Genomic DNA, 68,114 nt, shown 5'->3' on the forward strand with positions numbered 1-68,114 from the left:
TGACCCCGGAGCCAGGAACGGCGCGTGCCCATGTTTCTCCCCAAAACGGGGTTTCCAAACCTGAATGGGCAGCCAGCTTCCGAAATTGGATTCCTTACACTAACCCGGATGTTTGGTTTGTCCTGGAGAAAAGAGTGGCAGGTCATGCCGTGTCGCTCTGCGCCTGCCGGTCACCTGCCGCTGGGCCCGGCCCTCGTGGGGCACCGCGCCGCCCGCGGCCATTGAGTGCCAGGCCCCGGCGGAGGCGGCTCCGCGCGCCCTGGGCTCACCCCGTCTTTCTCTCCCTGTGTGGGTGCCCGTCTCTCTCCCGAGTGGGCGTCAAGGTGAAATGTTTCTCTCTCACGTTCCTGGAGAAAGTGAGCAACGAAAGAGGCGGGAGGGCCGCGCATTTCCCGGGAAACGAGGACGCCAGCCCCTCGCTGTGCCCCTCGACGCTGCGGTCAGCACTGGGCCCGTTGTGTCCAGCGCCCCGTCGTCCATTCCGGTGTGTGTGCTCCTCGGGCCCCCGGAGAAGCAGGGCGAGGGGCCGTGGGCTCGCAGCGGGGTCGCTCACAGGGCGAGGCTCTGCAGCCCAGGGCTCAGCTGGCCCCGGAGGCCCTGAGACACGGGGTCTGGGACGCGGGAGCCGCTCTCGGGGTGGGGGCGGGCGCGGACGTGCCGCCGCGGGACGGCGGGTCCAGTGGGCCGGGGCAGAGGGTGCAGGGGACGGTCCAGGGCATCATCCTCCAGACAGCACTTCATCCCGCCGGGCAGTCCAGGAGGCGTCTTGGAGGAGGAACCCGGTCCCCTGACGTCTCGCCCCCCTGAGGCGCCGGGCAGCGTGGGCGGCTGGGTCAGCGCTGCCCGCGGGCAGAGAGCAGTGGCCGAGGAGCCGGAGCCCTGGCCCGTGTCTGCCTCGCGGGGGTAGCAGGACCCTTGACCCGAGGCCTCCCTCCCTGCGCCCCAGCTGTCAAAGCGCACGTCAAGAACGCGTCTCTTGACTGGCCTCTGGGAATCTCACAGAAGCTGTGAACCCCAAACTGTACAAACATAAATGCTAGGGGGTCCAGCAGCCTGCAGAGCTGATGTTTCAGAGGTGCTGCCCCCCCCCCGACATTTTGTGATTCACCTGGATTATCTGGGGGGAAAGTTGAGGAGCATGGGCGGGGGCCGGAGCTGGGGCGCGGGCCCCCCACACCTGCCCTGGGTGTCATCCTCCGCTTCGTCGGCAAAAAACTCACCAGGGACGTCTCGCCGTGTCCTGCTGGGACGGATGAACGATGCCAAGATGTCCGGCGTGCAGCGCTCCCCGGCGGCTACTTTCTCCTCAGGGAGCAGACAGCCCCTCGTTCTCGCCGGGGGCGCAGGGGACGATCCGTCGCGTCTGCAGCGCGGCCCCTCGGTCCATCTGCCGGACGACTGGCTCATCTGCAGCCTGGGAGAGGACACAGCCTCCGCCGGGCCGGCCCCCCGTCCTGAACATGGCGTCACGAGAGGCTTCGCGTGCCTGGGAGCTGGGCCGAGGGCGCCCCTGGACACGGAGGGGGGCGTTGTCCTGCCCGACCGCCGGCCGCAGTGATCTCGGCGCCCGGGCCGTCTGCCCCGTCTGTCCCGGGGGCGCTGGCCGCGGTCACGCTCTAGACTCCCGGGCCGCAGGGACGATGGGCTGCAGCCTGCGGGCGGGTGGCGGGGCGGGGTGGCGGGAGTGGTCGTTGCTAAGAGTCTCGCCCGGGACGCAGCCGAGGGCAACGCCTCAGGGTCGACTTCCTGAAATGGAGGCTCAACAAGCCCTTTCAAGACATTGTTAGTCCTGGACGGTTTTTTTAGGAACAGGTTGAACGGCACAGCCAGCTGTGTGCACAGCAGGGGCCTCGCTCGCCCGCTCCGGGAGCCCCTCCGGGGCCCTCCTTGCACCCGTGCCCGGGCTGCCCTTCCCAGGTGTGGAGCCCCGGGCGCGCACCTCCAGGCCCAGGCGGGCGGGGTGGCGAGATGTTTATCACGGGGCCCCGAGTGCGGAGCCTCCCCAGCCGGCATCCTTGCTGGGACGCGGCGAGAGGCGCGGCTGAGTGACGAGCAGGCACCCGGCCCGGCCAGGCTCCCCGCGGAGCAGATCCTCAGGTCTTTGGTGGATGACGTGTGAAGGGGCTGCTCCCCAGGAACAGGAGCGTGAAGGCGAAGGTGACCGTCCTCATGCTGTCTCCGCTGCAGGAACCCTGCTTAGTCCAGCCCTGTCACGTGCCCACCCCCTGCCCCGTCACGTGTCCACCCCCCCCCAGTACACGGCCACCTCCATCATCAAGGTGTATCAGCAGACGGTCGCTGCGTGGGCCGGCGTGGAGATCTGTGGGTGCGTGTCGGTGCCGCGGCCACCCCAACGTAGCTCCCGGGGCTGAGGCCCACTGTGGTGAGCAGATCATTCTCTCCATCTTGGACTCTTTCCAGGGCAAATGCCACTGATGCAAAGGACGGGACGTGCTGTCTCTAAAGGTGACGTGTCGTTACGTCACCTCTTCCAGCCCTGGCCAGATGTGCTGCTTAACCTGAAATAGCCTCTCCCTCCGGCTCTCCCCACTCAGCCCCTTTCGCTCAGCGCGCGCTTGCGAACGGCGGGAGTCCGTCTTTTTCAGCCGGGTAGCGTCGCAGGGCATGGCTGCACCCTGTTTTCTTGAGGCCGAGTCATCTGTCGTTGGGCGCTGAGCTTGTCTGCCTGCCCGGCCAGAGGGAGTGTCACGGCCACGAACACAGGCGTGATCCACCCCCTGGAATTAGTGCTTGTGCTTTACATAAGAGCCGCGGGGTGGAACCACCGGGTCATAGGAATTATCTGTTTTTCACATTTTGAAAAACCTCCATGTTAGTTTCCACAGGAGCGGGCCAGTGCACGTCCCGCCAGCGGTGCGCGCGGCTCCTTTTTCTCCAGCTCTCGCCACACCTGTTGTCTCGGGGTGTTGTCACGTGACCCTTTCTCAGCGGCCAGAGGGGGCATCTCGCCGCGGTGCTGGTCGGCCTCTCCCAGATGGCAAGGGACGCTGAGCGCCTTTCCATGGGCCTGTTGGCACCTGCGTGTCTTCTTGGGAGACGTGCCTGTATGGTGGCGCTGCCCACTTGCCACTGGGTTCTTTGTTTTTATTGCATCCTATGAGTTCTCTGCAGATCTTGGGTATTTGGCCCCGGCCGGGTGTCTGCTGTGCAAATATCCCTCCATTCAGCAGGCTGTCTTTCTGCCTGAACGATCTCCTCTTGTGCTTACACAAGCTCTTCCCCTGCGTGGAGTCCTGCCACGGCGATTTCCCAGAGAAGCCGGAAGGCCCTCGGAGAGGCCGGGAGAGGGAGATTTATTCGTCCCTCCGGCGGGCTCAGTGCCTAACAGTGCCTAACAGGCTGAACCCCAGAGAGCAGGACTGCCGAGGTTTTACACAGTTTGTCTGCGGAAGCTTGTTGGCCCGCGCGACAGCTGGTGGCGTGGGCTGTGCGGGCGCTCACCGGGAAGCGCTCCTGTGAGCTGAGCAGCGGGTCACGGTAGCCTCGGCCGTTCTTGCGGGCACGTGGTTGAGCAGCCCTTAGCCACTTCCCCTTCGGTCTCAAGCGTTTACTTTCGCTTTTATTTTCCTTACCGCGAGTCAAGTTTACAAAGACATCCCCGAGGCCGAGAGTGCAGCGCTTCGCCTGTGTTTCCCTCTGTGTGTTTGATGGACCCGGGGCTTCTATCCCGGTCTCTGATACACCGAGTTGACTTTTGTGTATGATGTGAGAGTGTGGTCTCGTTTCATTATTTTTCTACACAGTCTGTCCAGTCACACGGGGGCACCCCGAATCCCCCACCTCCCGGTGCATTAGAAAAGGCCACAAGAAGAGCCACGTTCACCCCTGAGAAGAATCCCTGCAGCGACCTCTGCCTTTGTAGGAAAAACCAGTGGCGCCAAGGGGAGGGTTTGCACGCCCGTCCTGACTGCGTTGACACAAATCCAGGGTCATCCTGGGGACCCCGACTGCTTTGTGGTTTGCGTCCCCGCCGGCACCATCGGCTCACAGGCCGACGCCCCACGCCTGCCCGCGGTTATTACATCCTCCGGGCGGAAAAGGCATTTGCACGCGCGCTTTCAAGGAACTGAGTGCTCCAGGAGGAGCTATATTTTTCAGGGGCCCCCAAACACACCCCTGAGGTGCCATAAAAGATTAAGCTTGCCTCCTTCCCGGGAAGCGGATGTTTAGAAAGCCTGATTTATGTCCGGCTTGTGTAATAAAGCACCCTGATTGTCCCCGTGCGGGTAGGGGCAGCTAAGGGGATAAAATGAGGACGCAGAAAATATTTTCTGAAAATTGTTTCCTTCTCCCACCAAGATGCGTGCCAGCAGTACGCAGGTGAGGGGTGCCGTTGTAAGGTAATTGTGTTTTCGTACTGTTTCCACAACAGCCCCGCCCCGCCAGCCTGCAGCGTGCTGGCCTGGGCAGGCCACTCCGGAAGGGGCCAGCGGCCGGGCCTTCAGTCAAGCTCAGATCATGCCAAGAAGGTGCTTTCTGTTGCTGGCTTGCTACCCGGCCGGCTTAGCAAGGGGGAACAATGGCGCTCTCTCCCCAGAAGATCTGGTAAAGAGCAAATGAATCCACTGGAAATGTTGCAGGGCAGGGAGAGCGGCACCCCGGAACCCCAACCTGCCCGCTCTCAATAGGTTCTGCCGCCCGCCGCATCCGGGCAGAACATGCCCTCGTGCGCTGGCCCTTTAGGGAAAAGGAACTTGAATACCATCCGTGTGCCACACAGGAGAGGGGAAGAATAAAGTTTTCAAATCCAGCACCCAAAGTTCCCTGTGCCCTAGGGGGTAGAAGTCCAGCCAGACGGGGGGGCCAAAGCAGGGCCTCTGAGGCCCGAGAACCTGCCCCCGTCTAAGGACCTTCTGCGGGGACCCAGAGAAAAGGGTCAGAAACAGCCAGACAAGTCTGGGAGGAAAAGAGCAAAATCTCACCCGCCTCTGTCCAGCCAGCCCAGGACCAAGACACTGGCCACCCGGGGTCCTGATATCATGATACAGAAAAAACCTGCAGCCCGGAAACGGGACCCCTCAGGGCCAGGAAACAATGACACCCCCAACTCTCTGCCTGGCCCTACTCGTCCGCTGCCTCCGCCTCACAGCAGTTCCCCCGCTGCCAACACGGTCCCGGGTCTGCAGCATCTAGTGTCACAGCTTCCTCTTCCCGGAAGACTTCAGTGTGTTTCTGTGGGAACAAGAGATCCGTCAGAGCCCGGCTTGTGCTTTTCAAACTCTAAATGAACCTTGTAACTTAGAAATAAGGCGCGTCTACTCCCAGCGCACTGGGAATGGAGGGGACCCTCCCCCCACTGCAGGCCCAGACCTCATTCTCCGAGGGGAGGGCGCAGGAGACGCGCCCGCAGCGCTGGGCGTGGGCAAGCTGCTCCTCCGGGACCTCGGCGCTCGGCGCCCGCCGCTGCTCGCTCTGATCTTTTCAAAGAGCGAATCAAAAATGAGCGTTTTTATGTGAAACTTGCGACTTAAATTTTGGCTCATAGTTAAAATCAGAAAAGAAAAGAAGTTGCCGGCGGACAGACGAGCTGAGGCAGAACCGGCCTGCGGCCCCCAGCGTCCAGCCCTCCCTCCATCGCGGGGCGGGCGCCACCCCCTGGTGGGCCTCGGGGGCACGGCGGTGGGGCAGGCAGCGGGCCCCTCGGGGAGCCATTGCGAGCTTCCATCTTCCAGATGACGCCAAGAGGGAGAAGACCGGAACCAGAAAGCCGGCGATAAGGAGAGGCTGAGGGGTTGGGTAAGATCCTGGGCCCTCCCAGCCCTATGGAATCTCTTCATGATTTAACTTATTTTTTTTTTTTTTTAAAGGTTTTTTTTTTTTTTTTTTTTTATAGAGGCATGCTTTATTTATTTGTTTGCTGGTTTGTTTGTTTGTTTGTTTTTACATGCACTGGGTACAGTCAGAAGCGCGGGAGGGTGAGAGAATTCACCAGAGCCAGAGCGGGGAGCAGAGCAGGCAGAAGGACCGAAGGACACTGCTGAGGGGAGCAGCGGGCGGCAGGAGAGGTCTGCACGCCATGTGGGACCCTCCTCCAGTGGCCGGGGAGCAGCCGGGGATCGAACCGGCGCCGCAGAGGCCGCGCGCAGCTTCGCAACCCAGCACTCAACCGCTGCGCCACCGGGGAGGCCCATGATTTAACTTATTTTTAACAGACTTTGGGGAAGCAGTTTCAGGCTGCTTTTTGGAGCAGTGCAGAGTGGAGAGGGCAGTGAGCTCTGTCTTCTGCCAAATTCAAGAGGCAATTAAAACGGCAAGGGTGTTTACTTGGGATCAAAAAATCGCAATTCTGGGTACACAGATTCGGGCAGAAAACTAAAATCATGCCCTAAGGAGGGATAAAGCGACTGGGCCAAAAGACGTGGTGCGGGAGGCTCTGGCGGAAGATGTCCCGGCGCCCCCCGGGGTGCCTGTCCCTGGTGCTGGTGGGTGTCCTCACAGCCTCCCTGCAAGGACCTTCCAGCCCACCGTCCGCAACCTTGGAGAATCCCTTCCTTCCACTCTGGAGTCAGGCCAAGCCCATGCCACAGTCTCCCCGCGTGAAACACGGTGCGCGTAGAACCCCCCCAGGGCTCTGAGAGAAGCGCTGTCGTGGCTCGGGGCAGCTGCCGACCCTCGCCACCAAGGGCACAAGTCCAGCGTGGAAGGAGGAGGTCAGCCGGGGAGGCCGCCCAGACCATGTGAGGAGCCCGGCTCTGCTGCCAGCCGCTGTGTGTTCCCGACGATGTAGCGAGGCCTCTCTGTTCCGCACCTCTGCGTCCCGCCGAGACTGAGGGGAAGAGTCATGGTTCTAGGGTCCTCTCTCGGGTTTGCTGCTGTGGCGTTGATCAAATCCTGCAACCACAGTTTCTTCATCTGGAAAATGGAATGATGGGCCCCGCCCCCACGGGGCTCTGGGGGTGCAGCAGGATGAGGACACCACAGACTCTCGCTCCTGCACGCCCCGCTCAGCGGCGCCTCGACAGCCGGCGGCCCGACACCGGGAGACCGTCCGCCATGGCCAGTGTCTTGTCCAGTCCCGCCGTCCTCAGAATTCTCCCCGCACAGGATGGGCGCCTGCCAGCACAGCGGGGCCTCGGGGCAGCCCGTCCCGTCGGGGCGCTGTGGGGTGGGCACGCTCTGTCCACCCTGACACGGCAGCCCGCTCGTGAGCACCCTCGGGGCGGCCAGGCCTGCAGGGGCTTCGCGTCCCCTTTCACTCAGCCTTAAACAGACACCAAAGCGGCCCAACGGGTAGCGGCCGCCACGGGGGATGGCGCGGCCCCTGGGGTCCCGGGCGGCTGAGATGCGCTCGCCACTGGGTGGGGGCACCCCGAGACTGAGGCGTCTGGTTGCAGAGCTTCGACTTCTTTGTTTTCCAGGCCTGACCCCTTGAACTTAGATCACGCCGAAGTGTCTGAAGCGACGCCAGCTTGAAAGCCAGGACTTGCCTGGGGCTGGAGGGGAGCCGCGCTCTGCTCTCACCGAGCTTAATTACGTGTGTTTCATGAACTATGAAGGAACAAGCGTTTAGTAGAAATTTTCTACTCACTGGTCCTTAGAACAGGCGTGATTTAAGAGGCACTAAACACAAACAAGTGTCCTCCCTCCTAAGTGCGCCGCTGCCGGGGCGTGACGGTGCAGATTTGGGAAACATGTCCACGGCCTCCAGCTCTGGACGCCGGTCACTGCCGAGGGCCGGGCTGGGCGGGCTCCCCAGCCCACGTGCGTGGCAGGCAGAGGGCGTCTCCTGCAAGCGCCTCCCCTGGGACGCGGTGGGCCGAGAGGCGTGGGCCCCGCTCCTTCCCTGCCAGCCCATCTCCTCCCCGGTGTGGCCGGCATTGGCACGCCCACAGGGTGAGGGGCAGCCAGGAGACACCGTTTACCCGTGGAGCCCTCGGTCGCTCCCTGCCACGCAGCTCCACGTGACCCCACGTGTCAGCCGTCCCCCGTGCTGACCAGTTTCCGAGACGGGTGTCACCATCCCGTCCGGGCCAGACACTGCCCACTGGGGCTAGGGCAGCCCCACGGGGAGGGGCTCAGGTGCCAGTCATGGCTCCAGCCTGTCCCCTGCATTTCTGACTGGCTGTAAATCGGGGTCTCCGTAGGCCCCCCTCCCCCGGCTCTGACGACTTGTGGACTGCAGGCCACATCCACGGCACTCGGGTTTGCCATGAAGTGCAGATGAAGGGGTGAGGAGCAGCCAGGGATGGCGGGAGGCGAGGCTGAGGGAGCCCCGCAGAGGGACTTCTGCCCACGTAGAGTTGGGGTGCATCAGCCCGCCTGGCGGTGCTTCCACCACACATGCGTGGGCGTGTGGGGCTCATCACGTAGGTCTGGTCAGGGATTGACTCGGGTTCTGCTCCCCGTCTCTGGGCCATTTGGGTGGACTGGATGGCCCTGGCTCCCCATCACGGCTGGTCTGTGACCGTCCCATCCAGGGCCCTGTGGGAACCACGTCGCTAGGCCTCGAGATGCTGCTGTCACCTGGAGGTTCCGGGGACTCCAGAGTCCACGTCACACGCTCCCACGCCGGGGAGGTATAACGTAGTCCCGTAACGTTCTGGAATTGGGTCTGGAGCTGTGGCCCCTCGCCTGCCCGCATGCCCTCTCCCCGCGTGAGCACAGACAGCGCAGGAGAAACAGCAGGACCCTCTGGCAAGACCTTGCCACGCTCCGGGATAAGACACGCACCACAGAGCCAGAGCAGGGACGTCTGGGGCACACGCAGGCCTCTGAGGGCGGAGAACTGCTGGCGTCTTTGAAAGAAGGCAGGAAGAGAGAGTCTCTGGCGTGAGAAGATGTGTAAGAAGAAACAGACTGACACGACATGGCCCCAGCACAGACCAGCGTTTGCACGCGGCCGCGGGGAGCAGCGCTGGGCCTGGGGGAGCCCAACCCCAGAATCCCGCAGAACACAGCGACGGGGACATCAGCGGGACGGCGGAGGGCGGTCGGGGCATCCTGCCTCGGCGTCACACGGACGGACACGGAGCACGGAGGGAGGAAGACAGAAGTGGGGACAGTCAGCCAGGCCTGAGGCGGGACCTGTGGGGGAGGCGCTTTGCCACCTCCAGGCCAAATCAGCATGACGTGCTGGGCCATCAGCCACCCTGAGCGGTCAGCAGCTGGCCGTGACCTTTGCTGTCCACCCACAGGCTCTGCTGGGGGTTGGGGCAGTCCAGACAGGGCTCTGGGCCCTCGGCACCTGCAAACCCCAGGCCGACTCAAGGATGTGGCCACGCTGGGGTCCGCGACTGAGCCCCAGAGCCGGGGGACAGCCCTGCCACGGAGGCATGTGCGTCCATCAGCTGGAATTGCAGGGACTTGACCCTAAGCCCAGCAGGAGCAGATCCCGAGCTTGGGTCCCAGCGTGGAAGTAAACGTCTTCGCCGTCGGTGGCAAGGGGGCGGTGTAGCCCGGGACTGAAGCCAGGGCGCTGTCCTTTCACCCCAAACACGGAAATGTCCGTCATTAAGAAGTGAAAATCAAGTGTGCAGAGGCGGGTGGGGGGGGGGCAGGCAGTGGGGGTGGCGAAGACGTGGAGAAAAATGCAGCCACCTGTGGCCCGCCGGAGCCGAAGCGCCCGAGCCCAGGGCCCCTCGGGGCTGGTTGGGTTTGTTCGGGTCCGGGGGAGAGGCTCGGGGTCTCCCCAGCAGCCGGGCCCCGGGGCAGCCACGAAGCCGGCTCATCTTTGAGACACGTCGGGGGAAATGTTTCTATTTTTCAAAACTGAGTTGAGATTTTTCTTGGCACCTTTCTTTTCTCATTGCTTTACGGTTCCTGCTCGTGCAATGGAAGGAGAGAGACAGCGTGCACGAGGCCCCGCAGTCCCTGCAGGTGGGAACTCTCTGCAGACGCAGCCATGCCGCCCCGGGGCCCGCGGGCGCCTGTGCAGCCCCCGAGAAAACAGCAGGATGGGGCCTTCTCACTGCCGGCGCCATCGCGGGACGCATGATTCCCGCCTGCTCCTGGGCGGCGGAGCAGACATGGGCTCGGTGCTCGCGCAGCATCTGCCTCAGCGTGGAGAGCGGGGAGTCCGCCAGCACCGCACACCAGCACGGCTCGCCGGGGACCACAGTGGCGAAGGCGCCGTCGCGCCGCGCAGTCCGCCCGCGTCTGGACGCTGCTGACACACGCGGGTTCCCCGACACCCACTTTTTTGTCGTGGGCAAAACCCGCCTGAACATCAGAGGAAATGAAGTGGACATTGGAGTTGCACGTGGACTTGGGCGTGAGGACGTGTGGATTCGGGTGCGGTGGGCCCAGTTCCGTTTTGAGTGAACTTGCGGCTTCCCAAGGCCCCCCCGGGGGACTTATTCTCCGGACGGTGGACAGAGTCGGGAAGGGGGACCCGCTGAGCTGAGCTGGGGCCCAGAGTGGAATGTGGATTCAAATCACCAGAAGTTTGCCAAACTGCAGAGCCCCAGGCCCGCCCCCGGCACCCCGTGCACACGCGGGAGCCTCCTGCCGGCGAGGGGCAGCGTTTCAGGGCGCAGACGTGCTTTGAACTTGCTCTTGATTTCGGCCCCAGCCCGCCTGCCGCTCGCGGGTCCTGTGCGACCTTTGTTTAAATACCACCTCCTTTGGGCAACAGCGCTTTTGTCACTTGGGATTAAAAATGATATTTGTACGAAATGGCAAACCGCCTTGACATTTCATCGGGAACCTTTTAATGAATTTCTCTTCGCATCCATAACTATTCTTCCAAGTAGACCAGAGGGAGGAGCCGCGAGTCAGGAGACCCTAGTCCATGTGGGCTTCTCCCCCGCTTCTCAGCTGCGTGCCCCATCCCGGCCCGGCCCCAGAGCCACCCACCCGCCCCCTGTGGGTGCAGGGAGTTTCCCGAAGGCCTCTGCTTGGATCCTATCGGGGTAGGCGTTGTGGCTCCTGGGGGTCTCTATTCTAAGCCCCGGAATCTGTGCCTGTGCCCCCTCAAGGCCTGGTCAGGCTACAGACCTTGAGACGGGATGTGCGTGGTCGCCTCAGCAGGCCTGTCCTGATCGGGAGTCCTTAAACCTTCCAAGCCTTCCCTCGCCACGCTTAGAGGGCGGCGTGACAGTGGAGAGGACAGTGGTGGCTTCAAGACGGAGGGAGCACGAGCCGGGGGCCGTGCGCAGCCTCCAGACACCAGAAAGGCCGAGCCCGGACTCCTCCCGCGCTTCTGGGGCGCAGGCGCTGTGGCCTGGGTTCAGGCGGGCAGGCCGAGCTCGGGGGGCGTTGGCTCGCGGCCGAGAGATGCCCCTCCTGTGCTGGCTCAGCTGCCCGCTCCGTGGTCAGCCCCTGCGGCAGCAGGAGGGGGGCAAGCGGCCCTGGGAACCCAGGCGGCTCGGGCAGCGGTCGGGCTGGGCCTTTCAGCTGGTTCCTCGGGCCCCGGGCCCTTCGCCCCGGGCCTCATGTTCTCAGGGCCCAGCTCAGGCTGCTTGAGGCGTCTCCCCACAGCGCCTCTGGGCAGGGTGTGCAGCACCTAGGCAGGCAGGCAGGCAGACAGACAGACAGACAGACGTGCATGGAGACTGAGCGGGGCCTGCAGCGCGGGGAGGGGCCGTGAGCACGCGGCCTCGGTCAGCCGCCCCCATCAGAGCCTTCGGGATCCCCTTGAGGTCCCTGGCTGGTTCGAGCCCGCTGCCCGCCCGCGCCACGGGCCTGCCCGGCTCAGTGGGGCAGCGGGCGCAGCCGGGGCGGGGCGGGGCGGGGCGGGGCGGGGCGGGGCGGGGCGGGGCGGGGCGGGGCGGGGCGGGGCGGGGCGGGCCGGGGCGGGCCGGGGCGGGGCGGGCCGGGGCGGGGCGGGCCGGGGCGGGGCGGGGCGGGCCGGGGCGGGGCGGGCCGGGGCGGGGCGGGGCGGGCCGGGCCGGGGCGGGCCGGGCCGGGGCGGGCCGGGCCGGGCCGGGGCGGGGCGGGGCGGGCCGGGCCGGGGCGGGCCGGGCCGGGGCGGGCCGGGCCGGGGCGGGGCGCCGAGGCAGCCGCAGCCCCCTGCAGTCTGGCCTTGCGGGGCGGGAGGCCCCAGCAGCGGGGAGCCCGGGGGAGATCTCGGGGCTCCCCGCGCCGTCCTTCCGGGTCACTAGGCTCGGGGCCATGGCCCGGCCCGCCCGAGGTGCCGCGGCCGCAGCGGGGCCCGCGGCGGCGGAGGCGGGACGGGGCTCAGCCGCGGCCGCCTGGGGTGGCCGGCGGGGTGCGGGGTGCGGGGCGCGGGGCAGGGGCGCCCGCACTGGGCCTGACCCGCCCTCCGCCCCGCGGGCCGCCAGCCGCCGGCCGAGGCCTGCCCCCCCCAGGCCGGGTCAGCGGGGCCGGGCCAGCCGGGCCGGGTCAGCCGGGCCGGGTCAGCGGGGCCGGGTCAGCGGGGCCGGGTCAGCGGGTCACCCGGGGGCCCGCAGGTCTGCAGCCCCGTCCCGGGACCCGAGCCTCGGCCCGGCCCCGCCGCCGGCGGCCGCCCCGGGACCGGGCGCTGCGCACGGGCGCGGGGGGCGAGCCCAGCCCGGGGTCCGGCCCTGCGAGCGGGCCGGGGCCTGGAGGGCGCCGGGGCGGGTCCCTCCCTCCGGGGCGGCGCCTGCGGGTCCCGACGCCCCGCGGCCCGGGGTGGGGGGCGCCCCCGACGCCCCGCGGGCCCGAGTGGGCGGGGCGGTCAGGCCGCGCGCTCCGGCCGCCCGGCCTCCCCCGGCGCGGGGGGGAGGGGCGCAGACCGCGGCGCGGGGCTCGCGGGGCTCGCGGGGCGCAGGCCGGGCCGCCGTCGGGGTCCCTCGCGAGCCGGCGGGGCTGGGCGGACGCCTGCGCACTCGGGGCGCCCTCCCCGCCGCAGCCGCCAGGGGCGCTGTGGCCCGCTGCTGGCGCGCGGCCCCGCCCCCTCTCCGGCCCCGCCCCGAGGCCCCGCCCCGCCCCGCCTTCCCGCGCGGCCCCGCCCCGCCCCGGGGCCCCGCCCGCCCCCGTGGCTCGGCAGCCCCGCCCCAGCCCAGCATGCTCTGCGGCGCCCCCGTCCCGGCGTGCTCCGCGGCCCCGCCGGTCCCAGCATGCTCTGCGGGTAAACAGACATGGCCGGCGAAGGGGACCGGCAGGACGCTGCGCACGACATGGGCAACCACCTGCCGCTCCTGCCCGGTAACGGCCCGGGGCCCGGCCGGGCGCGGGAGGGGGCGAGGCCCGAGCTGGGCGCGGCGCGGCGGGGCGGCGCTGGGAGGCGGGCGGGGGCGCCGCGGGCCCGCCCCGACGAGTGACCGCGGCGGGCCCCGCCGGCGGCCGAGCCCGGGGTTCCTGGGGGGCGCCCGGGGCTCCTGGGGGGCGCCCGGGGCTCCTGGGGGCGCTCGGGGCGGGGCCGGGCCCTCTCCTGCCTCGCCTTCGCGCGCCCTGAGCTGGGCTGGGAGCGGAAACGCCCTGCGACGGCTGGGGCCGACCCGAAAGAGGAATCCGCTTGGCCGGCGCTGCCCGCTCCCTCCTCCCCCGCGGCTGCGGCCGCGCGCGTCGCGCTTGTTCGGGCCCGGGCGGGCGGGCGCGCGCGCGCTTTGCGGAGTCTCGGTCTGCCCTCCTCGCGCGCCCGCTCCTGGTCCTCACGCGGTGGTGTAGGGGCGCGAACGCTTGCCCCCGAGTGTCTTCTGACGAGAGGGTGGCCTCGTGGAAGGGCCTGGAGTCCTGGTACTCACCTGCAAACGCCTGCGTGTCGGGGCCTCCGTCCGGGAGGCCGAATCTGGGGCTGCGGGCCTCTGTTTTCCGCTTGCGCGTCCCCGCCCCAGCCCTGCCCGCCTCGCAGCCGGGCGCGGGGAGCAGTGCCTGACTCCCCCACGCATGAGGACTGCACGTTTTTAAGTATCTTTCCGCCCCCTCCCATTGGCCTCGTGCTTGTTTGGTTACTCGCCGCCCTGGAAGACCCCAGAGGGATACAGTGATTCCTTCGCTCCCAGCAGTTGGTGAGGAAACGGCGAGCTAGTTCAGTGACTTGCCCAAGAGCACAGAGTCGCAGGGCCGGGGCGCCTGCAAGGCCACTGCTGTAAAGACAGTGTTCAGTCTTCTCCTGTGTTCGCGCGTGTGGTAGAAGGTGTGTAACTCAAGAGCCTCAGGAGTGGAAGGCCAAGCTCAGTTTTCGTTCTTCTTTATGTAAGTTTTGTGGGAATTTAGACCTTGACCTGATGGGGAAATGCCGAGCAAGGAAAAAAAATTGTGGCGTGACTGTACAACCTTGTCCTGTGCTCCAGACAAAGCAGAGGCTTCCCAAGAGCTGCGTCAGCCAAACGGAGACAGTTAACCGAGTCTTTTCACTGGGCGCTAGGAAATGCCTGAGGGGTGGTGGAAAGGAAGAGGCGTGGGGCACAGCCTCATGCCTGAGGTTTAGAATGTAGACGGGCTGTGAAAACATCACTGTCAGAAGCACTTTGAATCGAGGGTCAGGTGAGTGAAGGTGTTATGTTTCATCTGAGGAGGCGCAGTTCAGGGCTCCTAGAGATGGGGAGACGCCTCGGCTCTGGAGCTGGAGCCTCCAGCTCATTTGACTTGGGACAGGGCTGTGGAGGGTAAGGCCTGGGAGGCGGGCTGGAGCTGCGCGGCTGGGAAGCTTTTATCTCGTGCTTGTAGGACTGAAAAGCGTTTTCTATGCACTGCCAAGAAACAGTTGTGGTCTTCAAGCCTGAGCAACCCCGGGCCTGGAGGGTTGGTTTGTCCACTGGGAGTGGCTGGATTGGAGGAGAGGAGCTGGCGTGTGCTCGCCGTGTGGGAGGGGCTTTTCCAAAAATGAAGCGGGTTCGGAGGCGGCGGTCCTCCTGCAGCCGACCCAGTTGAGCTGACACAGGTCGGTGTGTCGGCCACAGCTGAGGCGCTGCGCTGCGCTGCCTGTGGAGGCCACCGCCCGCTCTGCTTCCAGATGCTGGTTCAGGGAGATGGCGACTGCGGGGGGAAGATGCTGCTGTTCTGTTAGCATCCTCGGGGGCGCCTGCAGGAGACGAGCCGTCAGGTGTCACTCTTGGGCTCTGGACAGTGTGTGTGTTGCTGGAGAATTAGCAGTAAGGGCGCCCAGAAAGGTGGTGGATATGCTAGCGGAGCTTTCCCACATCGTCTGTCAGTTTTATTTGCCAAGAAACACTGGAGAGCTCGGAAACTGTGAGTGGTTGTGCAGGGTGTTCCTCTTCACTTGCTAAGGAAGGAGCGTCACGTTTATGCTGTGAAGACTGTCGTGGGAGCAGAACCTCAGGAGATAAACACAGCCAAGTAGGGGCAGCGACCTGCAGGGCAAGGCTGCTGTGTGCAGGGACATCACGTGGGGCAGGAGGGCAGGAGGGCAGGAGGGCGAGGTGTGCCTTATGGGGCGATGGATTCTGGCCTCCGAGGCCATCTCTGAGCCCTGTGCAGTGGGCAGGAGAGCGGGCCGCCGCGTGCCCGGGGAGAGCCCTGCTCAGAGGCGTGTTGGCCCCCATTATTTCCTCACCTGTTCAGGTTTTTCTCTGTTGTGTCTCGGTGAAACTTGCATGTCCTTGGGGGAAATCTGTAGGAAGTGTTAGGTCGCTAACCGTGTGAATTTACATCAAAGCAATTGTTCTCTTTGGCAAAGCCTTGTCTCTAAGAACTCATGACCACTGGTGGACAGCCCAGGGCACTCGCCCTATTGAAAGTCGTTTGTATTTTTTTCTGGTGCTGCTCCGGGGAGGTTTGCATCAGTAATTACATGCACGGAAGAAAATGGCTGTTTGGCCTTGCTTCCGTCAACGACTCCTCCCTCCCTCCGGCCTTTCACTTTCCTGTTAGAGTTTGAGGGAACCTTAGAAGTCGTCTCACTCGCGCGCGTGGTCTGTGGATGCGGAGACGAAGGTGTGGTCAGGCGGGCCGCGTGGCCTGGGTGTCAGGGCGCGTGATGGGGGAGAGACGGGTCCTCCGCGCGGGGGAGTTTCGAGTTACTCGTGCAGTGGTTCCCCTCCGAGGAGGCAGAGCGTGGCCGCAAGCAGCCGGTGTGGGGCGCGTCTGCCATTCGCTCCCGAGGAGCATCCTGGGGAGAGGAGGAAGAAAAGGACGCGGGAGGGCAGAGCCCCGGGTGGCGCTGCCTCAGCCAGGTGGTGCCCCTTCCTCCCCAGACGCGGGCCTCGTCTCCTGAGGACCGGAGGGAACAAATCCTGGAGAGGGATGCACACAATGCCCGACCAGCGCGCCTCAAAACCCCGCGCCCCTCGAGACCCAGCCCCAGGCAGCTGAGGAGACGGGCAGCTCAGTGCGGGGGGCTCCTGGGGTGCCCTGGCCCAGCGGAAGGCGCTAGACGGAAGTGAGGGCAACCGCGCCGGTGTGGCCGCGGCTGCCGTGTGGGCACAGGCCCCTGAGCCGTGACGGTGGCCGCGGGGCAGGGTGTGGACAGCCAGGGCCACTCCGCGCCGTCTCTGCAGCTGTTGGGGCGCCCCAGGTCACCCTAGACAGGAAGGGCCAAGCCCCACTCAGACCTCGGCCTCCAGCGGCCGGCACCGGATGGAGCCTCCTGCGGGTGGGGTTGGCGCGTGGCCGTGGGCCCAGAGCCCCCCGGCGCGGGGGGGGCCTTTGAGGGCGCGTGGCCTTGGCGTATTCGTGTCTGTTCCCCCTCACGCCTCACGCGCGGTTCTTTCCAGCAGAGAGTGAGGAGGAAGATGACATGGAGGTGGAGGTTGAAGACCACGATAGCAAAGAAGCCAAAAAACCAAGTGTCATCAACTTTGACACCAGCCTGCCGACCTCGCACATGGTACGCGGCCCTGTGTGCGCGCTGGGGGGGAGGGGGGGCGGGCGGGAGGGGCTGCGCGGCCCTGGGAGGAGCCGCTCCTCTCCCCGGGCCGCCCTCGGCCTCCTCAGCGCTGCCCAGGCCGGAGCCGGCCCCCCCGTGGGGCGCGGCGCACGAGGGCCTGGGCTGCTGGATCTCGGCCCGTGGCCCTCCCGGTGCTTGTGCCCTGGTGGGGCCGCCTGGCACTGCCGGGGTCGTCTCCGTGCCTCACTTGTCCTTCGTGGCTGCGGGCCTGGACGTGCTTATTGTTGTCAGAATAACTGGAACCCGAAAGATGCTCTAAAATTTGTACGTGGGAAGCGTCTTAAAAGTAGGAATTCTGAGCGAACGTCAGGTTTTTACGTAATAAGACGCCGACACGCCGAGTCTGTGCTGACGCGTTAGCGCCCGGTGTCGCTTCTCTGCACGGGGCGCCTGTGCGCCGTGCCCGCCCCCGTGACCGTCCCGTGTGCCCCCAGTACCTGGGCCCCGACATGGAGGAGTTCCACGGCCGGACCCTGCACGACGACGACAGCTGCCCGGTGATCCCGGTGCTGCCGCAGGTCACGCTGATCCTGATCCCGGGCCAGACCCTGCCGCTGCAGCTGTCGCGCCCGCAGGAGGTCAGCATGGTGCGCAACCTGCTCCAGCGCGACCGCACCTTCGCCGTCCTCGCGTACAGGTGAGGCGGCCGCCGGCCTTCGCGCAGCCCCGCGCGCCGTGAGGCCACCGCGGAGGGTGCGTCTGCCCGCGGCAGAGCGTGGACAGGACCCTGAGGCGGGAGGTGTGCGGCAGTGTGAGTGCAAGCTGGGGTGTGTCAGCTGAGTCAGAGCCGACCTCACCCAAGGTTCAACTTTCTGTCCCTGGAACGTGCTTCTTGCTGCGGTTCAGGGAGGACGCTTCTGGTTCTTGTTCTCACGTGCAGAGTGAAAGGGGGTTTTGTATGTTAGAGCCGCTTGTGGGCGGGTGCTCGTGCTCTTCCACCGTGGTCAGCGATCCCACGGCAGCCAGGGTGACCTGGCGCTGAGCAGCACCCGCCTCTGGCAGCGGGAGGAAACCAGTGGAGGCAGGAGGTGTGTCGGGAAGTTCCCTCCCGGCCCCGCCCGTGCCCGGGGGAGTGGCGTGTGCTGGGAGACATGGGCGCAGAGACCCGGGCGCCCGGGCCTGCCCTGCCGTGCTCACGTAGGACTCCCAAGGCTTCTGGGCCAGTCCTCGCGCCTCTGACTTCAGAGTACACGTCACGCCCGCTTTGCAGGAAGGTCCACGGCCAGGAGTTGTTTCCTGGCACGTGACTCACTTTGCGTATTTAAAGCCTCAGTGCTCAAAGCTGTTTCCTTTCGCCCTTGCCTTGAAAGCAACGCGCAGGAGAGGGAAGCGCATTTTGGAACCACGGCCGAGATCTACGCCTACCGGGAAGAGCAGGACTTCGGGATCGAGGTTGTGAAAGTGAAAGCCGTTGGCAGACAGAGGTTCAAGGTCCTCGAGCTAAGGACGCAGTCAGACGGGTAAGCGCGCCGGGCCTCCTGAGGCAGGGGGACGTCTTGCTCCTGTTTCCTCTCTTCTCCTGCCCTTCCCGTTCCGTGGCCTTGCCGGCTCGCTCTCCCCGTGAATGGCTGTGGCTTCCAGCTGCTCTGTGCGTAGAGCCGCCGGAGACTCCAGAGTGTGGACGCTCGAGCCCCGCCTCCCTCCATCCTTGGAGTCCCGCCTGCCCGGGGCGAGGCCGCCTTCCCTTTCACGACGCCCAGCGCGCCCGCGTGTCGGGAACAGCGGTGTAAGCCGCGGGAAGAGCGGCGGCCGGCGGCTGCGCTGGCCGTGGTGGCCGCACCTGCCCTGTGCCAGCTCAGTCGGTGACCGCTTCTATTCAGCGCCCATCCCCAGGGCAGGTTTTATACGTGCCATGAGGTTAGAGAGTGCGGGAGCGCGTGGCGGGCCCCTCGGGGCTAGGGCGCCTTTGCGAGGGAAGGGACGCTGACCTCGTCTTTTGAAAGTCCAGTTCACCTTTGTGCCTTCCCGACACGCGGCACGGCATTCTCCCTGTGGCTCGCGCGTGGCCGCCGGCAGGATGGGCCTCAGCTCTGGCGCTGAGTCCCCTGGGAGGCGCGAGGAGGAGAGAGATTCTGGGTCCCACCCAGTCCTAGCGAACCGTCCCGATACAGTGCCAGAGTTGAAAGCCGGCCTCGGCACGGCAGGGCCTCCCTCCCGAACACCTGGAGACTCGGAGGGTTGAGAGTCGAGAGACGGCAGCCGACACGAGGGCGCCGAGGTGCACGGGCTCTCGCGCACGGGGCGGAGTTATGGAGACACGGTGGGTGCGGACCCCGGGGGGCTGGAGCCTCGGGGCTTAGTCTCCCCGCCCCCAGCACTCCTGGCGGGGACGACCCCAGGCAGCCCCGCCGACCGGGAGCGGCTACGCGGCGGCACAGGCTGGCATGTCCGCCCCTTGCGGACCAGCTGCTGGAGGGTGGCCCTGGTGCCGAGGCCCTCCCCGCCCGCTTCGTGGTGACAGCCTTGCTAGCCTCGTGCTTGGAGCAGCCCGCGTGGTTGTGACTCCGGTGTTCCCGAGACTGGCGGGACGCTGGCTCGGGGAGGCAGACGCTTCTGAGACTGCGCTGACCGCAGCGAGCTGACGGCGGGAAGCGACTGTGCGCGCGAGGGCAGGTCGGGCCTGGCCGGTTGAGGGGTGAAGGCGCGCGGGGCGCACGGCCCGGAACGGGCAGGTTCTGCGTCACAGGCCGCGGCGGGGCCGCATGCTGGGGAGAGGGGTGGTGCGTCGGGGGAGGGTCCCGTGCCGTCTCCCCTCTGTGCGCGTGCGGAAACCAAGGAGCGGGTGGACTGGCCTGCGTCGTGCAGCTGGGGAGCCGGACCCGGTTGGTTCTCGGTCCCCTGACTTCCAGCCTGGCGCCCTCTCCACTGGGCCGGCTCTGCTCCCCGGGCGTGAGGCTGGGCGGACAGCCTTTGGCGGTGACACGAGTGAGCCCTGCATGCGAGGCGCTGCCACCCTCTCGTTCTGGTCTGTTTTGGCCCCTTCTCAGCACGTGGCATTTTTTCCTTGGAAAAAAACATTGGAAAATAGAAGCGTGTCGCTGAGTCGTGGGCTTCTCCAGAGACGCCCGGGCCTGTGGCGGGGAGGAAGTGAGTGGCCTGCTGGGAGTAGAGGCCCCTCTCCAGCTGGGAGGGAGACGCGTGCTTCCTCAGCGCAGGGAAGCTGGGAGTCACGACGAGCCGCACACGTGTGCTTGAAACGTTCCAGCGTGAGGTGCGAGTGTGCGTTCACGGCTCCCCTATGGAGCGAGGGACGCCTGAGCAGGCTGCGGGCTGCAAGAGGCACCGCTGCCGCCGTGCGTGGCCCGTCTGCATTGCACACTTTAGGGAGATGCTCAAGACGGTCACAGGGACCTACGTGCCACGCATGTGCAGGTTTGTGCATTTTCTTCCTGCTACTGGGATTGTCCAGGCCTCGCTAGGCTTTCACGGCGCCACCTGACAGTTCACGGTCGTGCTCCAGTGTCGTCGCTGCTTGTGTCGCTACTGTGGCTGCGTGAGCGCGTGGGAGACAGTCCGCGGCTGTCCGACGTGCTGTGCAGCGCACCCTGCGCCCTCCGGGGGACCAGATAGGAAGGGGGTTTCCAGTAGCACCACATAGAACCTTCAGGACCAGCGGGTGAAGCATCAATCGCGAAAGCTAGAAAACGTGACACCTGAAGGGCCGGCTGGGCCCCTGGGCGGGCTGGCGGCGAGGTGCAGGCGCATGGGGGTTGGGCCTGGGCGCCGGCGTGCGGAGTGCGGGCGCTGCCTTCCTGGGGCGTCTGCGCAGGGGAGAGGTTCGTGGTTCTGGTGTTCCCAGGTAACGTTCGGGAGCCAGCGACTGCACGGTCACGAGCGTTGAAATAATTGTAAGTAAAGACGCCCGTTTTCATTCTCGGCACACCCTCGTGTGAACGCTTGAGGACAAGGGCTCGTGCGGGGGTCAGGCCCCCTGCGGTTCCCGCCTCTCCTCCGGCTCCCCTGGGAGGAGCCCTTCCTCGGCCTCCCCCGCCCGGGCGTCTGCAGGGCGCTGGGCCTCGGGTCAGGGGTGGGCGGGGCGGGGTCTCAGAGCGGCCCAGACGCGCGTCCGGGAGCCGGGTCATGGCGGGCTGCGTCGGGCTCTCCTTCCCACGCATGCGCCGGAGGTGTGACCATCTCCCTTTCCCTTGCCCGGCGACATCCGGCATCCACGCTTCGGGCTCCGGGCTCTCCCCGGGTTGACGTTTGGTGCGGTGTCCGCGACGCAGCGGTGTCGGAACGTTGTTTTTGATGCGGGTGTTGTTAAGAGTTTGGAAATCTTGGGATTCGCAGCCGTCCTCGATGGTAAGAAACCGTGTTGGCCGCCTCGAGAGTGAACACCGTGCTTGGTCCTCTTCATTCTAGAATCCAGCAAGCTAAAGTGCAGATTCTTCCCGAATGCGTGTTGCCTTCAACCATGTCTGCGGTCCAGCTGGAGTCGCTCAACAGGTGCCAGGTCGTCCCGTCCAAGCCCGTCTCGCGGGAAGACCCGCACGCCTGCAAGTGGTGGCAGAAGTACCAGAAGGTGAGAACCCGCGCCGGGTGCGGCTTCCCAGCGGGGGGGCCGGGCCTGGCTCCCTTTTCTTAAGAAAGAAACTCTGCTCTCCCGCCTCACGCCCCCGACCCCTCCGTGCGTGGGCAGCCCTCCCGCTGCCTTCCGGGCGCAGCCCAGCCGCGGAGACGGCGCGGGCGGCCGTGCTGTCAAAGCATCCGCGGAGCCGGGCGCTGGCGCCGGGCAGGGGTTTCCTGGGCGCCCTCAGTGTCGCGGGCCGCCGCTGCGAGCTTCCCTCTGCGGAGGCCGCGTGCTGACTGGGCGGGCCGGGCGTCTGGCTCTTGGTCATGAACACGGTGACCGAGCGGCCCAGGGCAGGCGCACGGCGTTCCTCCGCCGGGCTCCTCGTGCACAGCGTCACTGACTGTCCAACAGTGGCTTGCGGCCAGGCGCTCCCGCAGAAAGTGCTGGCGCTGAGCCCCCCAGACCCCCCGGGGGAGCCTCGGATGCCAGGCTTGTGGAGCCCGTTCTTCGTGCTGGACACTCGGTTAACTCGCGCTCTCCCTGAGCTTCCCGGAGCCAGCCTGACCCCTCCTGTGAGCCGTTCCTGATCCCTGGGGGAGCGGCACGCCCGCGAGGGGCAGCTCTCCACAGCCCGTGTGGACTCTGGAGCCGCAGCGGGGCGCGTCCGGGGGCGGAGCGTGGCGGTCTCCCGCCTTGGGCTCCAGACGTGCCTGCGGCTGGGGAGGGAGGGGGCCGGCTCAGACCCACACGCCGGCACCCGCTGCCCTCACCCCGCTGCACGCTGCCCGGCGGCCGTCCAGGAGCACGGGGGGTTCTCCTCTCAGCGGGTGCGCGGGGTGCAGCTGGCTTTTGTGTCGGGGCCCGGCGAGGCTCTTCTGCGCGCCCCTCAGCCTCCTGCCGCCGGATTCTTGTCCCCTCCCGCGTCCCTCTCAGCCTGCGGGAAGGCCGGCGGTGTCGCGCTGGAGGGGCCGTCTCGTTTGAGCCGGTGTGGCTGTGAGGCTGCCGTGGGCGCCCTGTGCCCTCTGCCCTGCCCGGGCCCGCGCCCTCCCGAGGCCTCCCCCTTCCCGCCGCTGCGGTGAGCGGCGCCCGACCGCGGCCCCTGCAGTGACGGCGCCGCCCCTCGGGGTCCTGCGGGCGCGGCTCCTCCCGGCCCACTTGCCGGGCGAGCGTTGGTTGGAACACAGGAAGCTTCGGTTACTCCAAAGTCCGGACGCCGTCACCGCGCGCGGCAGAGGCTGTACGCACGGGGAGCCCGGGTTCCAGCTCCAGGGCCTCCGAGCAGACGGGGAGGTTTGCAGAAAAGCAGATGACGTGGTCGTCCTGGACACTCGACATTCCGCTTCCTTCAGATGGTCTTTGTACTCAGCTCTTTCCCTGTGGGTGCGCGGCTGGGGAGCAACAGCCACTCCATGTGCGCACGCGGCGAGGGTGTGCCGGGGCAAAAGGAGACCTCCCGGCGGCAGCAGGGCGCCTGTGCCCAGCCCGCGGAGGACTGTCCTGCCAGGCTTCCTGTGGCCCGGGGGGCCCGACTAGATCCAGCACTGGGCGGTCGGGAAGTTTCGCGCTGTTTTTTCTGTTCCCCGACGACCCTGGGACTGGACCCCGCTCTGGTGGGGGGCGACCTGCCGCGTGTCTGTGGAACACTTCCGTGCCCCGCGCCCCAACCCCGCCCGTTCCCACGCCCGCCTGGCCTCAGCTCCTCGCCGCCAGGGCAGGGTTCCCGCGGGCGCCTAGCCGTGACCCGGGACTGCCAGGCAGCGCCCCGAGCGTGTGCGCAAGAACCTCTCTCTGCGGTTAGGAGCTCCTTCCCGAGCTGCGCGTAGTAGGGATGTTTCTTTCCCCGCCGGAGGGGCCGTCTGCTCGGGGCTCACCTGTCTCTCCTTTCCCAGAGGAAGTTCCACTGCGCCACCCTGACCTCCTGGCCGCGCTGGCTCTACTCCCTGTACGACGCGGTAAGTGACCGCCCGGCACCTCCCGCCACCGGCGCCCAGGGAGGGCCGCGGGGGCCCCACGGCTCCTGCTCGGGGTTTGCTTTTGAGAGCTGACGCCGCGTTTCCTTGAAGTAGAGCGGGGCTGGCGACGCCCCTGCAGCCCCGCCTCTCTGGCGTGGCGTCAGCACGCGCTGGCGTGGGGGTCAGGGACTTGCGGTTAGAAAGTCCAGGCGGTTTCTGTGCCGTGTCGGCTGCTCTGCACACGCGTGCGCCTCTCCTGGGCCTGTTCGTGTGCCGAGGCGCCAGGCACCGTGCATCCTGCACAAACCCTACCCCCCCGCCGAGATGGCCCCGGCAGGGAGTCTGTGTAGATGTGGGACGCCCCGGCTGTCCAAAGCTTGGCCTGTCATTTGGGGGCAAACCAGATCGCCCGCATAGCGGGCACAGGGGGGCAGCCTCTGCCCCGGGCGGGCAGTGGCCAGCAGAAGCGAGTCATCTGCCTCCGTCACCTTCCCACACATGCAGGGGCCTGGGAGAGGCAAAGGGATGGGGGCACCAGGCCCAGCCTGATGGGAACCCACACGCCCCTGGGCCCGGCAGCGTCTGAGCCGGGGCGTGCTCAGTGGACAGGGGTGTTTTGCGCACACTGTGAAGAGACGTGTTGGGTGACGTACGAAAGCGTGAGGCGGCTTCCAGGAGCTGTGGCAGCAGAGCCTTCCTGGGAGGGGGAGGCCGAGAGGACAAACCTGGGCCCAGGAGAGCCAGGCTGGGCACCACGGTGCCACCCGGTGCTGGGGAGCCCTGGGCCGTTACCGCTGGAGGCAGGCGGGGGCAAAACAAGCTGCACTTGGGTGTTCACAGTGTTAAAAGTGAGAGTAACTGTAAAATGCCTGCGCTTTATCATGGCTGCTTGTGCTTTCAACCAGGAGACTTTAATGGACAGAATCAAGAAACAGCTGCGTGAGTGGGATGAAAATCTGAAAGACGATTCTCTTCCTTCAAACCCAGTAGGTACGAAAACTCTGTTTCCTTCCCGTGGTCTGCGGCGTGGCACTAAGAGGGTTGCTTTGTTTTCTGTGTAATGGAACCGGACGTTTCATGCTCTTAACTAATGGTTCTGAAAGCTTTGACTTTTAGGATTTAAAAAAAAAAGAGCGGTATGTAATTGTAAAATATTCCAATTTTATTTTCTTTTAAAGATTTATTTATGCATACAAGAACTGGGGTACAGGCCAGAGGTGTGGGGGTGAGAGGACTCCCCAGAGACAGAGCAGGGAGCAGAACAGGCAGATCCACTGAAATCCACTGCTGAGGGGAGCAGTGGGGAGACAGGAGAGGTCTGCTGCGCCCTGTGGGTTGCTCCCTGGCCAGCTGGGGATCGAACCGGTGCTGTAGAGGCTGCGGACTGCCTCATAAGTTGCATCTTAATCCCTTGCACCACCAGGGAGGCCCAAAATATTCCACTTTTAAATAAGGTTTTACGAGAAGTTCCAATTGTAACGCAAGGCTGTCCGGCAAACAGTGAGTGCAGACTTTTTCCCTGTTAAGCTACCTTTAAAAGTGACCCCCAATTGCAGCCCTTATTTCCTTCCTTAACCAAACTCCCAGCTTAGCAGGTAGAGTTTAGCAGCTTTCAGACTCTCAGCACAGGGCGGGACTGTTCCCGCGTGGGGTCACGGCACGTTTAGGTTAAGAGGCACCTCCACAAATCACACACAGAAGCCACAGGGTAGCAGGGCGTGCCCTGCCGGCCGGGTCTGAGTGTTGGCCCTGGCGTGGGGCGCGTTCTCGGGGCCGGGGAGGATGCATTACCTGGCTCTTAAGTCCCAAACCCACCATGTCTTTAAGATTTTTCTTACAGAGTAGCTGCTTTTCTGCCTATCGATGACGTGCTAAGGATTCAGCTGCTGAAAATCGGAAGCGCCATCCAGCGGCTGCGCTGTGAGCTGGACATCATGAACAAGGTGAGGGACGACACGCCCGGGCTGGGGTGCGGGCACGCTCTGCGGAGCAGGCTCCCGGCTCCGTCGCTGGATAGGAACCGCTTGCGTCTGCAGGTCACGCGAAAAAGACCTAAAAATCTCGTTGGGGGTCACACAGGCGGTGTGTTGCTTTGCACTCCTCAGCTGAGTGCTCGTGTCCACTGAGCTGTGTCAGACTCAGTAGAGACCCTCGAGCACCTACACGGCTGGCATCAGGGTTATCACCGTGGCCGGCTGACGGGTTGGGAAGAAAGCACGCAGAGTGATGCCTGAGGGAGGCGTGATGCGTCATTACGGATGCCTGTACATCTTCCCACTAATTTCCTTACTTTTTTCTAGTGCACGTCCCTCTGCTGTAAGCGATGTCAAGAAACAGAAATCACCACCAAAAATGAGATCTTCAGGTGAGCCCTTTCGGTCAGTGCGCTCCTGCGCCTCCGTCCCGCCGCGGCCGGGGTTGGCTGCCCTCACCCTCCCACCCTCTGCTGAGGTGTAAGCACTTGGCAAATGCGGGGGGGGGGGGGCGGAGTTCAGGTAGGGCGGGCCTGCAGCGTGAGCTCGGGGAGGAGCCCGCGAGGAGTGACATGACTGGGCGCCCTTCCTTCCCCAACCTGGTTGGCAACCTGTGCCGAGGACGCTGGCCCGGGCCTGGCCGTCCCACAGAAGAAGGGGTGTTGAGGAGAGAGTCCCTACAGCAGTACAGCAGGGAGGCAGCCCCGGGGCATTGCTGAGGGGACCTTCCCAGTGCACCCCCCGCCCCAGGTGGGGCTCGGCCTGTCCTGGGTGTGTCCTGAGGCTGCGTAGAGAGTCCTGCTATTTCCCTCCTAGAGAAGTATTTACACTGGAAAACGACTCCTGGCCAGCCTGGGTCTCCTGGGCCTGCGGTTAGAGCAGGGGCCAGGCCTCATCCTCCGTTTCTGTTCCAGTTTATCCCTCTGTGGGCCGATGGCCGCGTACGTGAACCCGCACGGGTACGTGCACGAGACGCTCACTGTGTACAAGGCCTGCAACCTGAACCTGATGGGCAGGCCGTCCACGGAGCACAGCTGGTTTCCTGGGTAAGGCGGGGCTGGCTGGGTGTGGCCTCACTAAGCGTGAGCAGGAGTGAAACCAATGCCCGGGGACCCCGTAAACCGCGCCTGGCCGCAGGCTATACTCAAGCCGGAGCGCGTCTCCCCGGTGGCCTTTGGAGCACGCGGGGCTTCCTCGGTGCTGGGAGCTTTGAGCGTCGCTGTTTCACAAGCAGCACGCGGAGGAGGGGCGGAGAGGCAGGTCTGCCCCGTCCTGTCACTTGCCTTTCCAGGCCTGCCTGCCTGCCTTACAGGAGGGTGGGCCGGGCCACAGACGCGCTTCCTTACCTGCTGCCTCCTCGCAGGTACGCGTGGACCGTGGCCCAGTGCCGGAGCTGCGCAAACCACATTGGATGGAAATTTACAGCCACCAAAAAGGACATGTCGCCTCAAAAATTTTGGGGGTTGACGCGATCGGCTCTGTTACCCACAATTCCAGGCGAAGATGAGCAAGATGAACTGTGCCCGGACAAAGTCATCCTTTGCTTGTAAACGGGTAGGGCGAAGGCATTGAAAGTCGGGGCTCTGCCATCAGCCCCGCGTCGGGGGTAGGGGGGGGGCCTGCTTCGGCGCGTTGGGAACTGTGAGGGCAGCAGCGCACAGCGCTTCCGCTTTCTCGGTTAAGCTAAGCTAGCAAAGAGGACACGGGCCAGACTGGCTTCCTGCAGACACCCGACGGCCCAGGCGGCTCCCTGGCACCTGCGCCAGCCCTTGGGAGCCAGGGGCCGTGGGGGGGGGGGGGGACCAGCGTCCTTCTCCGGGGGCGGGCGGCTGTCTCACGAGGGCTCCGCGCCCTGGCTTCTCAGACGCTGAGCTGTACATTTTGAAACTCTCATTAGCCCTTTCATGTTCTCGTGTGTGTGGGTGACGTGTGCGCTCCGCGTCTGGCTGCCGAGAGCCACGGGGCGCTGTGGGCTGCGTCTGTACAGAGGGCGTCAGCTGTCACGCGAAGTAAAGTGAGAATGTTCTCGTGTAAATGATGTAAACTACCTACTCACACTGCAGATAACTTAGCCTAAGGAGTCATTTTAAAGTACAGATTTGCCACCTACCTCTTTGCTTACATGTTCAAAGGTTTCTGGAGCCCGTCACATTTGTGTAATTAAATTAACTGAACTAATTTCTCCTTTTGAATTCATTCACTGACCTCTTGCGCCAAACGCGATGGCTCTGCCTGCCCGCGTGTGTCAACAGTAGCCAGAGCAGCCCGGGCGCCGGCCTTGGCGGGAGCCTGTGACACAGGCCCCGGGCGCAGCTGCTGGTCCTGCCCGCACGCAGGCTCCACGCTACCTGTGAGGAGGTCATTCTGCGGGGGCTGGAGTAACAGAAAGCGCCACAGAAGAGAACCTGTACTCACAGCTCACAGGCTCTTGCAGCCAAGGACACCCTCACTCTGAGCAGGCCCTTCCCGGGGCGCAGGGGCAGGGAAGGGCGGGCACGCTGGCTGCGCCATGTCCGCTGCGCTCATCCCTGAAGAACACGCACCTCACGCTGCAGGACTGTTCCACACAGATAAAGGATTTAATCACTGACCTGGGGGGTCACGTCTGAGGCCCCCGCCGCACAGCAAAGCCAGTTACAGTGGGCGCCCGCTTGCTCTTTGAGGGGCTGCGACAGAAACGCGCTTTTCAAAATTCTGGTCCAAGTCCACGGTTGCTACTGGCCCAGAGTCCAGGGCGCTGGGGCTGGCAGGAAGGAGACGTGGCTGTGAAAGCTGTAAGTGAGCACTTCGCGTGCGTACCTGCGCCTGCTGGAAAGCACTGGGCCCTGAGCTTTAAAGGGCAGACGTGCCTTCACGGCAGTTTCACGGGGCCGCCTTAGTGGGACAGAAGCAGCAGCGTTTACTGGCGAGGGACCGGGTCGGCGTGGCGAGACACAGCCCTCGGCCGGCCCGCCAGACAGCGCAGACGCGCACCCCGCCGGGCTCAGCAGAGCGGGGAGGGGGCGCACCACGCCCTGCCTGGCACGCACCTGGTCTGATGCAAATCTGCTACCTTTTTAAGACAAATTCATTAGAGCCCGATGGGCCCCGGCCCTCCCAGACGCTTGTAGAAGATGACCCGGTGCTTCAGCTGCAAGAGGGTTTTTACGTCACCACCTCCCCAGCTTGGCACAGCCCCGCGCACAGCCAGCCGGGACGCGCTCACCTCGCAGGCAAAGCCACAGGCTACACCAAGGTGGGCGTCCGCTCGGTGCCGCGACAGAACTAAGCTGAGTTTTACTCTGTGCGCCGGCGCTGCCTCACGCTCGCTAACGGAGGGCGGGGCGGGGTGTCTTACCGGGAAACGCTCCGCAGCACGTCCCCGTCAGGGCTTCTTGATGTGGCTGAGCAGCTCCTCTTTCTCCATCTGGTAACCGCTTTTTTTCCACTGGTCCCGCAACTGCTGCAGGAGAGCCCCGATTTCCTTGCCCGAAGAAATGCCCGCCTTCCTGATGTCGTGGCCGCTCACGGGGAACGGGGGGACGGACCAGCGCTGCATGTCCCTCAGCAGCCCGTGCTCGCCCTGGTACTTCAGGAGCTCACACACGCGGGCGGGCGCGTCGGCCTCCCTGGACTGGGCGCAAGCACAGGTGTCCCGTGAGAACGCACACGCCCGCGAGCCCGCCCTACGGTGCGGACACAGGTGCCCCTTTTACGGTACGTCACAGCCACGCCGGGGGCCGCGGCGACCACACATGGTCCCTCAAGGCACGACGGAGACCAGCAGCTACTCACGTCTATGATGAAGTCCTGATAGGGTTTCAGCGGCTCCGGGCTGTCGGGCGCTTTCACCAGGTCGCGCCGGTGCTTCACCAGGAACAGGCCGAGGTTCTTCTCCTCCTTTGAAATCTTCAGCCTCAAATCCAGCTTCGTGACATCATCCTGCACGCTGAGCAGCGCGGCCAAGAGAGTCATTGGCTTTGGTGAATGACCTTCAGCATTTTTACTGACTCTCTCAAATTCTTCCAGACTCGCGCCGGCGGGCAGGCCTGCGGGGGGGGGGGGGGGGGGGGGCTCAGCCTCACAAACACGCCCGTGCCCGCAGCCGCCGCGCTAGCCAGAGCCCTGCGCTGGGGGCCGAGCCAGGGCCAAGCCGCTCTTTCCAGAGCGCCACCGGCACACTGGGGTCCCGCCAGGCCAGGGCGGCGGTGCTGTGCGCTGCACGGGGGGTCCTTACCCCACTGGCAGTGCCCACGGAGCACCCACCTTCCCCTCCAGGGCTGCTTTCCTGACAGAATCCGAGCTGGGACAGGCCCCCGAAGCCCAGTGTCTCTCCAGGCCCACGGTACCCCTGGATGAGCGAAACCCGCTGCAGGGGGGGCTCGCTCGCTGCTTCTCGGCCCTTCCATGAGAGCCTCTTCTTTTCACGCCTCTTTCCTGATTCACAAACTGGCAGCGGAGGCGGCCCCGGGCACAGGCTGTGCTGCCTGCGCTGCCCCCGCCCGGGACACAACGCGCCGCCCGCGCTCCCTCCCTTGGCAGCCCGAGGCAGCTGCTTCGCCGCGGTGGTACGACGCGCGGCGCTCACCTATGTGAGGAGCCACGCCGAGGTCGTAGATGAGGCAGATCAAATGATTGACGTGGTTACCCACGAGAATCTTCTTCAGCTCCACCCAGATCCTCTCTCCGGATATTCCCGCCAAGCCTTTCGCATTCTCTGCAATTGCCTCCAGCGTCTCGGGGTCGTGGTCGCCAGGTCTGTCGACGATTCTCCCATAAAACCTAGAAAAGAAAACGCTCAGATTCTGCGCCGCTGGCCCGTCCCAGGAACGCGTTTTCCGCCCTCTGGTGCCGGCGTCGTCGTCGGAAGCCACGCGGCGCTGGTTGGGGGGGGGGGGGAAGGGCCGTCCGGTTGAGCCCCCCCTTCCCCCAAGCTCTCGGCTGCCACGGGGCGGCAAGGACTGCGCCCCTGGTCACGGTCACCTCCCGGGCGCGGGCTCCGAGGGCCGGCCAGAGCCGCCCGAGCTGGTTCTGGGTGTGGGTAAGGCAGGCGGCATCCCGTGGGCGCCAGGATGGACCCACATCCCTCAAGGAGGGGCTCCGCCTCTGGGGTCAGCGCCCAGGATGGGGGCGTCTTTCGGGGACGCTCAGCTGCGAGCGCCTTACTGTCTCCTTGTGCTTTTGCGTTTCCAGGTACTTCCTTAGTGGTCTGAGGCCGCGAACGGCTGGGTGGGGCTGGCTGGGTCGCACTTCTGGTGCTCGGGGCCGCACACTCAGGTTTGCACCGACAGGCGTGGGGGGGCCAGTGCACGCGACTCGGCGCGCTCCCAGCCCGGGGCAGTGCAGTGCCAGATGCCAACTAGGCTGTCGGTCGCGTCCCTGAAAGGCTCGCGCTCAGCATCTGCTAAGCCAGTGCATGTCTGCGTCTGTTTGCCAGTCCTGGGAGCGCTGCCCACCGGACTGGCGCGGCTGCAGGCAGACCCAGCCGCCCCCTCGAGCCTGCTGTCTGCCGCAGAGCCCGGCGGGCGCGCCGTCAGAAGGAAGGGGCCGCTGGAAGGAGACAGGAAGCCCGTCACGGGAGTGCCCGCCAGGGAGGGGCAGCTGCACCCCTGGGGGCGGGAGCGGGCGCCCCGTTCCTGCCCTGGCCTGCCGTGCGTGAGAGGCCGAAGCTCAACCCCAGAGAGCAGACAGAGCCTCACCTGAAGTACCGCAGGATGCGGAGATAATCCTCCTCTATCCTCTGTCTGGCGCGCCCGACGAACCTGACCTTCTTGTTCCTCAGGTCCTCGTGGCCGTTGAAGTAGTCGTACAAGGTGCCGTCGAAGCCTGGTTGTCGGGGGGAGAAGGAGCGTCACTGCCGGCAGCGCGAGGACTGGGAGGCAAGAAGAGCTTTCACAAGGGGTTAAGGATGCAGGGAGCGGGGAGGTAAAGCCAGACGCGAACAGCGCAGCGGCGGCCCCGCAGCTGCCACCAGAGCGCGCCCGGCCCAGAGCGGCCTGACGGATGTGCGGCGGGCACCCTGAGGACGGGGAGCTGAGGCCGCGGCCCCCCGGGGGAGGAACTCGCAGTCAGGCAGTCACAGTCCTTTGTGACTGTGGTTACCAAGAGAACAAAGCCACGACACCGGAGCCTTCAAAGAAATAACCAGCGAACTCCACGGCATGAGAGGCCAGTCTGCAGGGCCGGGCCGGCGCACCGGGGCGTCCAGAGCTACAGAATGCGCTTGTGGAGAAGCAAAAACCCTGCGCCCCCGAAGAGCGAGCGCAGAGCAGTGCGGACCGAGACCCTGTGCCGGAAACCAAGATTTTCAACCTTGGTCTTGCAAGCAGTTAAGACGCAACCTGTGAAGCTGTCCGCAGCCTCTGCAGCACGAGTTCCATCCCCAGCCGGCCAGGGAGCAACCCCCACGGCATGGCAGACCTCTCCTGCTGCTCCACTGCTCCCTTCAGCAGTGGATTTCAGTGGATCCGCCTGTTCTGCTCCCCGCTGTCTCTGGGGAGTCCTCTCACCCCGCTACACACACACCTCTGGCCTGTACCCCAGCTCTTGTATGCATAAATCAATCTTTAAAAAAAAAGAAAAACGCAAACTTGCAACGCTGCGCTTTTTGGGGTTCCCTCTGGCTGCGCAGCGCCAAACCGGAGACGCTGTGGGACATGCCCATCGGGACCCTCCCCGTGCACCCCTCCCCACTCTGGATTTTGAACATGTGATCCGAAGAACCACTCAAAACACACGCAGACCAAGTTGCGTCCAGCAAGCGTTCTGGGAAGAGCAGCGACAATGTCAGCCACGGCACAGAAACCCGGTGAGGCCTTGGGCGCCCACCTGGCCTGAGGGCGGAAAGCGCTGCCTGGTGACAGGAGGGCAGACACCCCAGCAAAGCCCCAGGGCACCCCACCCGCCCCCGGCAGTCCTGGTGAGGAGCCCAACCCCGCCCCAGCAGAGGGAGCCCGGGGCCAGAGGAGAACGGGCTCTGGCTGCCTGGATGTCAAATCTCAGAGGCTCCGGAAAGACGTCGCAGCACGTGGAAAGGGAAGCAAACGCTACACGTCAGCACGGATCAGGCGCGCTCCCGGCGCCGAGGTCTGTCCCGGGGAGGGCACATCCACTCTGGAGGGAAAAAGCCGCCGGGGCGGCCAAGGCCTGAGCACTGGCAGGCGCGGCTGGGGGTCGCTGTTCTGCCTTTCCGGGCCGAGGGCGCGGGTCCACGGGCCTGCCAGGAGCTCGGCTCAGCTCGTGCTCGGAACAGCCCGTCCGCCACCGAGCTTTCATTCTATAAAACAGGCTCCTGAAATAGCTTCCCTCTGCAAAGTGCGACTGCGAGAAGCCAGGCAGGCTCCACGTGCGGCCGGCGGCTCTGCGCGCGCAAGGAGAAGCAACCCCTGGCGCCGGACACACCCTGAGGAGAGCACCGCCGGCAGCTGGGCCACTGCCCGAGCCCGGGGCCTGTGCTGCCTGGCTGACCTCTGCCCCCGTCTGCCAGACAGCCTGTGCGGGGCTTTCCTGAGGCTGCACGGACTGCAGCGCCTCAGCCAGGCGGGGGCCCCGGGGCTGCTGGCCACAGAGCAAGTCCTCGGCCTCATCCTGCCACTTGCGGCCTCGAGCCAGGCTGTGAAGAGTAGGCACAGCACCTCTTTCCCAGTCCAGTATCGTAAAACATAGGGGCGCGTTTAAAGTACAGAAAGGGGTGCTCCCTGGGGGCGCAGGGGTTAAAGACAGTGCTGTGAAGCAATCCGCAGCCTCTGCAGCGCAAGTTCGATCCCCGGTCTAACAGGGAGCTGCCCACAGGGCGCAGCAGACCTCTCCCGTCTCCCTGCTGCTCCCCTCAGCAGTGTTTTTCAGTCAGTCTGCCTGTTCTGCTCCCCACTCTGTCTCTGGGGAGTCCTCTCACCCCCCCACACCTCTGGCCTGTGCCCCAGCTCTTGCAGCTCTTGTTAAATAAATCTTTAACAGTAAATAAAGTATGAAAACGAAAACGTGTCCGAGACAGACCTCCACGCCAGGGGACGCCTCAGGCTCTCACGGGGCCAAGGCTGACAGGGACAGGCTCCCGCCTGGGACGCTGTGGGGAGGGCGGGCGGTAGGGAGCGGCCGGCACCGCGGCGGGCGCTGAACTGACCCCGGCCCTCGCGCGGGCAGCCCACGTCACCTAGGAACATGGAGTTGATGGTGAGGTCCCTGCGCTCCGCGTCCTTCTGCCAGTCGGTCGTGAACGCCACCTCCGCGTGCCTGCCGTCTGTGGCCACGTCGATGCGCAGCGTGGTGATTTCGAAGTTTTCCTCGTGCAGCTGCAGGACGTACACGTTTCGGGAAATTATTTTTCAGTATCCAAAGCGGGGAGAAAGCCACAAGCGTGTCTCCGCTGAGGACGGAGCCCGGGGGCCCAATACGGGGTCTGCCTGCAGCGCACACCCGTCCGCAGCGGCCGCCCGGACCAACACAGGCCCGCCAGGCACAGCTCGGAGATGGGGGGCCCTGAGGAGGGCGCCCTGGTGCCGCCATCTCGATCAGCTGACCCGGGACGTTTCCTCCCGAGCCTGCTGCGGCTCGGAGTCCCCTCCCCGCCAAGCAGAGGCTCCTGCAGAGGGCCGCGGGCAGCCCTGACCCCCGGGACTCTCCTGCGGTCCGCGCACACCTGCGGCGGCCGCTTCAGGCCTTGCCAGGCACGGTCCTGCGCCAGCCCCGGCGACCGCAGCGGGCGGCAGAGCCAGAGCCGGGACAACCGAGACGGCAGCCGCGGGGCCGCAGGAGTTTGTTTTCTGACGCTCACGGCAGGGCTGCCTGCAAGTCCAGGGCAGGACAACACCAGCGCTCCCTCCTCTAACCAGAGGGAATCTTGTGGGGCCTCAGCAGACTCCGGAAACACCCACATCCCCCCCTTTCCTGACGGGACGCCCTGGGCAGACTCAGCCCACCCGCCAGGCGGGCAGCTGCCAGGAAGGGGGAGGCCACGAGGGGCACGTGATGGTAACACGGGGGCAGAGGAGGCGCATGTGACGCTGCGTCGGCGTCTGATCTTTTCCCTCACTGCACGCTGGCTGTGGTTCTGGAAGGCTGCCAGTTACCATGTTGAAAACTTTCCTCGTCAACTCTGTTACCAGAGACTTAATGTTGGTGATTTCTGGGTTTTGTCACTGGCAGGAATTGGTTGTGAAGAAATTCACAGGAGACGGCCCTGCGCATGTCAAAACCTCCTGCGTGGATGTAGCCGAGACAGAGCTCTCTGCAGAGGACTGGAGGAACTCAACGTTTTGTTGTTCGAAATGTTTCTAGTTTGCTTTTCTAGTCAAGGAAACATTTTTTTCTTTTAACAGGCCTGATCTGCAGCAGGGAATTGCACTGTTGGACTAGAACTAAATTTTGTTTCCATTTTCTCTCTCCGAGGCCATCACGGGAAAGGGGTAGTGAGCACATGCTAAGGACTTGCGGCAGCGTGTCTGTCTTTAGAGAACTGCAGTAAGATTTTGCTTCTCCTTAGACGGTGAGTTGAAAATGTGGTGGTTTCCTAAGCTGGGATTGTAAACTCACTGCTAAGACCTCCTGAAAAGTCGAGATGAGCAAAGCTGTGAAGAAAGGGGTCTGAGTCCTGCCTGTAGGGCTCGAGAGGCCCCCCAGCTGCGCAGGGCGCTCCCTTCTGTCCGCAGGCCTGGAGACCCCAGAGAGGAGCGCTTGGGAATGCTGAGAAATCGACCCCAAGCCAAAGGCACAGATGCTGCGGGTGTGGGCTCCTGAGGCCTGGACAGGCTGAATGTTGAGAGCTCGTCCTGACTCCCCTTGTGGAAAGTTGTGGCAAAATCAACCGAAATGGCACTTGGGTATTCTGTCCTACGGGCTGATGCAAAAAACAATCAAACAGACTGGAATCAGATTTAGTTCACAAATGCATTTTGCTATGCTCTGGCAGAATTTAGATGAAGGCAGAGAAATTTTAGTAGTAGCCACTCTAAACCAAAAAGATTTTTCTCCTTTTTGGCTTGCACTGCTTAACTCTTCTAGAAATGGAAGTGTGCCGCACTGGCTCTGCATGCACGCGCCCTGTGACTGACAGCTACAGTCGGACTGCACTGAAACCCTGGTGGAATGCTCCGGAGAACACACCCCAGCATGCAGCTTTCATCACTGCAGAAATGGTGACAAAAATCAACAGAGAAGTATTTATAAAAGGAACAAAAAGGTGCTAACTCCAGGCCAGTGGGTGGTGCTTATAGCCAACCAGATTGGTAGAAGGTATTTTCCAGACTCCACCTGACTGAGGGGTTTAGGGGGGTGGGAGAGCGATGGGGAAAAAGGGGGAGAGCTGAGACATCTGGCCACACACTGCAGGGCTGGGCCTCCCTGGTGGCATAAGGGGTTAAGCACAGTACTGTGAGGCTATCGGCAGCCACTGCAGCACGAGTTCGATCCCCAGGCCAGGGAGCTGACCACAGGGCGCAGCAGACCCCTCCTGTCTCCCCGCTGCTCCCCTCAGCAGTGGATTTCAGTAGATTCACCTGTTCTGCTCCCCACTCTGTCTCTGGTGAGTCCTCTCACCCCCCACACCTCTGGCCTGTACCCCAGCTCTTGTATGCATAAATAAATCTTAAAAATAACAAAACAAACAACCGCAGAGCTTTGGGGAGTTAAAACCATGGGGGTCTTGGCAGCTGAGCAGCTGGGGCAGTCAGACACTGGTGGGGTGTGCTTCTGGAGAAGCCAGCAGAGTGCAATGTGCAAATTCGGCTTGGAACCGGGTCTCTGCTCAGCACTCTCTGGGGTAAGACCAATGGCATCTGGCCACATGTCAGCCTATAAATTCTCTCTCCCCCATTTTTCACCCCCTGTGTAAGTAAGTCCCATTTCTGCTTTTCACACCCTGTGTCTGCTTTTGAGGTGCATCCCACAGTCTCAAGTGCAGAGGTGAGGACCCACCAACTGGTCAACCTGGCTCCCCTGAGGGGATCTGCTGTTTCACTTCCCTTACAAAAACCACAATAAAGCTACCAAGTCATTTTGCGAACATCAGAAGATTATCTGAATATAAAAACACCAAATAATATCGATATTTTAAAAAAGCCAACAGGAAAAACAAAGAGCTCTGAGGAAATAAAAAACATTGCTGAAGTACCTGTCACTGCTACACTGAGGGAATGAGAAGATGCTGCATCTGAAACGGGAAGCTTTCAAAGGAAAATTCTAAGACCCTAGAAAACTTAAGAACAGAAGTTGCAAATATATAGAAAGATGAGACGACCAAAAAATCTCACAGAAAGTAAAAGACATGAGGGCCTCCCTGGTGGCGCAAGGGGTTAAGCACCACACTGTGAAGAAACCTGCAGCCTCTGCAGCACCTGTTTGATTCCCGGCCAGCTAGGGAGCAACCCACATGGTGCGGCAGACCTCTCCTGTCTCCCCGCTGCTCCCCTCAGCAGTGGATTTCAGTGGATCCGCCTGTTCTGCTCCCCGCTCTGTCTCTGGTGAGTGCTCTCACCCCCCACACCTCTGACCTACACCCCAGCTCTTGTATGCATAAATAAATAAATCTTAAAAAAAAAAAAAAGGCTCAGCCCCATGACCCAGCACGGCAGGAGCTTCCAAAGGCAAAGACCCCGACACGGGTTGAGGGCGAGGCCAGCAGCAGGCCTGCGGAGGCCACACCACCACGAGAGGGATTCCAACAGGTCACGTCATCTTGAAATTAAGAACACCAGAGTGCAAAGAAGGTCAGAAAAACTTCCAAAAGGCAAAAATGTCTCAAAGGAGACATGGGTGCAGGGGGCCTTGCTGCCCCAGCCAGGTAAGACACTGGCAAGCCGCTAACAGAAGGGCCTCACGCCGTGTGGCTGAAGATTGCACATCCCTTTGTTTTGTTTTTTGTTTCTGGTCATAGTAAGAAAGAACTTCTCAGTAAATACAATGGGCGATAAATTATACGTCTAAGAATATGGTCAGTATGCGGCACGGAGAATGACTTGCTTAAAAATTAAACACGGAACAACTGGCCCACTTGACAACGGGAAATGATTACTGTGCGCGGGCAGGCCTGATGGGCAGCCCAGAGCTGGCCGCAACTTTCCTCACATGGAAGTTCCGTAGAGAAGCCTCGTAATGAATCGGGAAGGTGACGGCGCTAGGCGTTTCCAGGTAGGAAAAAGGTCTGATAACAGATAACCGGGAGGCCACTGGTCCCCAGCCGCAGGCCACATGGACGGCGGAGTCCCCTGACATGGGAGCCCTGGCGGACAGGGATGTGCCAAGGACAGCTGGCGGCCCTAGGTAGCTGTTCAGGCTGAAGTAATGAGTAAGTTTTAATTCTCTATTAACTTGAAGGGTCAGCTCTCTTCTCAAAACACGTAGGCGCCAAATGTCCCCGGGAAAGGAATGTCCCCGTTGCTTCTGTTTTGCTTCTATGCTTACGATGACGTCATCCCGCCGCTTGCCTCAATGTAGGGACCCTCAGCAGGAGCTGCTTGCGCCAAAAGGAGTGTCTGTGTCTCCTCACTCCCCTTCCCCTCGGCCCTCAAGTGTGGTGTCATCCTTTCAGGGACACCCGACCTGACACTTGGCCGGAGCTGGTCTTCGGCACGTGGGGCTGAGCTCAGGCTCCCCCGGGCAGCCGCTAAGCCCCACGTTACCGGGTTAACGCGCGGAAACGACCCCGCCCGAAGGCCACAGCCAAGCACACTTCGCTCCTGCGGCAAGGGCCTGCGGGAGCACCGGCGACACCATCTTGCACCGACACCCCTGCCGGCCTGTGACCGACTGTCCCTGCTAGGACGTGCCGTCTCCCTCGCCCACACGCGCCGGAGCCCACAGGCCACAACGAACCCGTCGGGGGCGAGAACCGACACGCGCCGCGGCCCCGGAACCCCAGCACCAGGCGCAGCACGCGCGCGCCTCTTCAGTCCACAGTGAGGCTGCGGGGGCCGCCCCGCCCAGGGCCCTGCGCACACCGGGGCGTGATGAGCGGACGCGCCTGTTTCTGTCTTAGGACTCCAATGACCTTCTCGACTTGGGGACAGAATCCACCCGTAGCCACAGGGGGCCCTGCCTGCCGGAGCCCCCCGGGGAGACTCGGGGAACGAAGGTGTGACGAGGAGACCAAGAAGCCGCGGGGCGGGGGGAGCAGGGAGACGGGCCGCGCCCGGGACGGGGCTCAGAGAAAGAGAACTGAAACCTGGGGGGTTTCGTCCTCCCAGTGGAACCCCCCAGCCTGGGACGAGTGGCGCCTGGAAAGTCGTTCAAGACACACAATTAACTGCAGGGACACTCCTCGGGAGCCACCACAGCCCAGCGTGAGCCGCGGCCCCACGCTGCCCAGCGAAGCCGTGGCGGATGCTCAGGAGGACGCCAGACCGCGGCCCGGGAGGCGTCGGCAGGGACCGCCTCAGTGCTGGGAAATAAAAACCAAACCCGCAGCCTACAAAGGCCTTTCCGAGCGCGGGGGGCAGGCGGCGGGGACGTTCCCACCAGGCCTGCCCTGTCTTCTCCCCAAGCGGCGCTCACGCCCCTCCCGAGGGCAGCCCCCTCACCCGCGCCGTGATGGTCCCGTGCTTCTCGCCCTTGTTGTTGATCAAGCGCACGCCCGCGGCCTGCAGCAGCGCCTTCATCTGCTCGGGGGTGGCCGTGGTGGCGAAGTCCACATCCTGAGGCTTCACGCCGTTGAGCAGATCCCTCACGGCGCCTCCGGCTATTCTTAATTCATGCTTCTCCTTGACGAACAACTCTGGGAAGCGAAAGAATATTTCAGTGTTTCCTGTAAGCGGAGCAGAAGTCGGGGTTTCGGCCGGGAGGGACCGCAGGGGTGACATAAAGGCCTTTTCACGGGAAGCCACCCTGGCAGTGACAACTGACAAGCAGGACACCCTCGCTGACGGAGAAGGGACCGCAGAGCCCCACAGCCCCTCACCATAGCACTCTGCGTCAGGACAAAAAAGGAGAGCTCACGATGGTCCTGCTCACCCCACCTCTGACCCACTCACCGCTCCTGGTGCCCCGACTTGCCTGTGTCCACGCAGCCCCCACCCAACAATGCCACTAGCTGAGCCGCTCCCAGCCTTGGGCACACGAGCCACTTGGAGACTCACCCTTCACGGCCCCTCCGCATGGGGGTAGGCTGTGGGGGACACCCGTTTCCCCCAGCAATCCTTCCCCACCCACTGCAGTGCGTCCTTCCCTGTTCTAATGCCAGGGCGCCCCTGAATTCACCTGTGACCTCCAAAACACTGTGACCTCCAAACACCTGTGACCTCCAAAACACTCACACTAAGTATTTCTTTTCATATTTCAAAACGTCAGGTTTATTAGGAAAAGGTGAAAGAAAAAGTGGCACCTGTGTCACAGGCGGCCTGGGCTGGGGATGGGGGGGGGGGGTCTGCAGTCACTGTTTTGCAAAGGGCAAAGGTTTGTGAAGAGAAACACCTGCACAGCCACAGGCCACACTTCAGGATTTTAAAAAAGTAACACTTTAGTACAACCGAGCAAGGGAGGGTGGTGCAATGGAACCGCAGTCAGGGGCTGTGACAAAGGTGCTTGCACACCGACCTGAAACAGCAGGGACCCTTCAGCCTTTCCCCTCCAGGCCCTTTGTCCTTCAGTACCCACACATCAGTCTCACAGAAGCAGGTTCCACTCGCATGCCTGAATGCGTCTGAAAACCTTCACAACTGCCTGGCTTCTAAATTCTTTTAATTTTCAACCGAACTTTCAGATGTCCCGTGGGCACAGGCAACCTGAAAGACCAGCGGGGAATGCTCGGCCGGTAGCTAACTGAGCCCAGGTCGGGGTGATCAGCCCGAGTGTCCTAGCAGTGACAGTGCGAGCAGCAGAGCCACACCTCCCCATCCCTCGGGAAGTGAAGATTTCTGAGGCTGGAGAGAAATCCTCTGTGAACCTCAAACCCTGCCCTGGGAAGCGGGGCCCTGGAGAGCGGGCTCCGGGCAGGGGCTGGGGCTGCCACAGCTGCAGAGAGGGCAGCAACACAGGCTTCCCGCCCGCACCGGCCGACCCCAGGGCCGCCACCTTAGCTTTCAGACTCCCACTTCCCCGCAAGCCTCACTCCCAGGGCCTCGCTAAACCAGAAGGGCCCCAACATTAAAGCCAGAGCACCACCTACTGGTGAAAGCAAGACAAGGCCCCGCAGCGGAAAGGCCAACCCCGGGAACAGACGGGAGATGCTAAGCCGCGCGCGGAGGCGTGGATGGCCACGGGGCACAGCTGCGCTGGGTGAGCAAAGTTACGCCTGCATCCTCTCCTCACCTGCCAGGCTCTTCAGCCCTTCCGTGAAGAGAGACTGGAACTCCGGGGTCTGCAGCTTCATGGTGAACAGGCGCTGCCTCAGGACCCTCAGCCCACCGCGCGGACAGCCCAGCCCCGGCCTGCGCCCGCGAGCCAGGCACCTCAGCATCGGGGCGCCAGCCGCCCCGCCCTGCAAGGCAAGCGCAGGCGCAACGCTGGCGCGGAAAGGCCGGCAGAGCGGGGGGACAAGAGCGGCCGGCGCGCGGCCGGCTCCTGGCCCCGGCCAGGCGGGCTCGGCCACCGCGGGAGCACCGGGCCGCCCGGCGGGCTCCGCCCCGAGCCCCCCGCCACCGGGACCGGGACCCGCGCCGCCCCGAGCCCCCCGCCACCGGGGCTGCGCGCGCGGGGCGACCCCAGGGCGCGGCGCCCCCGGACACCTGGGCGGGAGGCCCGCGGCCTCCACAGCGGGGCCTCGGGCCGCTCCTTCCCCGCGCGCCCCGAAGCCCGGGCCGGCCCTGAAGCCGCGAGGGGGAGGCGGAGCCGGGGGCACCCAGGCCCGGCCCCCGCGCGAGGGACCCCAACGCCCCGCGCCCGCTCACCCGTCGCCGCCGCCGCGCACTTCCGGACGGCGCCGCCGTGACGTCAATCACGCGCGTCGCTCGGGGGCTACGGGGACGCCGCGCGGGAGGGAGCGGGGCTGCGAGCGGGGCGGGGCCCCTGAGTGGCGGGCGGGGCCTGGTTGGGGGCGGGGATTCTGCGAGGTGGGCGGGGCAGGACGGGGCCTCTGAGCGGTGGGCGGGGCCGATACGGAGAGCGGGGGCGGGGCGTCTGCGCGGTGGGCGGGGCCCCGGGCCGCGGGGCGGGGTCCGCGCGCTCCCGGCTCCGCCCCCCGCCGCCCGCCGCCCCGTGTGGCCCCGCGGCCGGGACGGGCCCCGCGCCGGAGGGCGCCCCGCGGGCGGGCACAGGCCGAGGCGGCGCGCGGGGCCCGGGCCGACCCCGAGAAGCCCGCGGAGGAGACAGCAGCCGCCCCCCCGCCCCGTCGCCGCGTCCCGCGCGCCCGCCGCGCGCCCCAGCCCCCCCGACGAGCCGCCGCCCCCCACGCCCGCCCAGGACAGGACCCCGCGGCGCCCCGACCCCTCGCGAGCAGGAGCCGCGGCGCGGAGATGGAAGACAACCGGGTGCACCGTCAGCCTCCGCAGGGAACGCCGGGCCGCGGCCTCCCGGTCCCCCCGCGGGGAGCGCCTGCCGCGCACGCTGCGCTCGGAGGAGGACGCGGAGCGCGCCCCGCTGAAGCGTCCGCCCCACAGCAAAGCCGGGCTCCACAGCACCCCCAAAAGAATTTGAAGAGCAGCATCCGCGAGAATGCAGAAACGGTATTTTCTGTAAAATGCCGGCCAGTGCAGGAAAGCAGGACAGATTGACCAAGTCAGGTCTTGACTCCAGAAATGCGAACCGGATTCAACATTTGGAAAACAATCTATGGCATTTACTGTATTGACAGGCAAAAAAGGATCATCCCAAAAGATGTAGACAAAGCACTTAAAATTCAGCACCCGCTCATGATTCTGAACTCTCAGAACACTAAGAAGAGTTTCCTCAGTCAGGTAAAGCACATCTATAAAAAATGCACAGGGCCTCCCTGGGGGCGCAAGGGGTTAAGACGCAACCTGTGAAGCTGTCCACAGCCTCTGCAAACGAGTTCGATCCCCGGCCAGGGAGCGACCCACAGGGCGCAGCAGACCTCTCCTGGCTCCCCGCTGCTCCCCTCAGCAGTGTACTTCGGTTAATCTGCCTGTTCTGCTCCCCGCTCTGTCTCGGGTGAATCCTCTCATGCCCTGCACCTCTGGCCTGTACCCAGCTCTTGTATGCATAAATAAATAAATCTTTTATATATATATATTTTAAATTTATTGTCCTCATTACCCCTCCTGAATTTCTCTGCCCTTCTCTCAGAAACCTTTTTATTTATTTATTTTTTAATTTTTTTTAAAGATTTATTTATACAAGCACTGGGTACAGTCAGAAGCGCGGGAGGGTGAGAGAATTCACCAGAGCCAGAGCGCGGAGCAGAGCAGGCAGAAGGACCGAAGGACACTGCTGAGGGGAGCAGCGGGCGGCAGGAGAGGTCTGCGCGCCATGTGGGACCCTCCTCCGGTGGCCGGGGATGGAACCAGCACTGCAGAGGCTGCGGGCAGCTTCACAGCCCAGCGCTCAACCGCTGCGCCACCAGGGGAGGCCCAATAAATCTTTTTTTTAAAAAAAGTACAGCTAATAGCCAACTTAATGGAAAATACTGAATGCTAAAACAACCCCTATAATCAGTAACAAAGCAATAATTGTATATTGTTGTAAAGCTACATGGTCATACATGCATATATACATTCATGTACACGTGTGGTGTAGAAAGGCTTCTAAGGAATGCTTATTGAAATGAATTCAAATTTGAAAGCATTTGCATATGAAGTTATGATGAAGAATATTGAAGCTGCTGACTAAAGAGAAAATAACTAGACAGAATTCCCCTCACACCTCTCCCACATTGGGGAGGACAACCAAATCCATCCACAAGTGCGTCTACTCCAACAAGAGGCTCACTGTTGCCTCTCTGTCTGTGCACACCCTCCCTAAGGGAAATGAAACTTTACCTGCAATGGAACTAACATTTACCACCAGAAATGCCCCAGAAGCATTCCCTTTGCATGGAGCATACCCCAAATACACCCACGAACACACCACATTGCTGGGACCCAGCAGGTTTACCTCATACTACAGAAACACCACAGGTTTGCCTCACTATGGAAACACCACAGGTTTACCTCATACTATGGAAAACACCACAGGTTTATCAGACTATGGAAACACCACAGGTTTACCTCATGCTATGAAAACACCACAGCCATGAGTAGCTTCCACAGTTAGAAGGTAGCATAGTGTTCAAAAGTCAAGAAAATTAGATAAAAACAGCATAGGAACATGCATTAATAGTTGTAATAGGGCCTCCCCGGTAGTGCAAGGGGTTAAGACGCAAACTATGAAGCTGTTCGCAGCCACTGCAGCACGCATTCGATCCCCGGACAGGGAGCTACCCACATGGCGCGGCAGACCTCTCCTGACTCCCCGCTGCTCCCCTCAGCAGTGTACTTCAGTCAGTCTGCCTGTTCTGCTCCCCACTCTGTCTCTGGTGAGTCCTCTCACCCCCCACACCTCTGGCCTGTGCCCCAGTTCTTGTATGCATAAATAAAATCTTTAAAAAAATTAGTTATAATATATTCCAACTTCAGGTTTTAGCAGGTGTCAATGCTGATTTAAAAATCCAGTGATGCTGGAGGAGCCTCCCTCGGGAGGGGATACGTCTCCCCTCATAACTGCCAGATCGCTGATTGCAGTTTATATAGTTAGTGGCCAAAAAGCGACACTCAACTTTCCCCTCGACCCTCATTCATTGAAGTTTGAGGCGTCTTCTTTTGAAACGAGGTCGTGTCTGCAAACCAGAGGAAGATGCAAGGGCGTGTGGCTTGCACCCGCCCATCTACAATGTCTCTCCGTCTGCTGAGTGCCCTGGCACGTCTCACTAACCCGCCTACTGTGCTTTGAGCAAGGCCCGCTGTTGTGCTAACTCACAAATCCGCACAAACACCCAGGAGGAAACTGAGGCAGGGAAGGTCCCTTTGTCCAGGGTCACCCAGGCAATAAGAGGCACGAGAATGCAAACCCAGACATTCTGGCCCAGGAGGGAGCAGGCCCTGCGGGCTGGCGCCAGGACGCCACCAGCAAAGGTTTCCCGCAGGGATTCCCACGTTCCCAGGGTCAGTGTGGCTGCAGCGAGGGAAGAAGGCAGGAGGGTCTGGGCCACCCACCTACTGCCTTGCAGCTGGTGGAGGTGGGAAGGGGCCTGGCTCCCTGCTGCAGGCACTGGGCGAGCCTGGCTCTGCCTCTTCCTGCTTCTGGAGCGCCCCTGCTGCTCCTCCTCTCGGCTCTGACTGCCCTGTCTGCGGCCTCCCTTTGGGAAAACACTCCTTGGGTGTCTGTGTGTTTCTGTGAGCGAACGCAACATCCGATGCTGTTCTAGGCATAACCCGCACCCTTGGGTGACCTTGCCATCGGATAACAGGCCACGGGCACCGGGAGGACACTCAAGACCCTGGCCCCAGGTCACCAGGGTAACCTCGCCATGAAAAGATGCTCGCCCTCATCCCACCCTCCAGCAGGGGGCTAGGGTCCTGGTCGAGGGGAGACACGGCGAGGCCAGTATTCATCTCCCACAGCCTCCACGTTGTGCTGCACAACAGGGGCCCCCAGATCATCGTGGGACAGAACAGCTGGGCCGGCAGCCTGGGGCATGAACCCTCATGCGGAGCAGGCACCCTGTCCCGCCCCCCCTTGGGGGGCAGGTGGTTCGACGTCAAGTAAAAACACATGGCAGGACAGAGTAGCCCCTTTTATGAGCCCCCGGCCCTCAGTACCAGCATCTGCCAGCGCCCCCTGCCGGCTCCCCACCTCACTGCTCCAGGGGCCTCGCGTTCAGGGGGAGTCAGAGGGGAAGGAAGCTTCACAGAAAAGGGGGCATCTTCACTGGCGGCATCTGAAGGCTGTGGGGAAGAGAGGTGCGATATTTAGGCCCATCAGATAAAAACATCATTAGGGCCTAATTTTAATATTTGTCCTTTCCCGAGGGGCCACGTTTCCTTACAGAGGAACAAAAGCGGGCCGAGTGCTGTCGTCACGGGACGAGGCCTGCTTCAAGGATGTCTCTTTCTCTGAAACAACAAAGAGTACCTATTCGAAGAAAAGTCACTGGCCCGTTTCGTTCTCATAAAAGTTTAATAGAAGCCAACTAAAGTTTAAGATCTCCCAGAGGACAAATAAAGATATTTCTCAGCAAATGTAGAATCACAATTTTCAGTGGTGTTAGGGGATTTTACACACAAATGCAATTTTATTTTACATTTAAAAGAGCTAAGTAAATAGACAAATCAATTTTAGCTGCTCTGGAATTTCATACCGGGTCATTAATTTTAAAAGACGGGGCTTCAATAATAGTGAGAAGAACGAAGGCCCAAGGGTGAAGAGTGAGAACCATCACCTTCAAAAGGGTCAGAGCCTCGGATCAGAACCAAGAGGAGGACAAGGCCGCTGCCTGTGAAAGCCCCGTCTGCGGATTTCCCGAGTGCAGAAACCGCACGGGGTCTCCCCCGCTCTCCGAAGGCCAGCCATTCCTCTTGGACGTGGCTCAGAAGGTCGTTTTGGCTCTGGAAATGCTATTATCATGAATTGATATGGAAAAAGGTCTGTGTGTCCCAGATCCTGAAACCACCAAGTAGGCGAGCTCTACTTTGGGACAGCGGGGCAAACCTGTGCTTGGGGAGATTCTGACCAAAGCAGACCCCCCCGCCCCAAGGCAGACCTGCCCCTGCAGCCACTGGCGGAAGGAGACAGAGGCAGACATTCTGCCCACTGCAGGGTGAGCAGAGAGACGTGTGCCAGCTGTGGCTGGATGTCCCTGCCCGAGAGAGCAGACTCAGAGGACCCCAACTTCACACATGATGTTCTGAGTCCACCTGAAACAACTAGACGCTTCTCAAGAGCAACCCCAGACACCAAGAGGTGTGAATAAAAGCGTGGCCTCCTGGGCAATGGCTTTGGGGAGCATCCCGAGGGTGCTCCGTGCCTCAGTTTACTCATCTGTTGGCGGGTTTATAGAGTGAGCGTCAGCTTTCCTGCCTAAAGGAAGGGACGGTCCCAGCACGTAGTAGGTTCTCTCTTGCCTGAAACGGAACGCTCATTTACATGCATGGGGTGTATTTAATTCCATCATTTGGGGGTTCCCCCCACATTCTGGTTAATATCCGGTGTCTGCTGTTGAGAGCAGACCGCTGTGAAATGCCGCTGCAGCAGCTACACACTCCCACGTTACATGCCCACGACATGGCAATCAGACTAGGAAAATCAAAATGAAGGCAACAGTGGGGGGTGGGGTGGAGGCAACTGGTCACTGAGGAAAGACCTGAAAGGTTCCAGCCACGGGGGGTCCAATAGTCAGGCTTTGAACTTCAGCTAAACGCAGCAGCACGCAGACTGATCTTACACCAAGCTGCTCTCTGACTACCTGGGGTCCCCGTCCATCCCACGTGGGCCACTTCCAGTGATTTCTACACGGTACTGACGTCGGTTTCCAGAGGTTTGGGGCTCAGTGAGCAGGGCCCTAGGGTTCATGCAGAGCTGCCCTCTCAGCGGCATGCGCGAGCTCGCCCAGGAGACCAAGACATTTGCAGAGACACAGGCAGGCAGCGAGGTCACATTTCCAAAGGACAGGTTATGAGTGACAGGAGCAGCCGAGGTGCCTGTGACGGCACAGGTGGGCGGGGGCTGCCTTGCAGAGACGGATGCTGGCGTGCTCACTCCTTCGTGGAGTTGTTACCTGCTGTTAAGTACTTCTAGGTGTGACTGGGCTGACTTGTGAGGCCCCTCAAGGACCTACTTCTGCACACCCCACCTCTGCCTATGCCTCGGTTACTCCCTGCAGCACCTGGCCCCCTACAGCTGCAGGCCGAGGGCCTCTCCTTCCTGAGCTGGTTGAACAAGAGTCACCACTCTCCCCCACCTCCAGTTTCTGGCCTGGAGCCACTGCAGCAGGGTGAGCGGGGGTACGCAGCCTGGGGACCTTCGTCAGAGCACGTGCTCAGCTCTGTACGCCGCGTAGTCCCTGATAGGAATCTTGGGCCATGTACCGCCGCCCTAAGTGTCTTCACCCAGCCCCCGCCAGTGTTATCGCGCTCTAAACCCCGCCTGTGTAACAGGGACTCGGTGGTTCACACATCCCAAGCGGGCGACCTCTCCTCAGGCCACTGGAGGACGCCTCCTCACCCCACAGACGCCTTGCCCCTCGCTCATCCCTTCCCAGCCCCCGAGCACCCCCACCGGCCCCAGCGCCCGGCGGTCGGGAATCTGCCGGCCGCCTCCGTAGATCGGCCTATTCTAGACGTTTCGCACAAGCAGGGTCCTGCATCCGGGGCCTCGAGAAAGGCTTCTTTCGGCCCACTCCACAAGTCGGGGCTCACGCTCAAGACAGCGGGCGTTTCTGAGCATTTGCCTAGGGCTGGAATGGCTGCGGCCTGTGACCTTGTATTTGACCTTTAGAGGAAGGGCTGGGCTGTTGCCAGGCAAGTGCCCGTTCACCTTCCTAAGGACAGTCTTAGTCGTGGGCCTGGCGCCACTTCCTCACCAACCCTGCCGACGGCCTTCCCATTTCAGCCGCCCTCGCTGGAGTACAGGGATATTTCAAGGCTGTGATGTGCATTTTTCTGATCCCTAAGGAAGCCAAGCAGCTCCCCCCAAGCACGCTGCGGGCTGGGGACTGCGGGCTGCCTACGGGTAGGTCCAACCCTGTTACTCGCTTCGCAGATGTTAGCCCAAATCCTTTGCCCATTTTTAACTGGGTTATTTGCCTCTTCCTGTTGAGTGGTAAGATTTCCTTGCTTTTTTTCTGGATATCAATCCCATATTTATTTACGTCGAATTTATGTACGTCGGATTCATTGCTTGTGTTTTTTAATTTTCTTGTAGAAGGAACCAGTGCCTAATCCACAGTCACAAAAATCAATGTCTATATTTTCTCCTAAGAATTTGAGTTTTACCTCTTACTCTCAGGTCTTTGTTCCCTTTGGAGTTAATGTTTATACTGTGTGAGGCAGAGGCTGAGCGTCGTCCTTGTGCGTGTGCAGATGCGCCTTGGCTTGGAGGCCCGTCTTCCCGGCTGACTCCCCAGTGCTCTTGTCACAAATCAGTTAACAAAAACCAGTTGCTGGATTCCCAATTCTATGCCATCGGTTTCCAAGTCCTTGATATTTTAAGACTAGGACTTATTTGGAGTAACTATTAAAAAGCATCACTGTTGCCCCCGCATTAGTACAGGGAAACGCGGCTCCACAGACCCGCAGACAAAGGAACTAGGAACTGGAAGCCCCGGGGATGAGGATGGGGTTCCAGCGCGCCCGCCCTCCAGCAGCCGCACACGCCCCGGGCCTCTCCCGTGACCGGGCCTCACTGTGGGCTCCGCCCACGGACCCTGGGCTCGGCCGCCAGGGTGCTCTGCCCTCGGACGCGTGTGGACAGGATGCGAGCAGGGCTGGGCTCTTGCGTTTCGCTATCGCCGCGAAGAGGACGAGCCCCGCGTGGATGGGGGACAAGGACAGAAAACCTGGGAAGGAGGCGTCCCAAGACCAGAACCCTGGCCACGCGGGGAGGTGGGGCAGGAGGCATCGGCACGGCCGCCGGCCAGCTACAGAAACCGAGATCCTCGGGCGCCTCTGCCGGGATCACAAAGCAGAAGACGGAGCGGGGGACCAGCCGCAGGGCGGGGCTCGAGCAGAGGCCCACGGGTACAGCTGTGGAGATGGAGCCCGCTGTGGGAGCTCCGCGCCTTTCAGATTCAAGTCGGCAGCAAACCAAAGGCTCCCGAGCAGTGACCCCCCCCCAAACAGCTGGCCGTATCGGGGCAGTCTCTGCCCTGGCTCGGGGCAGCACTCGCCTGCCCACCCGGGACCACGCAGGTGCCGCTCTTCACCCACTCTCTCCTCCGCAGGGCAGCGGCCTCCTGCCTGCTGTGACCTGCACCTGCCGGGGCTTCTCCTCCCGGACCCCCTCAGCGGAGACCGCTCTCCTCAGGGCCCCGCCTGCGGCCATGCAGGCCTCTCTCAGCCAACCTGCCCTTTGAATGTAACTACTGTCTGTCTCGTAGAAACTCGCCCGGGGAACTCGCTGGGAGGCGCTGAAAGGGGAACTCTGGGGAAACCTCTGCCAGGGTGAACCCAGGGACCGCGCACCCCAAACCCACTGACGCCAAAAACTGCATTAGAGTCCCCACTGCTTCCAAAGAAATAACACGCTTTGAACGAACTCTGCGGTCTGGAGCGGCCAAGGCGAGCGAGACGCCGGTCAGGCCTCGGGCACCTGGGCCAGGAGTGAGCGCTGCTCGCCGTTCCCCACGCGCGGCCGCGCCCGCGGGCTGTGCAGCAAGAGCTGCCTCGGGCTCCCGTCCGGACTCCCACCGCGCAGGCAGCCGCCCCCCCAGCGGGGCCTGTGGGCCAGCGGCGAGGGCGTGGAAAAGCCACACGTGTCCTCTTGGCTGTGCTGTCGTCCCCACCTGCCACTGTCCCCGGCACCCAGCCGGCGGCCGGCGGGAACCGTCCTGTCGCGCGCATCTGTTTCAGCCGCACACGTGAAACATTTCCTCCCGCCACGGCCATACGATGTGGACGACTTCAAATGCATTCGCAGGAGAGCGATCCCCCCCTTCTCCCTCGGCGGCTCTCCTCTGCATTTCGCGTGACTGCCGCGGCAGGGGTTCCTGCCTGCAGCCCTTTCATGCCCGCCTCAGCCGGCCGAGTTCAAAGCGCGCGCACTGAATCCCGATTTCCCGGTTACTAATCACACATTAATATTCCTATTTTCGCCTATGCTACCCGCCTGCACCCAGACTTCCTCGCTTCTGCAGGGATACAGACAAATAAACCATTAGGGTCATGTCCTCGCATCTCCATGATGGCCCCTAGACACCTGCAGCTTCTTCTCAGAAAAAACCCGAGGCTGCGAGAAGTGAACTGCTCGAAGCCCAAATGTCCTTGCTTTTTTCTGGGCTTATGTGGCAGCAGGGCCTGGACACAAAATGTGAGCCCACGCCTTGTTTCGTTTTGTCACCGGTGCAGCTGACCAAGGCTGCGTGCTGGCCTACGCCCCTGCTGGCGTCTGCAGAAATAAATAGAGCTTAAAAAAAAACCTGATAGGGCCTCCCCGGTGGTGCAGCGGTTGAGCGCTGGGTTGCGAAGCTCCCCACGGCCTCTGCGGCGCCAGTTCGATCCCCGGCTGCTCCCCGGCCACCGGAGGAGGGTCCCGCATGGCGCGCAGACCTCTCCTGCCGCCCGCTGCTCCCCTCAGCAGTGTCCTTCGGTCCCTCTGCCTGCTCTGCTCCCCGCTCTGGCTCTGGTGAATCCTCTCCCCCTCCCGCGCTTCTGACTGTACCCAGTGCATGTATAAACAAACAAACAAATAAATAAATAAATACATGGAAAAAAAAAAAGATTTATTATTAAAAAAAAACCAAAAAACAAAACCTGATACCGGCAGGACTTACAGAGCAGGCAGGTGCTTGATGCTGAGCTGAACCCAGGCTACTGGTAGCAGTAAGAGATTGCTGCCTGTTCCTTTACACCCCTCCCTTCCCCAGGGCAATCACACTCTTCAGGTGCTCTAAGAACAAGTGCTGGCTTCATTTTGGTGCTTGCTAGGGAGTCCCCCAGGGCCCCTGGCCCACCTGCGGCTGCACTCATCACCCAGAGTCTTCCAGGAGTCCCCTCTCATCTTTGGCATCTTGCAGACAGACCCTGGAAAGACCTGGGGTCTTTAGGAGCTCCCTCCCACCTCTGGCCTGGCCTCTGGGGGCCACCGCACAGCCCCACGGGCCACCCCACCCTGGGCAGGGACGCAGATGAGCGGGCGGCCCAGTCAGCCTGCCAGTCTCCTGAAACTCCCCAGACAGAAGCTCAGCGGGGCAGGAAGCCCTGAGGGTGCAGACAGGCCAGTGGAAGCCAGGTGAGGAGAGGATGCAGGGGGCCCAGCGAGGGGTCCCGGGAGTTTGCAGACTTGCAGGACACTGCACAGCCTGCACGGAGGAGTCCAAGCTGCTGGCGGCACCTTGTCCCCCCCAGAAGCGCCAGCACCCACACTGTGCCTGGCGGTGTGGACAGAGCCCACAGAGGGCATCACTGCCCAGGCCACCGGTGGGAGAGGGGGGTCTTGCGCCCCTTTCCACCACATCCTGCATTGGTGCTGTAGGTAAGGGGGCGCCTCCCCAACCCCCCAGGGCCGCCCCGGGGGAAACAGTGCAGCCGGTGCCCCAGTGCCCCAGAGCTGGCCAGGGGAGTAGAGGCTCGTGCAGCGGAGGCCAGATAGGGCCCTCCCACCCCCGGCCCAGCTCAGCCCAGAGCGCTTGCAGGGCAGCACGCCCTGGCCCAGACGGCTGCCTGGAGCTGGCTGCGCCCCAAAAGGAAGCTGGTCCGTCTGCACCCTAAAGGGAAGCTGGCCCAGATCGGTGGGGACCCGTGATGCAGAGAGGACCCGCCTCCCACCAGCCAGAGGTGCCCCCTGAGATAAGGCTCCCTGCAGCTGCTGCTCAGGCCCTGGACCCGCGACTGCTGAGTAAGTGGGGACCCCGCGGGCGCTTTCTACGTGAGGCGTCCCCTCCTAACGAACTCCTTCTGGGGTGGGGGTGGGGGCAGGAAAGTGACAACACTGACCCACAAAAGCAGGGCCAGCTGCCGGCACAGAAGAGGGGAACAAAGCCCAGCGTGCCTGAGCAGGGAGGCCAGGAGTGCCTGGAGGGGGGGCAGGGGCCTGGCAGGGGGTCCAGGGGAGCAGTAGGGGATGAGGGGGGAGGGGCATGCAGCAACGGGGACCTCACTGGGGACCTCACTGCTCCAGGCGCCAGGGGCATTGACGCCAAGATCTCTTAGGAAACTCGGGGTCACAAATAGGCCGAGGACAGGCTGGGGTGCACGCCCTGTGGGGGCCTGGCCAGGTAAGGAGGCTGCAGGGTCAGACCCGGCGACCCGGCCCCCTACACACTGAGGGGGAGACCCGGCCCCCCACCACTGAGGGGGCTCCTACTGGCCCCTAGGGGCAGGGGCTGCTGGTTTTACAGAAAATGTTGGAACCTTGGCTGAAACTGCTCACTCGCCGGGGTACCCCCAAAGTGAAGTCACAGATTTCCATGCGCACGGAAATGACTGGAATGCAACAAAAAGGAAAGAACAGTCGGAATATCCCAGTACTCTTACCCTCAAGCTCATTCCCACGCGGAAAGTGACTAGTTTTACTAAACAACATATTTGAGAGCTGATTTCCATCATTCTCCCGACATGGTTACCTGACACAATTTCCATTTTGCAGGGAGGGCTCAGCTCTCACATCTTATTGAAAAAGACAGCACTTGCGCAGTTGCATGCTAGACGTTTGTGCTTCCAAAGGACCAAGGCTGGGACACGCAGTCCCCTTGTTGGTTTCCAGACCCTGTCGCTCGCGAGGGCTTTAGGCAGGCACGGAAGACCAGCCCACCCCCTGCTGCTGGGCGCCCTCTAGCTGGGCCCTGCTTGGGGGTTCAGCGCTGTGGGCTGTTCGCCTCAGTCCGCCCAGGGCCAGGCACACACCACGTGTCTCCGTGTGACGGGTGGAAGGTGCTGGGCGGCAGCCACCAGCTCCAACCGCGCAGCTTGCTGGACGCAGGCTGACCCTGTACAACTGGGCAGAAACAAGAGGCTCACGGAGACAGGTAAGGCCAGAACAGGGCAGGGGCACGTGGGTGGGGTAACAAAGCCCCCCATGGACAATTAGCCAGAAAACGGACCCCCTTTGGGAGCTGGGCAGTCACTGCCCCCTCTCCAACTTCCAGATGTTGAGAGCGGCAGGTGCAAGTGCTCCCGTCCGCAGCAGCGATTGAACCCCAGAGTTATATTTTAGGGAAATGAGCCAGAAGTCTGGCATCACATTAGCCAAAAAGATAAAGTGCACGCATGATACCTGATCCTTCTCCATGAATTATATTGTTAGGGGTGCGCACTGTAAGAGCTGGGGTCCGTTTACCTAGTAAGACAAGTCATTTCCGGCTTACACCTGCCTTGCTTGCTTTGCTCTCTGAGCCCCCCACAGGTTTTCTCGCTAACTCCAGTGCAGGAGGGAAAGAGGAAGTGCGGCGGCTCTTGACTTCAAAGGGCCTAGTGGAGCGTGAATCCTCTAGTGGCTTTTCGATTTCTGAGGCCGAGCTTCTGTCTGGAATTAGGTGTCGCCTCAGCTGACTCAAACAGGCTCTAAAAAATGAGCCCCCAAGGACAGTTTTGGTTATAAAACAAATGCCCCTGGCAGAAAAATAAGTTGAAGGGGAAAATATTTCTAAGTCTGGTCTTCAGTAGAACTTGGCCAAGATTCTCAGGAACACCGGGGAAATCCATTGCCAGTGGTGGGTACTCCACCCCTTTCCAGAAACATCTGTAGTGCCAGAGATGGTGAGCCCGGCTTCTCCCAAGGTAGCGGGAACACCTGCTGGAAGCCGGGGTCGCAGCCGGCCGGGAGGAAGGCTGACGCACCCGGCGAGGGTCCCGGGAGCCGCGCGTCCCGCTGGCCGCGTAGGTAGGCTCCCTGCTTGCTCCTCTCTGCTCCTCTGAATCTCCCCTAACAGCGCGGTGGTGTTCTGCTAGTTGGGCTTGGTGGCCGTGGACGAATGAGCTGGACAGGGGGTCACCTGGGTGTCAGCTTTGAGCTACGAGGCACTTGTGTCCTTGCACAGGGAGACGCGGCCCGTGGCGTCACTCTGAGAGGTTCTTTGGATTAAAGAGATGGCCAAAGAGGCCGGAGTCATTCTCCAACTCTGCCTGTGCCCCGAAATATCCAGGGGCCACGGGCAAAGCCTCGTGGGGAGCCGAGCAGAGAGAGAACAATGTCACCCAGACGGGGCGAGTGGGGCCGCAGCAAAACCTGACCTTGGGGCTTTTTTTAAAAAAAGATTTATTTTATTTACTGATGCAGACAAGAGCTGGGTGTCGGCCAGCGGTGCGGACGAGAGAGAATCGCCCTGGGTGCTCTCTTCTGGCTCCGAGACATCGCCATTCCGGGTGCTGCTTGGGTGGGGTCCTCTGTGGTCTCTGGGCAGCATGTTCTTTCAAGACCATCGACTTTTGAATCTAGGTTATTACAAAGAGATGTGGGGAAAAGGACGTGGCTATTTTACGGCAAAAAACTTAACCTCAGAAAAAAATTTAAACATTTTTGAATGTTTAAATCAAAAAAAATTTCCATTTTAGCAGCTATAAAATCAGAACAGCTGACAAACTCTATCGGGGCGTGCCCGCTCCTGCAACCTGCAGTCACCGCCCGCGGAGCCGCCAGCGGGCTCCTGGCTGCAGCAGCTCAACTGCGAAGGACAAATGGCCGCTTGTGATCGTCATAAACGTGGTGACGACGCACTATTACCTCACCAGGCGGTAGAGTCGTGAGGAAATGTCAATTCTGCATTTTTTTCCTGACCTGGACTTTCTGCTAGGAATGGAAGTGGGTGGAAAGCGAGGAACACGCGGGCTCGCTTCAGGGAATGGTGGTGTCAGACTCGACCTCCCGGGCGCGAAGAGGAAGTTCTACTGTGTCCGTCAAGGGTTTTTTATCTTTGCTTCTCAGGCTCAGTCAGCCCCTAACGCTTCGCTGTAAGTCACCAGCATTCTCCCTGGCTGAGAACAGCAGCAAGCCCGCCCGGGCTGCCCTCGCTCTGTGCAGATCCTTGCTCCGCAGAACGCGGCCTCTCAGAGAGAAAAACAGCGGGGTTACTGTGATCAAACACGGCCTGATGCTGATGCGTGGCGCTCCGGTGTGTTTCCAGAGGACCTGGTTTGCAGGCTGCTCATCATCCGCAGGGTCACACGTTAACTAATTTCATCAATAAGGAGCCGTAGAAGCGGGAAGAACAGTGACGTGAAGGGGTGTCTCCTGCTCTGTCAACGGCCCCGCAGCCGAGGTCTAGCCACGAAATTCTATTTGGAACACACCAAACCACTGAAATCCCTTTTTAAACTGAAAATGCCAAGTCATGTCTGTGAGCCCGGAGCAGAGCTGCTTGGAAGGTCGGCTGGGCCGCCCGCCCTGTCCACAGCTGCCTGGTCTTCAGCAGGTGGCGTGGGATTTCTAAGAGCAGCCGCTCACCCAGGCGGAATCCGCTTCTCTAAATTCAGTTCCTCTGAAATGGACCTTTCAAGGTTCTCAGAGGAACCTTGTTTTCATTCCCTCCAGGCCTGCGGGCGCATCTCCAGCCCCTTCACCACCTGCCCCTGCAAAAATTCAGCCTCTGCAAAGCACAGGCAAAATACCAGGAATTTCTTCTTAGTTTGTAAAACAAAATTTCCCTCTCCTACATGAAGACTGTTTCACGGCCTCCCTGGTGGCCCAGGGGTTGAGCCTCAGGTTGTCACCGCCATGGCCTGAGAACAACCCCTGGCCAGGGAGTGACCCACAGGGCGCAGGAGCCTCTCCTGTCTCCCCGCTGCTCCCCTCAGCAGTGGGTTCCAGTCAATCTGCTGAACTGTTCTGCTCCCCACTGTCTCTGGCAAGTCCTCACCCCCGCACCTCTGGCCTGTACCCCAGCTCTTCTACACAAAAACAAGAATTAAGAAAAATTAAGAATTAAGAAAGAAAATCGTTTCAGAGTGAGTTCCCTGGCTGGCTGGCGCCTGAGCACCCGGATGAGCAGGACGGCGCTTCTCCGTGATCTGACCCGCTGGGCCGGGACTTGCGTGGGCTCTCTGTCCCGCGGACTCCCTCCCGCCGCCCCGGGGGTGTGGGTGCGGCATCTCTAGGATGCCCTAAGGCCCACGTGCATGAGGGGAAGCAGGTTTGTCCCGAAGACGGGGCTGGGGTCCGCTCTCCCTGCCCTAGTGGGGAGCCCACGCCGAAGGCCGCCCGTGCCTGCACCCCAGGCCCTGCAGAGAGCGGCTGTGCGAGCCCCAGCGAGCCCCGCTCAGGACACAGCTGTGACTCCTAAAAATGGCAACAGGAGGTGATGTGGGTCTCCGTTTCTGTTTCTGTAGGATGTGACCGTGATGGCGTCCATGTTACTGATCCTTCTGGGGGCCACCGTGCCCCTGCCGGCAGACCTGCTTCCTGATCCAAAGAGTAAGCGCCTCCTGGTAAATTCAGTAACGTTCTGTAGAGAGGGGGTACACTGCAGACGCAGCAGCGTGCTCCTCCTTCAGCCCTCGGCCCGGAGAGCACAGATGAGTCGTTTCGAAGGGACGGACCGTCCATCCTTGCCAGGACACAAACCACCCTGGGAGGCTACCTTGGCTGACGTGCATCCTGGCTGCGAAGCCGCGTGCCGCGCTGTGGGCAGAGCCCAGGCGTCTCCCCAGGCATGGACAGGGCGGTGCAGGCAGAGCCCGGGGGCTGGATGGGGCGGGGTAGGGTGATGTCAGGGGAGGCCATAGGTCAAGGCAGAGCCCTGGCCCCCCCATGTGAACCAAAGCGGGGTTCGTGCGGGTGTGTACAGTAGTGTCTTCCTTTTAGTACAAAATAAATAAACTAACGATGAGTCGTATAACCGCAGGCCCAGAGGAAGGGCGAGGAGGATCCGGGTGTCAGGGCCGGGCTATGGACAACTTGGATTTTCCTTTTCTGCTTGTCTGGGCTTTCCCAAACTCCTACTGCGTGAAGGCAGTGATTTTATGACTTCAATTAAAAGTCATAATTAAAAACCATTAAATGGTTCATTAGGAAAACATTTGTCCGTTCTACGAGCGTCTCCGAGGGCAGCTTTCACCCCCCTCTGCGGCGGGAACCCCGAGGAGGCCATGGCCGACCTCCAGGGCCCGCGGAGAGGTCAGCGCGTCTGCATATGCAGGAAATGGCCGCCGACAGCGCGCACTCTATTTGACACACCTGGGGGTTCTAATTTAATCCATGTCATTCAAAAAAAAATTCTAGAAACAGACCAATAAATCGCCCCAGCTCACTAACGGCTCACCCCCAGTTTGAAGGCCACGACGACCAAGATTGCTGCTAAGCGTCAGGTCCCTGTGCTGGGAGAGGCGTGCGGGTGCCACGCAGACACCTGGGCAGGGTGCAGGATCATGACTTAAAAGCAATGGTGAGGCGACTCCTCCGGGGTCGCAGCCACGCTGACTGCAGCCCGAGACGGGAGCAGCGCGGTGTCTGCGTCCGGGAGAGACGGGAAACACTGGGCAGCGCCAGCAAGTCGTTTCAGAACGGGAAAAGCCCTGCCCGGCCCGCCGAGCATCATCTCGCCTTTTTCTCTCCTCCACAGTTTCGCTTCTGCCGCCCGTCAACTTCACCGTGGGGGTCGCTGGCTTGGCACAAGTCCTCCTGCGCTGGGAAGCCAACCCCGCTCAGGAGCTGGGCTCTGCCGCGCTGGGCTACCAGGTGAAGATCCACGCTCCAGAGGAAGTCGAGGTGAGTGCCTGGCGCCTGCGGGGGCGCATCTTAAATTAGCAGCGTCTTCCTGATCAGGGGGCGTGCTGGGGGGTGCTCCGTGCTCCCTGGAGGCAGCGCCTCTGCGGAGCTCACCTTGGGAGCTGAAGTAGGAGCGCGGTCTGTGGAGCCAGCAGCACGGGACACTGCACCCGTCAGCTCTTCCACTTGAGAAGAGGTTCCGAGGCCCGAGGCAGAGTGTGTGAGGTGCTGGAGCAGCTGAGCGAGGCGGGGAGGGCACTGCCCATCACACAGGTGCCGCCCAGGCCCTGCCAGCAGGTCCCGCCTGTGTGACCTTGGCCCAGTGCCCTGACCTCCGGGCGCGGCTGCCGGCACACCAGGGCGCGGCCCTGTTAGAGAGAGAAGTGCAGCGACTATTTTTCGCTCCCCACGGATGTCTAGAGAATTTTCTGTGAGAGGTGACCTCTGCGGAGGAGGCGGCACTGGAGGTGGGGTCGGGTGGAATCTGAGTCTTGCTTCCGACGTTGTCCGCGAGGACAACGTGTCCAGGCGCAGCGGAGGAGCCCCTGGTGTAATTACAAGGGCCCGAGAGCAAGCTCAGACCCGAGAAAGGGGTGATCACGCAGGTGTCCATTTTGAGCCCCTCACTGGGTGTGTAAAAAGCCGTGAAGGTTCATGTGGACGACGTGTGTTGGGGTGAGCAGGCACCCCTGAAACCAGGTGTTTCGTTTTTTTCTAGCAAAACCACCTCTTTGCATTTATTTGTGGGCCGTTTAAGAAGCGGAAGAAATGGCTCGGGTTAAAGCGGATCTCGGCAGGTGATTCCCCTTCTGTGTATCACGACTTGTGGGTTTTCTTTCCAGTATGAAACCCCAAAAACGCAGAGCAGGCGCGCCATCACCCTCCACCAGGGCCTCTCCGCCAGCGTGAGGACCATCCTGTTGGCCGGGGGCCCCGACCGCCCTGCCAGCCCCTGGGTGTCCGCCGCGCTGGACGCCCCACCAGGTGAGGCAGGCCCCGAGCGCCCCGGTGGCAGCTAGTGTGAGACCCGCAGCTCCCTTCCCTGTCCGCGGTCGCCACTGTTTCTGGCCATCAGCATCCTGCCCCAGGGCCCGCGCCTCCCGCTGACCGGATCCAGGCCCTGCCGGCACAGCCACAGGCTTCAGGCTCCTCACAAGCCTTAAAATCTGGGCCGATCGGATGGGTGAAGAGGCGACACTGGGTCCTAAGACACCTGCCACCACACCCTACGCGAAACTCCCCTCCTTGCGGGAGGCGCTGACCGGGACCCCGGCGCACCCAGCTGATGCCGCCCGGGCCCTGGCTCCCCCGGCCTGGCTGTCTGAGTCCTGCTCACCTCCGAGCCCGGCCAGGCCCCAGCCCCTCCACAGGGCTCCCTTCTGCTACCCCCTGGGAAGGAAGGACATCCTCCCGCCCCAGGACTCACGCCGGCCGTCACCCCCTCTGCACACACCGCCCGTGTGTCTTTCCCAAATGCAAGCACCCAGCCACCCCACCCGTCGGCCCGCGGCAGCGCCCGTCCGCGGCGTCCACAAGAGGGTCCAGCCCTCACCCGGGGCCCTCCTGCCGGCGAGCACAGGGTCCCACCTCCATGGCTCCTCACACCCGATCTGAAGAAAACTGCGCTGACGGTTCCTGGAAGCCACGAGACCGGACAGGCGGACAGGCCAGGAGAGGGGCCGCGGGCCATGCTGCCCAGGGCACAGCTGGGGGTGCCAGACGTAGAACCAGGGACTCCTGTTGTTACTCACTGCACATGAGCGTGCGCGCACACATGGGGCGTGTGAGTGGCCTGGCCAGGCTGGGCCCAGGGGACTCTCCCACGGACCACAGTCCCCAAGTGCGCCACGCGGGGGCAAATCTGCGCAGGCCCGAGGCTTCAGCTGGGCCGAGGGGCTGGCCCCACAGGCAGAGAGAAACTCAGGGCGGACACGGCTCCAGCCACAGGCTGACCCACTCATGTATGTGTCTGTCTGTCTGTCTCACACCTGGGCGCACCCATGGGGCCCTTGGAGGCATCCGCGCAGCGAGCTGCCCTCCAGCACTCAGCTCAGGCTGGCACCAGCGCAAAAGTCCCCACTGCTGCCTCCATGCGCCTAATGCAGGCCGGTGCCCGGGACAGGGCTGGGGCGGGGCGGCAGGGCTCTGCGCAGCACGTGGGTGTGCCATCTGGCCAGCAGTGCGGAGCCGCCTGACCTCAGCCCAACAGACCTGGGTTCTGCCCCCCCCCAGGCGCTGCCCCCCCCAGGGCGCTGACAGGTGGGAAAACAGCAGGCGGGTAAGGGGTGGAAGGGTCACAGTCAACGACTCAGGAACTCGGCCTCCTGACAGCGGGGTGCGGACTCGGGTGTGAGGACAGCACACGTGCTCCTCTCCGTGACCACTCACACCCCCCAAAGCTGGCAAGTCCCTCAGGGCCAGGAACTAGGGCTTAGCCTACGGGGCTTCAGCGGCAGCCAGCTGGCTCTTGTCACTGGTCTCCGAGACTCGACGGGAGGACACGAGGCCCCGTCCCGCCATCCTGCGGGAAGCCCGGTCCACAGGCGGCCGTGGCAGCGCCGGTCCTTCTCGTGTCCCGTCTAGGGTCACCCGGGACCTCGGTGCTGAACTTAACCTGCACCACCCACACCTGGGCCAGCGAGGACCCGCCAAGGCGGTACCTGGTTTCCCTCTGCTGCTCCTGGCTGCTGGGCGAGGCCGCCCCTGAGGACGGCCAGTACTTCCTCTACTACAGGTCAGTCCGCAGGGGCCGCTTCCCGGGCTGCCACGCCCCCCCCCCCCCCTGCCCCGTGCGCCCACCACACTCCCCATCGCCCCGCAGGTACGGTGCGAGGACCGAGGCCTGCCAGGAGTACGGCGTGGACGCGCTGGGGAGGCACGTGGCCTGCCGTGTCCCCAGCACCTTCATCAGCAGCAAGGGCCTGGAGTGGCTGGCCGTGCGCGTGAACGGCTCCAGCCGGCGGGCGGCCATCCGGCCCCTGGACCAGCTCTTTGCCCTTCCTGCCATCGGTGAGGCCCAACCTGAAGCTGAGCCGGGCGGCTCCAGGCCCAAACCACAGGCCAGGTTTCCAGCTCAGCACCACCCCCGAGGGTCTTGTGGGGACAGTCGCCCAAGTGGGGCCTGGGGCAAGGACTCCGGAGGGGAGAGGAAAGATAAATGAGCCTAATCTAGTCCCTTTAGACAAGAGAAAGCCAGAGCTTCCCGCTCTACCCCCCAAAGCCAAACAGGTGCAGAAAACAACACAAAACAAAAACCCAAGGCCAGGGAGGGCGCGTGGGTGACCCAGGGCCGGGGCGGGTGGGGGCTCCGGGCAGTTCCTCTCCAAGATCTGGTCAGCCCAGGCTGGGTCAGCTTGTGAGTCCATGAGGCTGGTGGGCGGTGGCACTCGGCCTCTCCGGGCCAGCTGGTGCGGGGATCCCGGCCTTGCCAGGGGACCCCTCTCCGGGGCCACACGCAGGTTCAGGCCTGAGCTGCTGCTGTCTGGGCTTGGAGATTCCGGACTCCGTCCTGCCTAGAGATGCCAGGGCCGTGCAGGGAGCGGGCAGCCAGCCCACCCTGACCCGCCCCCTTTGGCCTAGATCGAGTCAACCCCCCGGGGAACGTCACGGCCGCTGCGGAGGGAAGCCGCCTGTCCGTCCACTGGGAGAAGCCCGTCTCCGCCTTCCCCACGCATTGCTTTGACTATGAAGTGAGGATCCACAACGAGAGGAAGGACTACCTCCAGGTGACGCCTCAGGCCTCCCCCGGCCTGCTCTGTTCCTTAGACCTATTTAAAAATGGCCGTCAGGGGCTGTTCTGGTTACATTTCCTGAGGCTGAAGCCAAAGGCACCCGCCTGGGTTCTTCACGACCTTTCCTCTTGAAAGGACATATCTGCCTTTGAAAATAACCCCCAGGAGGGCCTCCCTGGTGGCGCAGTGGTTGAGCGCTGGGCTGCGAGGCTGCCTGCAGCCTCTGCAGCACCAGATCGATCCCGGCTGGCCAGCGAGGGTCCCACATGGCGCGGCAGACCCCTCCTGTCTCCCCGCTGCTCCCCTCAGCAGGGTACTTCGGTCCTTCTGCCTGTTCTGCTCCCCGCTCTGTCTCTGGTGAATCCTCTCACCCTCCCACACATCAAAGAAAAAGAAAATAATGCCCGGGAGCTACAGCCTCATTAGAGAGACCAGCGCAGCCGCTGTGGAAGCGGGAAGCAGCTTCTCAAAGCTGGGCATGGAGTGGCAGCGCGGGCGGGCGGTGGAGCAGGGGACAGGGACACTCCTCGGCGCCCAGCTGACCTCCCTGGGCCTGAGCCTCCGCCTCAGCACTGACGAGCCCGATCCTTGGGGTCAGGTGACGCGTGCGGAGACCCTGACGGCGCTTTCCCCCCATATAGACGGAGAAAATGCAAAACACCACGTTCGTCGGGATCACGGACGGGGCTTCCCGGCACGCCATCCGAGTCCGGGCGGCGGTGAGCGCGCGGTGCAGACCCCAGGGCTCCTGGGGGGAGTGGAGCCGGACTGTCTACGCGGGTGAGCATCTGTCCACTTCGTGCAGGCGTGGGCTCGGGCCGGGCGGTCAGGCCTGTGCCTGTGGCCCCAGGGGAGTCACCGCCCCCGGGAACCTGCCCGGCCCTGCCACCTGATTTGCCCCCGATGATCTGATTCGGCTTCTAGTCTGTCTTTTAAACCCTGTCTTGACGGGGAGGCCCCCTGAGGCCAACCTTCCAGATCTGGGGCTTAGGACAACCCACGGCTGGAGTAAGTGGGCCCGACCTCCGACCTCTGCTGGGCTTTGTCCCTGCGGCTGGGGTCGTGTGAGGCGGGCGCCGTTCTGGGGGCTCTGTTGCGCGTGGGGGCCTGTCCCTGCCCGGGCACCCGCCGGCCTTTGTCAGCCACCCCTTCCCCACTCCCCGGTCCCAGCGCCTGGCAGCTGCCGTCTGTCCCCACCCCTGTGCCTCCCCACATCTGATTTTTAATTCATGCTTCTGTTACTTAATGAAAATTCCAGAATTGAATAAGCGTCAGGGCGCCCCAAATCTGATCGACCCCTGGGTCTTCAGCATAAGAGTTTGTTGGGCGTCAGGGTCTCCCGGGGCCTGGCTTGGCTGTGCAGCTGGGTCTGCCCCCTGGGAAATGTGGGTGCTGAGCCCAGTCCCCCCCCCACCATGGCCGTGCTGAGCGGGACGGCTTCCCTGCTGACGCGCTGGCTCCTAACTTAGCTTCCCTCCGCATTCACAGTGCGCTTCCCCCTGCTAGTTCCTAAATAGCAGCGTCCAACGTCTAGGCTCGCTGCCATGCCCCAGGGAACCCCGCTGCCAGCACCCCTTCATCCACTGCCGCCCTTCCCGGCAGATGAGCTGGTCCCTGTCACCGCTCACCCGTGGGGGGTCATTGCTGAACTGAATCAACACCGACCCTCTATTAAATGGTGACTGAGAACCACGAAAGGCGCCCTCCGCGCCCCTGAGGGGCATGGATGCTCAGGGGGTCTCCAGGCCTGGGTTTCCTCTGGCCCCCCTCCCGCCCCTAGCCCAGCCCCTTCCAGAGCAGGAGGCAGAGCCCAGCGACACGAGTGCTCAGAGGTTATCAACCAGCCACGAAGGGGTTATTGGGGGGTGATGTTCTCTCATCGGTAGCGTGAGTCAATGAGCAGAGCTGGGGTTTAACTGACCCCTTATCGCTCAAGTTTATGGACAAAGAGAGACTTGGGACAGCAGGTGGGGGAGGAGAGGAGGCGGCCTGGGGGCACCACTGTCCAGCCAGCACTGCTGGAGCACTTTTATTTTGGGAGGAAGAGCAGTTTCACTTTATCAGCGCCCCATCAGCCACCCTGCCTGGCTTCTCTCTTATCTTCGCTAACTTCCGCTTTGTTGCTTCCTCCACTTCCGGAGTCTCCTGGTCCTCCTTATCTTCGCTCTCTCTTGTTTACCAAAACCTTGGCTTCCTGCTCCGGGCTTGGAGGGCTTTTCTGGGGCGCCCCTCTCTCCTCACTCCCCTGCAGGCGCTGGGAGTCACCACAGGGGTTGGCGCCGGTGTGGACAGTGGGGGTCCTGGGTGGCCAGGCCTCTGGCCCTTATCGCTGTGGGTCCCGGCCACAGTGACCAGCGGTGAAGGCCACGAGAGGGGTGAGGGCTGGGCCCACTTCGATGCATCTTCCGCAGATTCCTTCCGCTGGAGATGGGCGTGTGCGGCTGCGGGGAGCCGCGAAGTCCCCATCCACTCAGGGCTGGGGCTCGGGCCTTCGGTCAAGGCCACGGGGGAGCGGCCACCTTGCGGCTTCTCCTCCAGTAAGCCCCGGCCTGGCCTCCCTGCCCGCGGCAGCTCCCCGTGAGTTTGGGGGTTCAGAGAGTCAAGCGTCCACAGGGGTTCGTGACAACAGTCCAGAGAGCTGGGCTGGGCTGACCGCTGCGCCGATGACCGGCTCTTTCCTCAGGACACAGCCAGGGTCAGTCACCATGAGAATGGCCTCAGGTCCCTCTCTCTGCACAGCGAACCCCCATCTCGCCTGCTGGTTCTCTGCTAGGTTTTCAATAAACCTGCCTTTTCTGTCTGCTACTCTCCCTCTGGTGAATCCTTGCACCCCAAGCCTCCAGCCTGCACCCCGATTCTTCCCCACAACATCCTTTCACCCTCTCGTACCACGTCCTGGGGCACCATGTCCTGGGGCTGTGAAGGGGCCTCCAGGGCCGCTGCAGGCTGCTGGGCCAGAGGGCTTCCGGCACCGGCCTCAGCCTCTGCCAGGTGTGGAGTGTTGGGGTGATCATTCCCTGCAGGGCCGAGCTTCTGCTCTCGGCTCTGGCTGCACTGGGAGGAGGCTCGTCCTGGGGTCTGCGGATGCAGGGGGTGAGCTGAGCCTTAGCGCCCACCCAGGGTCTAACGGCATCACGACCACCATGGCCCGAGTGCCCACTGTGCACACACAGGGCCCAGACTTGGCCTCTGCCCCTCAGCCGGGCCCTGCTCACAGCCGCAGCAGCGCGCGGAGGACATGCTCAACGTCGCCTTGTGGCAGGCACAGGTGGGGCTTCCCCACGCCCCCAGGCAACCTGGGGGAGGCCCCGCAGTCTCAGCTGCTTCAGCAGGTTGGCAAGAAGGGCCCAGCAGCCCTGAGAGGACAAGGAGTTCTGGGGCCTGGGGCTCATGCGTCCCGGGGGCGCGGCCTCGGAGCCAAGGGAGCGCCTGCAAAGTTCCCCTTCCTCACATGGGGACGGCACTGCCCCTTCTCCCCGTGAACCCCGCAGGCAGCGCGTGCGCACCCCAGCAGGGACGCGTCCACCTCCACATTCCAGCTCGCCTGTTGCCGGTCCCCCAAACAGCTACAGGCCTCAGCCTCTGCCCCGGCTGGGTCGCTCTGGCGCTTGTCCACCGCGGCGGCCTCGGCTGCCCCGCCCTGCGGCCCCCTAAGCGGGTGAAGCCGGCCGGGCACGCTCAGCCACACGCGCTTGCTCCTACCCCTGCCTGCTCCTGCCCCTGCTGCGCCTTCACCAGGACCTCCCAGCCTCGCCTCCCACAAGGGGGCCCAGGAGACGACCCTCCCCGCCCCCCCACCCCGCCCCGGCCCCAGCCAGGGCTTCTCCCAAAATCCTACTGCGGGGTGCGAGGACGCCGAGTAGCGCGGCTTCATGGGGGTCCCCCTCGACTCATTAGCTCTTTTCCCTTGAAACGGGCAGCAGGCAGCAGGGGGGCCCCACGGCAGAGGCCCTCGAGGAGCCGCCAGTCTGAACCCCTCGTCGTGGGAGGCGAGGGCTGCTCCGAGGCAGCGGGGGGCAGCCGGGTGCCCGTGAGGGTCAGGGCCTGGGATTCTGGCTTCTCCACGGCCCTTCCACCCCCGCAGCGCCCCCACCTCCCGCCCCGGTCCCCGCTCCACGACGCGGCCTGTTCTCTGGTCGGATGGCTGAGGTGGCAAAAGTGAGGGGAGCCGAGACACCTGGCTGCGGGCCTCGGGGCCTCCAGGGCCGGGTGGCGCGTCCAGGGCTGCTCTGTCCAAGGACAGCTCGGGTGCTTCCTTTTCGAGAATCATCCCTGAACCACCAAGCAGCGGCGCCTCTAATGTCTCAGCGGCCTGTGGTGTCTGCCTTGACGGCAGGAGGAACCTTCTCCCAGGGACCTGGAGGTGCTGGTTCTGAGGACGGTCTCCGAGGCCAGGCCCGGGTGCCATCCACGCAGCTCTCCCGGCGCCCACTCTCCACCCTGACCCGGAGGCCACACACTTCGGGCCGTCCCCGGTGCTGCCCGCGGGGGGGTCCAAGCAGACGCTTCTCCGGTTCTGGTCTTTGCAGGGTGGACTCGGTTTTTGGCAGTAAACCCGAGCAGCGGGGGCCGCCTGGCGCCCCTGTGGGCGGGGATGTGAAGGCTTTTCGGGGCGTGAAGGCCACCGGCCACTGTGCCTTCTGAGGCCGGCGCGGGGGGCTTGGGAGGGGCGAGCAGCTCCCTTCACCATGGACTACGGGGAGGAGGTTTCAAAACCCCGACACTGCGGAAGCCTGACCGGCACCCCCCCATTTGCCCGCGCCCTGCAGGCAGCCCCCGGCCGGCACTGGCACCTCGCTTCCAACGAAATCAATCTCTCACGCTGCCGATCCGGGGAGCGCCCGCCAGGCCCGGGGCGCGGACGTGGGCGCCCGAGTGGTTTAACCGAAGACGCTGCCACGGGCCGAGCCAACGGCGCTGCTCGCAGGCGGCGACACAAGCCCCCCGCCGGCGCTGACCCTGGTGACGCTTAGACACGCTCGTGCCCTCTGCAAACCCAGAGCGTCACCCGTCGGCCTGACCTCGCGCACGGATGCCTCCTGCCCGCGCCCCGCTCCAGGCCCGCCGGGGCGGCGCAGGGCTCTGGGCGAGCTCGCTGGGCTCCCGAGAGCGTGTGCGCGGGGTGAGTCTCACGGGAGGGACGAGGCCAGCGGGAAGGCGCCTCGGGGAGCAGAGGGGGGCTGGGAAGCCCGAGGACGCGCCAGGACTTTGGGCCCGCACCGCCCCTTCTCTTGCGGGAGAAACCAGCGGCACAGACTGGGAGTGGGGCCGCTTCCCGGGTGCCGCCGCCCAGCAGAGCCGCCCCACCTGGACGCGCCTCTCCGCCTTAAGCCCTTGGGCCCCGGGCGGGCGGGCGGGGGGGGGGGGGCACCACAGGCAGGAGGCCCCGGCACCGACAGTCGCTACGTGGCGAGGGAGGAAGGGGCTGGGGCCTCGGCCACAGCCGGGGGCACTCGCAGGCCGACTGGGCTATCTGGAGGGCACCACGGGGCCTGCCGGCGCGTGACCGTCCACACCACCGGCGTCCAGGACGGCATTTCACTCCCAGCGCGCGGGAATCCGCCCCCGGCAGGTGGAAGCCGCACGGCCCTCGGGGGGCGGCCTGTGGGCAGCACTGGCGCGGCCTGACACTGGCTTCCTCCTCCTCTTCCCTGCGGTGGGGCCGCGGTCAGGGAGGCTCTGAGGGAACTCAGACCAGAAAGCGCGTCCAGCGGCGTCCGCGCCGTGCTCTGAACTCTGTCCTCCGACCTCGCTCCCCGCGCTCCCCTCCAGGCTGACTCGCTGCAGCGCGGCGGGCCCGCAAGCAGGGCTGACGTGCAGCTTCTCCACCCGACACCCTCACCCACCGCCAAGAGGCCTGGCCCCCACGTCACGCACCCCCACCCCGCCCGTGCCTCCCGGGGGTGCTGAGTCCCGCGTTTTCTGCACATCAGCTGCGAGACTGAGGGTGCCCCCACCCCGGGAACCGAAGGCTGGGAAGGACGAGCCCCAAGCGCAGCGTCGCCTGAGCCCACGCCCCAGCCCGGCCTCCGCGCCTGGCCGGCAGGTCTCTGCCGACTCCCCTGACTCCCTTTTCTCCCCAGGGACTGACGAGTGGAGGCCGTGGACTGGGTGGCTCCTCACCGTGCTGATGGCCACCGCCTGCCTCGGGCTGCTGCTGCTCTCCCTGGCCTGCAGGCTGTAAGTCCCCGCCCCGGGCGCACCCTGGGGCTGAGAGGGGACTTCTGACGTCCAGCCACGGGCCCACTGGACCAGGGCTCTGGCGGGGCGGGGGGCACTTGGGGGTCTTGCCGACTGTCGGTCGGGAAGAGCGTGGCCCGATCCTGGTGCCAGGAGCCCCGGGGCGGCTGTGTAGCTACGGCCAGGGCCTTGGCATCCCGCCCTCCTTGAAAATGCCCTCGGTCCACGCGTTTCTGCGACACCTTTTACCTTCGTGTTCTTGGACTTCCCCACAGCCTCCTGCTCAGGGCCTGGCGGCGCAGCCCGGCCCTCCCATCCCCCGGTTCGCGGGCAGCCCAGGCTGAGCTCACGCAAGCACCCCCCACCCCACGGCACCGGGTCGGGTCTGCAGAGCAGCCTCTGGAGGGCCGGGGCGCGCTCACCCCGTCTCTTTCACCGCCTTCAGGTGTCACCTGTGGCCCCGGCTGTTCCCGCCAGTCCCTGCACCGAAAAATACCATTAAAGATTTCTTCGTGGCCCTCGAGTACGAGGTAAGGGAGGCCACGCTGGAGGCTGCCTGAGCCCTCCGCGCGGTGGGTTGGGGTCGGCGCGGGGCTGCGGCCTTCCCTCCCGCGCGGTGGGCCCCTCCTGATGTCCATCCTCTGCTCCTCGGCCGACCGCCCGCCTGCGTGCTCGGCAGCATCAGGGCTTCTGCCCGAGCTGGGGGCCGAGGGCGCTGCAGGCCTGGGTTCTCACCCACCCGTCAGCCACGTCCTCGCTGGCCTGGGGACCCTCCCGCGAGAACCTGTGCAGCCGGGGCAGGGGAGCCACCAGGGTCCACTGCAGGCCCAGCCAGCTGGTCCC

At 63.1% G+C, this 68,114-nt stretch overlaps 3 protein-coding genes across 4 annotated transcripts; 2 read left to right on the plus strand and 1 right to left on the minus strand.

The window, feature by feature from the left end:
* Positions 1-13,022: 13,022 nt before the first annotated feature.
* On the plus strand, positions 13,023-26,720 carry CRBN (cereblon; the record flags this gene model as incomplete). Of its 2 annotated transcripts, none has more annotated exons than XM_084248120.1 (11): positions 13,023-13,089; positions 16,560-16,672; positions 17,167-17,369; positions 18,043-18,192; positions 21,095-21,254; positions 23,135-23,197; positions 24,103-24,187; positions 25,025-25,140; positions 25,498-25,562; positions 26,085-26,216; positions 26,534-26,720. In XM_084248120.1, the coding sequence occupies 11 exons, from the start codon at positions 13,023-13,025 to the stop codon at positions 26,718-26,720; spliced, it is 1,341 nt and encodes a 446-aa protein (XP_084104246.1). The 2 variants fall into 2 exon arrangements, with proteins under 2 accessions (XP_084104246.1, XP_084104247.1); XM_084248121.1 differs by having other exon boundaries at positions 16,563-16,672.
* Positions 26,721-27,733: 1,013 nt separating this feature from the next.
* TRNT1 (tRNA nucleotidyl transferase 1) lies at positions 27,734-40,534 on the minus strand (the record flags this gene model as incomplete). The annotated part of the gene is made up of 8 exons (XM_084247707.1): positions 27,734-27,913; positions 28,508-28,783; positions 28,945-29,198; positions 29,738-29,931; positions 30,849-30,975; positions 33,302-33,440; positions 38,661-38,854; positions 40,387-40,534. 7 exons carry the CDS (start codon positions 40,532-40,534, stop codon positions 28,535-28,537), a joined length of 1,305 nt encoding a protein of 434 aa, XP_084103833.1. The 3' UTR covers positions 27,734-27,913; positions 28,508-28,534.
* A 15,460-nt stretch (positions 40,535-55,994) lies between these two features.
* Positions 55,995-65,735, plus strand: IL5RA (interleukin 5 receptor subunit alpha; the record flags this gene model as incomplete). The annotated part of the gene is made up of 8 exons (XM_084247849.1): positions 55,995-56,067; positions 57,215-57,360; positions 58,203-58,344; positions 59,944-60,369; positions 60,940-61,085; positions 61,733-61,871; positions 63,503-63,668; positions 65,621-65,735. 8 exons carry the CDS (start codon positions 55,995-55,997, stop codon positions 65,733-65,735), a joined length of 1,353 nt encoding a protein of 450 aa, XP_084103975.1.
* Between the last annotated feature and the right edge of the window lie 2,379 nt (positions 65,736-68,114).

The sequence above is a fragment of the Talpa europaea genome, assembly GCF_964194135.1.
Source record: "Talpa europaea genome assembly, chromosome: 11".
Taxonomy (NCBI): domain Eukaryota; kingdom Metazoa; phylum Chordata; class Mammalia; order Eulipotyphla; family Talpidae; genus Talpa; species Talpa europaea.